The following is a 60,948-nucleotide window of genomic DNA, read 5'->3' on the forward strand; positions in this document are numbered from 1 at the left end:
TACAGGAAAAGGAGGGCCGAACACGCCCCCATTCACATCGACTGGGCTGTAGTAGAGCGGGTCGAGAGTTTCAAGTTCCTTGGTGTCCACATCACCAACAAACTATCATGGTCCAAACACACCAAGAAAGTCATGAAGAGGGCACGACAACACCTTTTCCCCCTCAGGAGACTGAAAATATTTGGCATGGGTCCCCAGATCCTCAAAAACGTCTACAGCTGCACCATCGAGAGCATCCTGACCGGTTGCATCATTGCCTGGTATGGCAACTGCTCGGCATCTGACCATAAGGCGCTACAGAGGGTAGTGCGTACGGCCCAATACATCACTGGGGCCAAGCTTCCTGCCATCCAGGACCTATATACTAGGCGGTGTCAGAGGAAGGCCCAGAAAATTGTCAAAGACGCTAGTCACCCATAGGCTGTTCTCTCTGCTACCGCAGCTTCTACCCCCAAGCCATAAGACTGCTGAACAATTAATCAAATGGCCACCCGGACTATTTACATTGACCCCCCCCCCTTTGTTTTTACACTGCTGCTACTCGCTGTTTATTATCTATGCATAGTCACTTTACCCTACCTACATGTACAAATTACCTGGACTAACCTGTACCCCCGCACATTGACTCAGAACCGGTACCCCCTGTATATTGACTCAGAACCGGTACCCCCTGTATATAGCCTCGTTATTTTATTGTGTTACTTGTTATTTTATTTTTTACTTTAGTTTATTAAGTAAATATTTTCTTAACTCTATTTCTTGAACTGTATTGTTGGTTAAGGGCTTGTCAGTAAGCATTTCACAGTAAGGTGTATTCGGTGCATGTGACAATTTTTTTATTTTTTATTTGATACTCCAAGCCAACTGTATCTGTATGTGACCATTTGTCAGTTTGAACCTGAGTCTAACCACAAATCAAATCAAATTGTATTTGTCACGTGTAGAATGCAACAGGTGTAGACGTTCTTTAGGTCTCAGGAAAGGTTACTCGTAACGTGAACATGGTTCACCAAACCACCTATGTTATACATTTATTACTGAGACAGTTTTCTCTACAGGCAGATCCAAGGATACCCTCTCAGAAGCTGCCTTGGAAAAGTTTGAGGACCTTGCTGAGAAAAAGGGTCTGGAATGGCCTATGTGTTCGCTTTCCCCAACTACAGTAGGAACTTCTCTATCATAATACACATACACACACACACACACACACACACAAATACAACACACACACACACACACACACACACAAATACACACACACACACAAATACACACACACGCACACACACCCTGCCATAACTAGGCTACCATCTCAAATAAAATCAAATCAAATCAAATTGTATTGGTCACATGCGCCGAATACAACAGGTGCAGACATTACAGTGAAATGCTTACTTACAGCCCTTAACCAACAGTGCATTTATTTTTAACAAAAAAAGTAAAAATAAAACAACAACAAAAAAAGTGTTGAGAAAAAAAAAAGAGCAGAAGTAAAATAAAATAACAGTAGGGAGGCTATATATACAGGGGGGTACCGGTGCAGAGTCAATGTGCCGGGGCACCGACTAGTTGAGGTAGTTGAAGTAATATGTACATGTGGGTAGAGTTAAAGTGACTATGCATAAATAATTAACAGAGTAGCAGCAGCGTAAAAGGATGGGGTGGGGGGGCAGTGCAAATAGTCTGGGTAGCCATGATTAGCTGTTCAGGAGTCTTATGGCTTGGGGGTAGAAGCTGTCGAGAAGTCTTTGGACCCTAGACTTGGCACTCCGGTACCGCTTGCCGTGCGGTAGCAGAGAGAACAGTCTATGACTAGGGTGGCTGGAGTCTTTGACAATTTTGAGGGCCTTCCTCTGACACCGCCTGGCATAGAGGTCCTGGATGGCAGGGAGCTTGGCCCCAGTGATGTACTGGGCCATACGCACTACCCTCTGTAGTGCCTTGCGGTCGGAGGCCAAGCAGTTGCCATACCAGGCGGTGATGCAACCAGTCAGGATGCTCTCGATGGTGCAGCTGTATAATTTTTTGAGGATCTGGGGACCCATGCCAAATCTTTTCAGTCTCCTGAGGGGGAATAGGCTTTGTCGTGCCCTCTTCACGACTGTCTTGGTGTGTTTGGACCATGATAGTTCGTTGGTGATGTGGACACCAAGGAACTTGAAGCTCTCAACCTGTTCCACTACAGCCCCGTCGATGAGAATGGGGGCATGCTCAGTCCTCTTTTTTGCCTCTAGCTACATCTATACCAATGCCTACAGGTGTAGGATCTTAATTTGATCACCCTGTTGCAGGAAAACTTTCCTGCACATTGCAGGAAATGTAAAACGTGTAGTGAATTTTATGTTTAAAAAGGCTTCTGAATTTGGTAATTGAAATGTAGGACTTGATTTTCCCTTATTAAAAATGTTTCAACGCCTACAAAAATGTCCATTAATTATAATCTACATAATAATTCAAATTTCCTGTTGCTTAAATTAAGATCCTACATTTGTACATAGATGAAATGAGAAGGGTTATGTCCCTTAGCTATGTATGTTAAAACAATAATGTTGAAATTGAAATTTAATTGACTCCCTGTTTTTAATTTGTTGGGTCACTACGGGTCTGTGGATAAGGACTATATGATCAATGAGTATACCATTTCAAAAGGTTTGTCCAGCCAATGGTAGCGGAGACCATATCAAAGCCTGTGCATCGTGGAGCTAAAAATTACAAACTACAGCGATATGAATATAGACAATAGACTTCTTCTAGAGTAGGCTGAGTGAGTAGAGGTGACATGAGGACGGATTCTCTGGATTTTATTGGGATGTGGTGCTGCATCTGTAGAGGGAGGCACGAGAGAGACGCAGATTGGTGGAAAAGGCACATACCTACCTGTCAGGAACAATGCTCAAATGTGTTTTATTATTGGATATTAGGTGGCTTTTCGTTAGCTCTTCAACAAAGCATGCCATGACTATGATAATTATATATTCTGGATCAGGGGCGGATGGAGACCAATCCACACCTCTTTATGTGGATCATTTTTATTTATAAATGTTTTACTAGGATTTCAATCCTCAATATGTCATAAACAAGGCTTGCCATGACTATGCAAACGATATTCTCTGAATCAAGGGAGGATTTGTTATCCATCCTCCCCTGATTCAGAATATATAATTTTCATAGTCATGCCACACTTTATTTAAAAGCCTTTGAAGATTGAAATCCGGAATCTTAATTTTTTTTAATTTATTTTATTCAACAACAGAAAAAGGTGTGGATTGTTCTCCATCCTCCCCTGATTCAGAATATATCATTTTCAATATATCATGGCATGCTTGGTTCAACAGCAATTGATGAGAGAGAACAGAATTGCCCCGAATATCCAATATAAAACAAATTTCACCTCGGTTCATCGCGCCTTCATAGAGACCAATAACTTCCCCACCAAAAAACATCACGTTTACTCCTTCATGCAGGGCGTGTGGAAATGTACTTGCATAAAGATCAGTTACATAAATTGCATAAACAAGTTTATATAACTTACATCATTTTGAACATGCACCCTAAAATCTATAGTTAACTTTCCTAAAAAAAACATCACGTTTACTCCATCATGCATGGATGTAGCTCAGTTGGTAGAGCATGGCGTTTGCAACGCAAGGGTTGTGGGTTCGATTCCCACCGGGGGCCAGTATGAAAAATAAAAAATAATGTATGCACTAACTGTGAGTCGCTCTGGATAAGAGCGTAAATGTAATGACGATCAGTTATAAATTCCGTAAACAAGTTTATCTAACTGTTACCTAATTTTGAATACGCACCACAACTTATATAGGCTGTAGAAACAGATATTAATGTAAATGTATGGACGTGTTCATAGCTTTTTCTCTCTTTTTCTCTAACTTCATATTTAGAGTTAAAAACATACACATGATCCCTACTGTCACATTGGATGGTGTCTTCATATTTAGAGTTTAAAACATACACACAATCCCCTGGTCTCCTGAAGTCCTCCTTTTTTGTGTGCAAATGTTTTCACCATGGCATTTAGGTCCAGGTTGTTTTATATGCTGAGTATTTACAACCCAGACAGTCTTTCCTGAGACATTGTGCAGTATATGTCCATTGCGCTGCACACAATTTAAACGTTGTCTTGAATGACGCATATCGAGATATACCGGAGATAAGGGACTGTTGATATTTGCAACCACACAACTCAAACACCGGTTCACCAACCAGCCGTCAAGAACTGTTGTCTGCCAATTTATTGTCTGTCCGGTATCCAGACGACCTGTCCCCAGAGCTTCCTATACAGTTAATCTCTTTCCGTAACTTGTGGAGGCGGCAATTAAGGAGAATGAGAGGCTCAATTAGCTATGAGACCATACCAACGGCTGTGCATCGTGGAGCTAAAATTAGCCTACTTTATAATGGATTCACCTCTAGCTCAGTTGGTAGAGCATGGCGCTTGCAACGCCAGGGTTGTGGGTTCGTTTCCCACGGGGGGCCAGTATGAAAATGTATGCACTCACTAACTGTAAGTCGCTCTGCATAAGAGCGTCTGCTAAATGACTAAAATGTAGATAGGCTACAATCCTTAGACAATATACTTATTCTACGGTAGGCTAAGTAGCGGTGACATGAGGACGGATTCTCTGGGTTTTATTTATATGCGGTGCAGAGCTGCATCTGTAGAGGGAGGAATGGGAGAGATGCAGATTGGTGGAACAGGCACCGAGGTAAAATTTGTTTTATACTGAATATTCTGTGGATATTCATTTTTCTCTCGGAACTAGCTATTGAAGCAAACATGCCATGACTATGAACATTGCAGATTCTGAATCAGGGGGGGATGCAGAACAATCCATACCTTATTTTCTTCTCCATCCTCCCCTGATTCAGATATAATTTTCATAGTCATGGCACGCTTTGTTTAAGAGCTATTGACGATTGAAATACGAAATCTATTTTTTTAAATATATATATATATATATAGATAAAATGTGTGGATTGTAAAAATAGAATATCCACCGAATATCCAATATAACATTAATTTTACCTCTGTTTATGGCGCCTTCATGGAGTCGAAAAACATTCCCACCAAGAAAACATCATGTTTACTCCTTCTTACAGGGTATGTGGAAAGGTACTTGCAAACGATCAGTTATATGAATTGCGTAAACAAGTTTATCCAACTGTTACCTAATTTTGAAGACGCAGCCCAAATTCTATAGGCTATAGAAACAGATTTACATGTAATTGTATGGACATGTTCATAGCTTTTTCTGTCTTTTTCACTAACTTGATTCAGTTCGTATAGTCAGAGTCTTTGTTTCTGTGTTTGTTCTGAGCTTGTCTCAACTCTCCTTCACAGACTGGGTGCCAATATGTTGAGGAAGATTCAAAGGGCGACCAAGCCCGAGTTCTGACTGCTCAGCAAAATATGACACATTAAAATGATTGAATTTATTTTGTGTGTGTGTTTGTGCTTTCCTATAAATTGTCTACAATGTCTTCACTATGGTGACAACATTTATATAACGCTCATCTCCAAGATGTAGCCTGGAGGGGGTCCGTTTTTTATTATATATATATTTTTACTAAACTGTGGTATGACTCTGCAAACCACTAGCCCCCACTCTAAACATCCCAGAGAGAGAGTGTGTGTGTGTGTGTATTATGTAACCGACTCCCTGCCTACAAGACTCTGCCTGCCTCCTTCAGAACAAAGAGAGTTCAGGGAAGTTATGTATCCCTCAAAGTTATGTACCATTCAGAGTAATATATCCTCCAGGAGTTATGTACCATTTAGAGTTATATATCCTCCAGGAGTTATGTACCATTTAGAGTTATATATCCTCCAGGAGTTATGTACCATTCAGAGTTATATATCCTCCAGGAGTTATGTACCATTTAGAGTTTTATATCCTCCAGGAGTTATGTACCATTCAGAGTTATATATCCTCCAGGAGTTATGTACCATTTAGAGTTTTATATCCTCCAGGAGTTATGTACCATTTAGAGTTTTATATCCTCCAGGAGTTATGTACCATTCAGAGTTATATATCCTCCAGGAGTTATGTGTCCTTCATACCTCAAAGTTATGTATCCTTCAGGAGGAATTCATCCCAACCCTCAGCGGTACATGACCTCAGTGAACCCATGTTCTGTCCTGCAGACTGTTAAATGTATTGACTGACAGAGGAATTTTACAACTCACATGTTGCAGCACTGAAGGGTATGGGAGAGGAGAGGAGAGGTGAGGAGATGAGAGGAGAGAGAAGGAGAGGAGAGAGAAGCAGGAGGAGAGGAGAGGAGAGAGAAGTAGAGAGAAGGAGAGGAGAGAGAAGGAGGGGAGAGATAAGGAGAGGAGAGAGAAGGAGGAGGAGAGGAGAGGAGAGGGGAGAGAAGGAGAGGAGAGAGGAGAGAAGGAGAGGAGAGGAGAGGAGAGAGAAGGAGAGGAGAGAGAGGGAGAGAGAAGGAGAGGAGAGAGAAGGAGGAGGAGAGGAGAGAGAAGGAGGAGGAGAGGGGAGATAAGGAGAGGAGAGGAGAGGGGAGAGAAGGAGAGGAGAGAGGAGAGAGGAGAGAAGGAGAGGAGAGAGAAGGAGAGGGGAGAGAAGGAGGAGGAGAGGAGAGGAGAGGAGAGGAGAGGAGAGGAGAGGAGAGGAGCAAATCATTCTGCTTACGTTATTGACTTCTCCCCCCACCCTTACCCCCTCCTTATGCAGTTGTGTAAGGGTGAGATTTGCATATATTTTATGGATGGAGAGGGGTGGGACTAACTGGAGGCAAGGGGGGAGGAACGGGGAGGAGTAGAGAAGAAGGGGAGGAGAGGGAGGAGGAGAAGATAATAATGTTGGAGGATATAAGGACTAATTTTCCTCCTCACACACACCCCGGAGAGTCGAGCCGTCACACACACCGATCTGTAACCATGATGCTGAAGATAATGGGAGTTCTGCTCTGCGCTACGCTGGTCGCCTGCGTCGACGTCATGCCTCAGAAAGACTTCAACCTGGAGAAGGTGAGAGAGAGAGAGAGAGAGAGAGAGAGAGAGAGAGAGAGAGAGAGAGAGAGAGAGAGAGAGAGAGAGAGAGAGAGAGAGAGAGAGAGAGAGAGAGAGAGAGAACAAATGAGATAGGCTACAACAACAAAAAAGAGAGCAGGCAAAATGTTGAGAGAAGAGTGCTGCACAGTAGAAGTGCAGAGAGAGAAGAGATTCTGGGGTTGAGGAGGGTCAGAGTAGAGAGAGGACAGTGGATAATCTGTCAGGACTATTGAATCCATTTGCATTGTGCAAATGAATGAATTGTGGTTCTTCTTTTCCTTCTAACTACACTGCTCAAAAAAATAAAGGGAACACTTAAACAACACATCCTAGATCTGAATGAATGAATTAATCTTATTAAATTATTTTTTCTTTACGTAGTTGAATGTGCTGACAACAAAATCACACAAAAATTATCAATGGAAATCAAATGTATCAACCCATGGAGGTCTGGATTTGGAGTCACCCTCAAAATTAAAGTGGAAAACCACACTACAGGCTGATCCAACTTTGATGTAATGTCCTTAAAACAAGTCAAAATGAGGCTCAGTAGTGTGTGTGGCCTCCACGTGCCTGTATGACCTCCCTTCAACGCCTGGGCATGCTCCTGATGAGGTGGCGGATGGTCTCCTGAGGGATCTCCTCCCAGACCTGGACTAAAGCATCCGCCAACTCCTGGACAGTCTGTGGTGCAACGTGGCGTTGGTGGATGGAGCGAGACATGATGTCCCAGATGTGCTCAATTGGATTCAGGTCTGGGGAACGGGCGGGCCAGTCCATAGCATCAATGCCTTCCTCTTGCAGGAACTGCTGACACACTCCAGCCACATGAGGTCTAGCATTGTCTTGCATTAGGAGGAACCCAGGGCCAACCGCACCAGCATATGGTCTCACAAGGGGTCTGAGGATCTCATCTCGGTACCTAATGGCAGTCAGGCTACCTCTGGCGAGCACATGGAGGGCTGTGCGGCCCCCAAAGAAATGCCACCCCACACCATGACTGACCCACCGCCAAACCGGTCATGCTGGAGGATGTTGCAGGCAGCAGAACGTTCTCCACGGCGTCTCCAGACTCTGTCACGTCTGTCACATGTGCTCAGTGTGAACCTGCTTTCATCTGTGAAGAGCACAGGGCGCCAGTGGCGAATTTGCCAATCTTGGTGTTCTCTGGCAAATGCCAAACGTCCTGCACGGTGTTGGGCTGTAAGCACAACCCCCACCTGTGGACGTCGGGCCCTCATACCACCCTCATGGAGTCTGTTTCTGACCGTTTGAGCAGACACATGCACATTTGTGGCCTGCTGGAGGTCATTTTGCAGGGCTCTGGCAGTGCTCCTCCTGCTCCTCCTTGCACAAAGGCGGAGGTAGCGGTCCTGCTGCTGGGTTGTTGCCCTCCTACGGCCTCCTCCACGTCTCCTGATGTACTGGCCTGTCTCCTGGTAGCGCCTCCATGCTCTGGACACTACGCTGACAGACACAGCAAACCTTCTTGCCACAGCTCACATTGATGTGCCATCCTGGATGAGCTGCACTACCTGAGCCACTTGTGTGGGTTGTAGACTCCGTCTCATGCTACCACTAGAGTGAAAGCACCGCCAGCATTCAAAAGTGACCAAAACATCAGCCAGGAAGCATAGGAACTGAGAAGTGGTCTGTGGTCACCACCTGCAGAAGCACTTCTTTATTGGGGGTGTCTTGCTAATTGCCTATAATTTCCACCTGTTGTCTATTCCATTTGCACAACAGCATGTGAAATGTATTGTCAATCAGTGTTGCTTCCTAAGTGGACAGTTTGATTTCACAGAAGTGTGATTGACTTGGAGTTACATTGTGTTGTTTAAGTGTTCCCTTTACTTTTTTGAGCAGTGTATATTCTCTTGCTCCCCAGATGGCTGGTAAGTGGTGGGTCGTGGGCCTTGCCACCAACGCCCAGTGGTTTGTGAACCGTAAGGCTGGCATGAAGATGGGCACTTCCATGATGCTGCCCACTGCCGGAGGAGACCTGGACATCAGCTGCACCAAGCAGAAGTGATTTTGTGTGTGTGTGTGTGTGTGTGTGTGTGTGTGTGTGTGTGTGTGTGTGTGTGTGTGTGTGTGTGTGTGTGTGTGTGTGTGTGTGTGTGTGTGTGTGTGTGTGTGTGTGTGTGTGTGTGTGTGGGCGTGTGTGTGTGTGTGTGTCCATTTCACTCATAATAATGCTACTCTTTCACTCTTTCTGTCTCAGCGCTGATGGTTCTTGCTGGAAGACAACCCATCTGGCCAAGAAGACTGACATCCCAGGCCGCTTCACCTTCACCAGCCAGCGTGAGTACACACACACACACACACACACACACACACACACACACACACACAGTCAACATAACTACTGTCTCTAACCTCCCTCCTCTCTTTCTCCCCCTCTCAGGTTGGAACAGTGAAAATGACATGCGTGTGGTAGCTGTTCAGTATGATGACTTTGCTCTGATCCACACCATCAAGACCAAAGACGGAGTAACTGACGTGCTCAACAAACTATTCAGTAAGTCTGTCTGGCTGTCTGCATGTCTGAAATTAGTTCAAGACCTTTAGATTCTCATGTTTTTGTGTCATTAATCAAAATTGCACTTTGTTTGGTCTCTGATTTCATTCTGGTCATGTTACAGGTGGGTTGTGCTAACCTGGTTGTGTTCTGTTAACCTGGTAGTGTTATGTTAACCTGTTTGTGTTAACCTGGTTGTGTTAACCTGGTAGTCTTGTGTTAACCTGGTTGTGTTGTGTTAACCCGGTTTTGTTAAACTGCTAGTGTTGTGTTAACCTGCTTGTGTTAACCTGGTTGTGTTGTGTTAACCTGGTTGTGTTAACCTGGTAGTGTTGTGTTAACCTGGTAGTGTTGTGTTAACCTGGTTGTGTTGTGCTAACCTGGTTGTGTTAACTTGGTTGTGTTGTGTTAACCTGGTTGTGTTAACCTGGTAGTGTTGTGTTAACCTGCTTGTGTTAACCTGCTTGTGTTAACCTGGTTTTGGTAACCTGGTAGTGTTGTGTTAACCTGCTTGTGTTAACCTGGTTGTGTTAACCTGGTTTTGGTAACCTGGTAGTGTTGTGTTAACCTGGTTGTGTTGTGCTAACCTGGTTGTGCTAACCAGCTTGTGTTAACCTGGTTGTCTTAACCAGCTTGTGCTAACCTGGTTGTGTTGTGTTAACCTGATTGTGTTAACCTGGTAGTGTTGTGTTAACCTGGTTGTGTTGTGTTAACCTGGTAGTGTTGTGTTAACCTGGTTGTGTTGTGTTAACCTGGTTGTGTTGTGTTAACCTGGTTGTGTTAACCCTGTAATGTTAACCTGGTTGCGTTGTGTTAACCTGGTTGTGTTTTGTTAACCTGGTTGTGTTAACCTGGTTGTGTTGTGTTAACCTGGTTGTGTTGTGTTAACCTGGTTGTGTTGTGTTAACCTGGTTGTGTTAACCTGGTAGTGTTGTGTTAACCTGGTTGTGTTAACCTGGTAGTGTTGTGTTAACCTGGTTGTGTTAACCTGGTAGTGTTGTGGTTGTAGGTCGCACTCCAGAGGTGAGCGCAGCTCTGCAGGAGAAGTTCATGCAGTTCTCTCTGGATACAGGAATCCTCTCTGAGAACGTTACTATCCTGCCCAAGAACGGTACGACAATACACACATACACAGATGTACAATATTATTATGGTGATCAGATACATATAAATGTTCTTCACTAGTAGAAATCATCTGCTCACTCTTTTCTCCCTCCTGTCTACTGCAGGTGAATGTACCGAGGCATAAATTTCCGCTCATCCCTTTCTCCGTCTACTCCTCTTCCACTGGCCTCTGTCACCATTTCAAGCACAAACTCTTTTCCTGGAAGAAGACTGAAGACTGCAAACCCCTACCATCCCCTCCCCCAGCAGAACAAACCCCTTCACCTTTAACTCCCCACTGTTCCAATGCGCCACTCTACATTCGTTTTTTTTATGCTGATTGTTCTTGTTGAAATAAAGCATGTTTAAAAAAATACACATGATCCCTACTGTCACATTGAATGGTGTCTTCATATTAAGAGTTAAAAACATACACATGATCCCTACTGTCACATTGGATGGTGTCTTCATATTTAGAGTTAAAAACATACACATGATCCCTACTGCCACATTGGTTGGTGTCACAGGAGGTTGGTGACACTTTAATTAGGGAGGACGGGCTCGTGGTAATGGCTGGAGCCGAATTGGTGGAATGGTATCAAATACATTAAACACATGGTTTGATGACATTCCATTCGCTCCATTCCAGCCATTATTATGAGCCGTCCTCCCCTCAGCAGCCTCCACTGGTTGGTATCTGGTTGTGTTAACCTGGTTGTGATAACCTGGTTGGTGTCTTCATATTTAGAGTGAAGTGTGAGAGGAAACAATGTAAGTAGATGCAGCTATATCAAACACAGATGACTATTGGTGCTTTCAGGACAACTGTGAATTTAGAATATAACGGAGCTCTAGAAAGAGGAATTCCGCGTTGGATGACCATTCTAAACGATTCTTCCCAGTCGGAGCTCGTTTTTTTCCGAGGTCCCAAATGTCTTGAACGCACTGAAGTCAGAAGTCAGAGATTTCTGAGTTCCCAGTTCCCAATTGTCGTGAACGCTGCATATGAGAGGGAAGGAGGGATTCTCTTGGGTTGAGTCATCATTAGAATGACAGGGTGAATGAGGGTGTGTGGTGGCTGGAGAGAGAGAGAGTAAATGTGTAATGTACTCTGCCCTCTACTGGTAGAAGCAGAGAAATACATGAATCAGAAGTAGAAATTATGATCCTATTCCTTCAGTTACAAGAATATATATATATACAGTACCAGTCAAAGATTTGGACACACTTACTCATTCCAGGGTTTTTCTTTATTATTCCTATTTTTTACATTGTAGAATAATAGTGAAGACATCAAAACTATGAAATAACACATATGGAATCATGTAGTAAAACCAAAAAAGTGTTAAACAAATCAAAATATATTTTATATTTGAGATTGTTCAAATAGCCACCCTTTGCCTTGATGACAGCTTTGCACACTCTTGGCATTCTCTCAACCAGCTTCACCTGGAATGCTTTTCCAACAGTCTTGAAGGAGTTCCCACATATGCTGAGCACTTGTTGGCTGCTTTTCCTTCACACTGCGGTCCGACTCATCCCAAACCATTTAATAGGGTTGAGGTCAGGGGATTGTGGAGGCCAGGTCATCTGATGCAGCACTCCATCACTCTCCTTATTGGTAAAATAGCCCTTACACAGCCTGGAGGTGTATTGAGTCATTGTCCTGTTGAAAAACAAATTATAGTCCCACTAAGCCCAAACCAGATGGGATGGTGTATCGCTGCAGAATGCTGTAATAAATAAATCACAGACAGTGTCACCAGCAAAGCACTCCCACACCATAACACCTCCTCCTCCATGCTTTACGGTGGGAACTACACATGCAGAGATCATCCGTTCACCCACACCGCGTCTCACAAAGACACGGTGGTTGGAACCAAAAATCTCCAATTTGGACTCCAGACCAATGGACAAATTTCCACCGGTCTAATGTCCATTGCTCGTGTTTCTTGGGCCAAGCAAGTCTCTTCTTCTTATTGGTGTCCTTTAGTAGTGGTTTCTTTGCAGCAATTCGACCATAAAGGCTTGATTCACGCGGTCTCCTCTGAACAGTTGATGTTGAGATGTGTCTGTTACTTGAACTCTGTGAAGCATTTATTTGGGCTGCAATTTCTGAGGCTGGTAACTCTAATGAACTTATCCTCTGCAGCAGAGGTAACTCTGGGTCTTCCATACCTGTGAGGGTCCTAATGAGAGCTAGTTTCATCATAGTGCTTGGGGGGTTTTGCGACTGCACTTGAAGAAACTTTCAAAGTTCTTGAAATGTTCCATATTGACTGACCTTCATGTCTTAAAGTAATGATGGACTGTTGTTACTCTTTGCTTATTTAAGCTGTTTTCGCCATAATATGGACTTGGTCTTTTACCAAATAGGGCTATCTTCTGCATACCTTGTCACAACACAACTGATTGGCTCAAACGTATTAAGAAGGAAAGAAATTCCACAAATTAACTTTTAAGAAGGCACACCTGTTAATTGAAATGCATTCCAGGTGACTACCTCATGAAGCTTGTTGAGAGAATGCTAAGAGTGTGCAAAGCTGTCATCAAGGCAAAGGGTGGCTATTTGAAGAATCTCAAATATAAAATATATTTTGATTTGTTTAACACTTTTTTGGTTACTACTTGATTCCATATGTGTTATTTCATAGTTTTGATGTCTTCACTATTATTCTACAATGTAAAAGATAGTGACTGGTAGTGTATATATACAGTATATAATGGTCAATGTTTGATATAAACTGGTCACAGCATATATAGTATTTATTTAGAGCTGGCCTAGTTATTTCAGAAAGATGAAGGGAGTAATTAATCAACAAATATGTTTTTATTAACATTCATTTTACAACAGAATAAAACTATATATTATTTTCAGCCAATCAAATTCAATATTATAAAGAAAATAAACAATGCAAGTAAAAATTGAAAAAAAGTACAACATTCTCAAGAAGATTATAGTCATTTATAGGGGGGAAAACTGAAGAAATTTTTTCGTGGCTCATGGATTTAAAAACAACCATAGCTTCAGCTACATTCAAAAATAACAAAATGAATGTGTCTACTTAAAATCCAATGTATTGCTTCCCAGGCTTTGCCTTCCTTCTGCTTAGAGCAATTCATAACTGAGACAAGAAACACAAATAACCTTCGCCAGTATCATCTCTAAGTGTTCTGTTCCACCGTTATAGACAGAGGCTCTAATTGTTCTGTTCCACCATTATAGACAGAGGTTCTAAGTGTTCTGTTCCACCGTTATAGACAGAGGCTCTAATTGTTCTGTTCCACCGTTATAGACAGAGGTTCTAAGTGTTCTGTTCCACCGTTATAGACAGAGGTTCTAAGTGTTCTGTTCCACCGTTATAGACAGAGGTTCTAAGTGTTCTGTTCCACCGTTATAGACAGAGGCTCTAATTGTTCTGTTCCACCGTTATAGACAGAGGTTCTAAGTGTTCTGTTCCACCGTTATAGACAGAGGTTCTAAGTGTTCTGTTCCACCGTTATAGACAGAGGCTCTAATTGTTCTGTTCCACCGTTATAGACAGAGGCTCTAATTGTTCTGTTCCACCGTTATAGACAGAGGTTCTAAGTGTTCTGTTCCACCGTTATAGACAGAGGCTCTAAGTGTTCTGTTCCACCGTTATAGACAGAGGCTCTAATTGTTCTGTTCCACCGTTATAGACAGAGGCTCTAAGTGTTCTGTTCCACCGTTATAGACAGAGGTTCTAAGTGTTCTGTTCCACCGTTATAGACAGAGGTTCTAAGTGTTCTGTTCCACCATTATAGACAGAGGCTCTAAGTGTTCTGTTTCACCGATATAGACAGAGGTTCTAAGTGTTCTGTTCCACCGTTATAGACAGAGGCTCTAATTGTTCTGTTCCACCGTTATAGACAGAGGCTCTAATTGTTCTGTTCCACCGATATAGACAGAGGTTCTAAGTGTTCTGTTCCACCATTATAGACAGAGGTTCTAAGTGTTCTGTTCCACCATTATAGACAGAGGTTCTAAGTGTTCTGTTCCACCGTTATAGACAGAGGCTCTAAGTGTTCTGTTCCACCGTTATAGACAGAGGCTCTAATTGTTCTGTTCCACCGATATAGACAGAGGTTCTAAGTGTTCTGTTCCACCATTATAGACAGAGGTTCTAAGTGTTCTGTTCCACCATTATAGACAGAGGTTCTAAGTGTTCTGTTTCACCGATATAGACAGAGGTTCTAAGTGTTCTGTTCCACCATTATAGACAGAGGCTCTAAGTGTTCTGTTCCACCGTTATAGACAGAGGCTCTAAGTGTTCTGTTCCACCGTTATAGACAGAGGTTCTAAGTGTTCTGTTCCACCGTTATAGACAGAGGTTCTAAGTGTTCTGTTCCACCATTATAGACAGAGGCTCTAAGTGTTCTGTTTCACCGTTATAGACAGAGGCTCTAATTGTTCTGTTCCACCGTTATAGACAGAGGTTCTAAGTGTTCTGTTCCACCGTTATAGACAGAGGTTCTAAGTGTTCTGTTCCACCGTTATAGACAGAGGCTCTAATTGTTCTGTTCCACCGTTATAGACAGAGGCTCTAATTGTTCTGTTCCACCGTTATAGACAGAGGTTCTAAGTGTTCTGTTCCACCGTTATAGACAGAGGCTCTAAGTGTTCTGTTCCACCATTATAGACAGAGGCTCTAAGTGTTCTGTTCCACCGATATAGACAGAGGCTCTAATTGTTCTGTTCCACCGTTATAGACAGAGGCTCTAATTGTTCTGTTCCACCGTTATAGACAGAGGTTCTAAGTGTTCTGTTCCACCGTTATAGACAGAGGCTCTAATTGTTCTGTTCCACCGATATAGACAGAGGTTCTAAGTGTTCTGTTCCACCGATATAGACAGAGGTTCTAAGTGTTCTGTTCCACCATTATAGACAGAGGTTCTAAGTGTTCTGTTTCACCGATATAGACAGAGGTTCTAAGTGTTCTGTTCCACCATTATAGACAGAGGCTCTAAGTGTTCTGTTCCACCGATATAGACAGAGGTTCTAAGTGTTCTGTTCCACCATTATAGACAGAGGTTCTAAGTGTTCTGTTCCACCATTATAGACAGAGGCTCTAAGTGTTCTGTTTCACCGTTATAGACAGAGGCTCTAATTGTTCTGTTCCACCATTATAGACAGAGGTTCTAATTGTTCTGTTCCACCGTTATAGACAGAGGCTCTAATTGTTCTGTTCCACCGTTATAGACAGAGGTTCTAAGTGTTCTGTTCCACCGTTATAGACAGAGGCTCTAATTGTTCTGTTCCACCGTTATAGACAGAGGTTCTAAGTGTTCTGTTCCACCGTTATAGACAGAGGCTCTAATTGTTCTGTTCCACCGTTATAGACAGAGGCTCTAATTGTTCTGTTCCACCGATATAGACAGAGGTTCTAAGTGTTCTGTTCCACCGATATAGACTGAGGTTCTAAGTGTTCTGTTCCACCATTATAGACAGAGGTTCTAAGTGTTCTGTTTCACCGATATAGACAGAGGTTCTAAGTGTTCTGTTCCACCATTATAGACAGAGGCTCTAAGTGTTCTGTTCCACCGATATAGACAGAGGTTCTAAGTGTTCTGTTCCACCATTATAGACAGAGGTTCTAATTGTTCTGTTCCACCGTTATAGACAGAGGCTCTAATTGTTCTGTTCCACCGTTATAGACAGAGGTTCTAAGTGTTCTGTTCCACCGTTATAGACAGAGGCTCTAATTGTTCTGTTCCACCGATATAGACAGAGGTTCTAAGTGTTCTGTTCCACCGATATAGACAGAGGTTCTAAGTGTTCTGTTCCACCATTATAGACAGAGGTTCTAAGTGTTCTGTTTCACCGATATAGACAGAGGTTCTAAGTGTTCTGTTCCACCATTATAGACAGAGGCTCTAAGTGTTCTGTTCCACCGATATAGACAGAGGTTCTAAGTGTTCTGTTCCACCATTATAGACAGAGGTTCTAAGTGTTCTGTTTCACCGATATAGACAGAGGTTCTAAGTGTTCTGTTCCACCATTATAGACAGAGGCTCTAAGTGTTCTGTTCCACCGTTATAGACAGAGGTTCTAAGTGTTCTGTTCCACCATTATAGACAGAGGTTCTAAGTGTTCTGTTCCACCATTATAGACAGAGGCTCTAAGTGTTCTGTTCCACCGTTATAGACAGAGTCTCTAAGTGTTCTGTTCCACCGTTATAGACAGAGGCTCTAAGTGTTCTGTTCCACCGTTATAGACAGAGGCTCTAAGTGTTCTGTTCCACCGTTATAGACAGAGGTTCTAAGTGTTCTGTTCCACCGTTATAGACAGAGGCTCTAATTGTTCTGTTCCACCGATATAGACAGAGGTTCTAAGTGTTCTGTTCCACCGATATAGACAGAGGTTCTAAGTGTTCTGTTCCACCATTATAGACAGAGGTTCTAAGTGTTCTGTTTCACCGATATAGACAGAGGTTCTAAGTGTTCTGTTCCACCATTATAGACAGAGGCTCTAAGTGTTCTGTTCCACCGATATAGACAGAGGTTCTAAGTGTTCTGTTCCACCATTATAGACAGAGGTTCTAAGTGTTCTGTTCCACCATTATAGACAGAGGTTCTAAGTGTTCTGTTCCACCGTTATAGACAGAGGCTCTAAGTGTTCTGTTCCACCGATATAGACAGAGGTTCTAAGTGTTCTGTTCCACCATTATAGACAGAGGCTCTAAGTGTTCTGTTCCACCATTATAGACAGAGGTTCTAAGTGTTCTGTTCCACCGTTATAGACAGAGGTTCTAAGTGTTCTGTTCCACCTATACAGAGGCTCTAAGTGTTATGTTCCACCTATACAGAGGCCTTCCCTGGTAATATCCTCAGAGGCTGGAGGGCACATTCATTGAGAAGGTACGGAAAGACTCTCTCAGTGAAAGTGTGTGTAATAGTGTGTAAACATGTGTTATTATCAGGGTCAGAGAATGACAGCGTTCCTCTGTCCCAGTCCAGCTGCACTCTGATCCTCTGGGGTTTCTTTCTCAATGTGAGCTGGATGTCTGGCCTTGGTGGGGACTCTACTTTATATCTAATATCACCACCAACATCATAAGCATAAGCATCACAGTGGCTTACACACCAAAGGCTTAAACACCAGAATCCACTTTCTACTTTTTTCTTCCTCTGGACAGACTCTGCTATCACACCCAGGGCTATGTTGAACCCAACCTCAACGTCCCAGCTGTGTGCACCTGAGTTAAAGCCCTCAGAGCCCAATACCATGTTATAGAAATTAAACCTCTCTGGGTTATCAGGAAGCTGCTGTCTCTCTTCATTGTATATGGCACTGGTCAGATCCTCAGACAGGATAAGAATTGGGTTGGCAGTGTTGGGGTCCAGAATCACAGGATCTGAGGAGGGAGAACAGATATAGGGTATTATTTGTGTTATTGTTTATTGATTGATGATTGTTGTTTGTTGTTGTTGTTGATGATGTGCGCTCTCTGATCTCCTAGCTGTGTGTGTGTTTACTGTTTTGCAAAAAGGTGCTTAGCGTTTGCATGTAATGTGAAGATAATGAGAGATGACAAACTGTTGTGTAGAAAAGGTTATTGTTTTGGCTAAGTAGGTAATAGTATTAGTTTCATTACATTTTAGTCATTTAGCAGACGCTCTTATCCAGAGCAACTTACAGTTAGTGAGTACATACATTTTCATACTGGCCCCCCGTGGGAATCGAACCCACAACCCTGGCGTTGCAAGCGCCATGCTCTACCAACTGAGCTACACGGGGCTAGTGATCAGTGTTCAGTGATCTAGAAAAACTGTCATGCTCACTGTATGTCACAATCCCCTGCATCTTCTCCCAGACTCTGAACTGCAGGTTTCCCAGGTGTTTGGCCACGTCTATCAGCGCACCTGAGACCAGGTGTGGATCCGGCAGTGTGCACTGGGTTCTGGAAGAACATTCAGGAGTCAGTACAGCTGTTGCTGTAGGGTTGGGTTCAGAACCACAGAGAAGAGAGAGACAGGAGGCAGATCACTTACCTTACCACTGTGGACTTATAGTTCTGAAAAAACAGAAGACAAGATTAAATTAAACAATCAATCAATATTTATCAGTCAACTAATACACATACCAATAATGTAAACTTAGAGAGAGCAGTCCTGACCTGCAGGAATGAGATGTCTTCAGCTCTCAGCTCCCCCACTAGGGTTCTGATTGTGTCTGAAAGTGATGATATCTCTCTGCTCATCTCCTCAATCTTCTCCTTCATCATCTGACTCTTCTGCTCCTCTTCCTCCCTCAGAACAGCTATCCTCACCTCCTCTTCCTCTCGTAGAAACTGGTGGAGCTTCTCAAACTCCTTTCTAATCAGTCTCTCTGTGCTCTGGGCCCGGCTCTGAGAGGAATGGTAGTAAACTATCCACATTAACACTGGATCATACATACTCTACACAACGCTATTGATTCAACATCCTTACTTTAATATGCTTTGCTGTTTCATCACAGATTTCTTTAACTTCATTAAAGACCTTCAGCTTCTTCTGTAAGGGCTTTAGGACAGTCTGGAGTTCTTCCTGGAATAAGCAGATGTTGAGTGAGTGAGTGAGAGAGAGTGTGTGAGAGAGAGAAATAGATAAATAGATTGTATCTTTGCTTTTTCACTGAGGAGTCAAAGTGTATAAATCAAGGGGAATTGATAGGAACGTCCTTTTCCATGTTAAAATGTGACGTGAATACAGGTTAGAATGCTGTGCTACTGTTGTTCTTAATTATCACTTAATGTGCAGACAATGGCTGCTGTTTAATATTGCTGTCTTTTTAGTTTCCTACACAGCAGAGCTATCTACATTTAAATTAATATATTTTTCTTATCAATGTAACCAATCTGTGTGTACCTATTATTATTTTTGTTCTACTGTACCCTGTGGTCCTGTGCAGCTTCGTCTATGGGGCAGCAGTCATGGTTTTTGTGTTTTCTGGAGGCCTGGCACACCACACAGATGGGCTGTTTATCCTCCAGACAGAAGAGCTTGAGTGTCTCGTTGTGCAGATTGCAGCGCTCCTCAGACTCCCCTGAATCTCTCCGACTCCTCTCCTGTAAGAATGCCTCACACAGGTTCTTTAAGACCAGGTTACAGGGAGGATCTGCCCTTGAAGATCTTCTCCTGCAAACTGGACATTCCTTTCCTGCCTTCCCCCTGCAGTATTCCTGCAGACAGGCTTTACAGAAGCTGTGACTACATGACAGGATGACCGGATCCTTGAAGATGTCACAGCACACAGCACAGGATAGATCGTCCTCTGGGAGAGAGAATCTGGAAGCCATTCTGTCCTCGTGACAATCCCTCCTATGGAATGACCGAACCTTGTACAAAAGTTAACTTTCACTTTTGATTCTGATTGTTAAAAACGTAGTGTGATTAAGCAGCAGCTTGAGGTCCCTGTTTTTAGTATGTATTTATTTAGGTAGTTGTAAAGGCAGTTTCTCTCCTCTCAGTGTTTTCTGTGTGTTCAGTCTGGTTTCTCAGAGTAGGCAGTTTAGAGAACGCATGAGAGATGAACGTCAACCATTGATGTTAACACACTAAACTTCTGACAGGGAAGTCAAGTAGGAGGTGGAGCTTTGAGAGACCAGGAAAACAAGACCACGTGATGAGTAGGGCCATAGTCCCTTTAACGCCCTGTACACACAGTTCACAAAAATAAATCATAATTTCGCCAATGAATTACAATCTCAAACAGACACACGCCATGATTAAGCCCCACTCATGTATTGTGTCCCGTGTGCCACGAGCGCTACCACAAATCTTCTGTAGGTTACATGGTATACCAAAGACACCTCACTATTGGAGGAGAGGAGGGATTCTATTTGGTTGAGTTGTGTCGTCGTTAGAATGACAGGGTGATTGTATGCTGTAGTCTGTCCTCCACTGGCGGGTGTACAGACATTTCAAAGTAAACCTCAGAAGCATTCCAGAGGAAGGTTTTATTCACATGTGTTACTTTATAAACATAGAAAGCCTGAATGATGATGGGGGTAAAGAAGAGCAGTACCATGTTCTGTAGCCATGCAGTACATGAGAACAACAACCATTTGTACAGTTCATTGTGATACTCACTAAACACAGAAGGATGGATGTAAAACTTTTGTAACCTACTTAACAATTGTTTTTTTTACTAAATGAAACTAACATGATATCTATTTGATACAAAATGTAAAATAATGCAGTGTGACACTGAAACATCGTAGACAATGATCCCAGTGCTGGACTTAGACAATGTGTGATCCCAGTGCTGGACAGACAATGTGTGATCCCAGTGCTGGACAGACAATGTGTGATCCCAGTGCTGGACTTAGACAATGTGTGATCCCAATGCTGGACTTAGACAATGTGTGATCCCAGTGCTGGACTTAGACAATGTGTGATCCCAGTGCTGGACTTAGACAATGTGTGATCCCAGTGCTGGACTTAGACAATGTGTGATCCCAGTGCTGGACTTAGACAATGTGTGATCCCAGTGCTGGACTTAGACAATGTGTGATCCCAGTGCTGGACTTAGACAATGTGTGATCCCAGTGCTGGACAGACAATGTGTGATCCCAGTGCTGGACTTAGACAATGTGTGATCCCAGTGCTGGACTTAGACAATGTGTGATCCCAGTGCTGGACTTAGACAATGTGTGATCCCAGTGCTGGACTTAGACATACAGGCAACAACCATCATTCACATGATGATGATGCGTCTGCACTTTAATGATAACTTAAGCTTTCTGTCTCTCTGTGGCTCAGTCTTCATCCCAACACCACTGGTGATGTCTCAAACATATATTTCTTCATCTGAAACAATATATAAAGAATATATATGAACAGATCCACTATATTATCATCACATCCAATAGCCTGACAATATCTCCCACTCAGTGTGTGTCTCACCTGTCTCTGCCTCCTCCTGGCCTGCATTTCCTGCTGCTGCTTTAGCCGCACCTCCTCCAGACTCAGACACCCACCTGCACACACATACACACACACACACATACACACACACACACACATACACACACACACTATTTTACCGAATCCACCTGTCTCATTTAAGCTATTACAAATAGTTGTACCATGGTGCACCCTTGTGGCTATAAACAGAACTACAGAAAATACATCTACTGACAGAGACACAGTAATGTCTTCAGACAGTGCTCCACCAAGGGAGAGTATGCTAGTTGCTGTGAAGCATGTTGGAGCATGTCAAACTACCCCCATTAGACTCATTAATAACCAGACATTTAACTCTTCAATGACTCACCTTGTTTATCACTACATCTATGTGCTTGGAGATGTTTTGTTGTGTGTGTGTGTGTGTGTGTGTGTGTGTGTGTGTGTGTGTGTGTGCGTGTGTGTGTGTGCGTGTGTCACCTAGCTACAGATTGTAACACCAGATAATGTGATAACTCCCCCAAATTGGACCATTATACTGGTAGTTACAGGTGTGGCTATACAAAATGTAACCAGAGATTTTTCAACTAACCTGGTATTGGCAATAATATCTTCAACCTTGATTCGTGAAAACAGGCAGTGGTGGAAAAAGTACCAAATTGTCATACTTGAGTAAAAGTAAAGATACCTTCATAGAAAATGACTAGAGTAAAAGTGAAAGTCACCCAGTAAAATCCTACACTAAAAGTATTTGGTTTTAAATATACTTAAGTATCAAAAGTAAAAGTATAAATCATTTCAAATTCCTTATATTAAGCAAACCAGAAGACACCATTTTCTTGTTTTTTTATTTATTTACGGATACCCAGGGCTGTCTCCAACACTCAGACATCATTTACAAATGAAGCATGTGTTTAGTGAGTCCACTAGATCAGAGGTAATAGATGACCAATGATAGATGAAATAGATGAAATAGATGAAAATGTATGGAGTTAAAAGTACATTATTTTATTCAGGAATGTAGTGAAGTAAAAGTAAAAGTTGTCAATAATATAAATAGTAAAGTAAAGTGCAGATACCCCCAAAAAACTACTTAAGTAGTACTTTAAAGTATTTTTACTTAAGTACATTACACCACTGGAAACAGGAGTCTCATAAAATGTCTGTGTCCAGTTGCAGGGGATCTGTTTGAATTTAGAAAATGCTCCATTATTAAAATAAATCAATTTTTTGCTCCATGAAGTAATCTAACAATGTGTACGCCGCCATCTTCTCTATTTCAAGTCTTCTCTCATTGATCGAGACAGGTGTCTGTCATCGTGGACCCACCTGTCTCAATCAATGAGAGAAGATTTGAAAGATACATTTACATTTTAGTAGATGCTGTTGTCCAGAGTGACTTACAGGAGCAATTAGAATTAAGCATCATGCTCAAGGGCACGTGGACAGATTTTCCCCCTAGTCGGCTCGGGGATTTGAAACAGCGACCTTTGTGTTACTAGCTCAACACTCTTAACCGCTAGGCTAACTGCCACCCCAGTGGTGGTGTACACATTGTTGGATTACTTCATGGAGCAAAACATTGATTTCTTTCAATAACAGACCATTTTCTAAATTCAAATGGACCCCCTGCAACTAGACACAGACATTTTATGAGACTCCTCTTTCCACTAATCGAGGACGAAGATAGTATCGCCAATACCAGGTTAGTTGAAAAATCTCTGGGGATGTTTTGTATTGCCACAACTGGACATACAAGTATAATGGTTAAATCCCATTATCTGGTGTTATAATCTGTTGTATAATCTGTAGCTATGTCTCACCAACACTGCTGGGGTCAATGGAGACGTAGGGTATGGCTCTGCTCAGCCTCAGATCCTCCAGAGCAGCCAGCTCCGCCTCCGCCTCTGCACACAAATCACAGAGACACACCCCCCCCAATCAACCAATTAGAGGACGAGTATGATCATGGTGATGAAGAGCACACTCCTCACAGTGTTACAAAACACAGTTAAAGCCAAAGGACTCACTTTGTTGGATCTCTATTCTTTTCTTGGGGTTAGGGGGGATGACCGTGAACGCTTTGTGACTGAAACCGAGAAACAGAAATTAATGAAATAAAATGTAATGTAATGCCAAGGGGACAAGCCAGTCTGGCAGTTTACATCAAATTTGGCAGGCTTTCAGCTATGCTACTCTGAAATTCAAATGCCAAATGTCTAAATGACAGTTTGTAGCATGTAATAAAGGGGCAACAGGATCTGGTGAGGGAACAGAGCTCGACACAACACCTGCGTGCCTGCGGGTGGTAGCTAGGATTATACAACGGGCTCCAGATGGCTTGGAGCTGAAGACGAGCTATTTCCAGCCACCTGTACACAACACACGACACACCTGCATATAATTATACAGATAGGGCTAGAGTATATTGAGGTAGGCTATAGAAGTCCTCTAATAGGGCATGGGTGGCCAACTCTCCTGGAGAGCGACTGGGTGTGCAGGCTTTCATTCCAACATTGCTCTAGAGTAACACAATTGATTCAGCTAATCAAAGGTCCCAGCTGAGAATCCAGTGTGTCAGAGCAGGGCTGGAGCCAGGAGTAGCCTATAAGCACTGAAACCCAGCAACTCTCCAGGACCAGGGTTGACTACCCATAGGGCCTTGAGGAGGAAAAGTACTTCTGCTGTCCCTCTCACCTCTGAATGGCATAGTGTGCCCTGGGTCTCGACGTGCGTTCTTCTTTCTGCGCCACCTGAGCTGCTTCTTTAGACTTTGAAGAAGTTACAGTTGATTTTGGAGATGTGGCTGTTGGTTTTTGACAGAGCACAGCTGATTTCGAAGAGGAGAGTGTTGATTTGGGAGCGGTGGAGGTTGACCTCGCTCTCCTATCGCACCTGGGGGCGCACAACTTGCCCTGCTGATGGGTGTTCGTGGTCTCGCATCGGTTACTATGGATACATCGCGGACAGCTCGACGCCCGCGGTTTGCGAGGAGCTGTGACTTTGAGTTGAGATATCGATGCTGGTTTCGTTTCAACCAGTTTTGTTTTCTCTTCGACGACTCTTGTTTTCGTTTCAATAACAGGCTTTTGCTTGATGACCCTTGTGGTCGGCATTTTATCAAGAAAACAAAAATATAGGCTAGGTCAAGGGCTCCAAATAAATTCCTTATTCCGTACCTCACCTCACCTCGTCAATGATAGTTGAATCGGTTGTGTCATCGTTCTACTATTGTCTTATCAAATCTTTAAATTAGTAGGCTATTAGCCTATGAGGTGCTGGATGCTGTGGAACTCACGTCTGGCTTGTCTGCCTTCAGCTGGCGACCGGTTGTTGACCGTGGAATCCCGTGCAGCGCGCAGCCTGCCAGGGCAAATTAAGTTCAATAGGTTTTACAGTGATCCGATTACTGACTGGTTAGAATCCCCAAAGGATGCTTGACCTTGTAGTGAGCAAAGCCGCGGGAAGTAGGGGTGCTAAAAAAAACAGAATTAAAAAATGTATATTATTTTTTGGGGGGGAAATAATGTATTTATTGAAAGTAGTGCACTGGGCCTTCACTGGTATTAAATATAGACATCTGTAGCATGGGCCCATAATTTTTTTCAGCATCTCTGCTTTGGCAAAAAAAAGGTAGTTGTATAATTAAGAACAGTATCTTGCAGGATTCAATAGTTGGAATTGTAAGAGTTGTTGCCCTGTCCCTTTCTCTGCAATTGTCATTCTAATAGAATCCAGAAAGAACAAAACCCTGTCCTCAAACATTTACATCAAAAGTTGCAAAGTTATGGGCAAAGACACAAAACATCCACATCAAATTAAATATTTTTCTTGATCATATAACCTGGAAAACAACCACTTTTTGTGTAGTATTAATTTACCATCCTTGCAAACCACAATGTAAATGTCCATTACTGTATTGTACATAGGCTGGTCATCTAGGTTTGTACCTGTAGACTTTCCATCACCATGAAGAAAAACAATGCACAATACAGTAATTGAGTACATCGAGACATTAAATGGTTTGTGATGATTTGGCTCAGTTGGTGGAGTATGGAGTTTGCAATAGCTAGGGTTGTGGGTTGGATTCCCACAGGGGACCAGTACGAAAAAGTATGAAAATGTATGCACTCACTACTGTAAATTACTCTGGATAAGAGCGTCTACTAAAATGGAAAAGGAATGAATAGACCATTTCAGTTTCCACATAGAAATAAGTTGCATTTGCAAAGTATTTTTATATTCCACAAGTATTATCAGATTAACTATTTTGTACAGATAATTATCAGACTCAAGTTACAAATGCTATTAAACGCTCAAATACATTTAGTTTAAATGTTTTCACAAAAGTAGTGCACTGGGCCTTTACTAGTCCTGTATTAACGGGCCAATATAGATGTCTTTAGAGTGGGCAAAAAAATTATCTGCATCCCCCCTTGGCAAAAGGATCGCAGCACCCCCAAACTACTTCCCGCGGCTATGGTAGTGAGATTAAGACAGAAGACACTTTTGTTCAGGAAAAAGAAGAAATGTGTTGCCACCAAAAACTCATAAGAAATAACAGGAGATCTTTTAAATAATGGGTAGCCTATGACTTATGCATCACACATACACACACACACACACACACACACACACACACACACACACAACAGGGGCGTCATGCACCCATTATTTTAGAGGGGGCACAAAGTGCGTGAGGTTGGCGGGGGTTAGAGAATTCTAATATTACATTTGTCATTTTTGTTAGTTTTTGTTCCACTCCAGATACATATGAACAACAACTTACAGAAGCACACAAACAATGACTACATCTCATCCCTGCCCAGACCTGCTTGTTCACCCCTCCATCCCTAGTACCTGCATGCTCACACCTCCATCCCTACTGCCTGCATTATTGTTTGCCACTTAGCCTTAAATTGTACCAATTTGTTTTTCACGGTTGCCAATGCTATTTCAATATTTCTATAATAAATCATTCCATTTTTCCATTGTGTTAAGGATGGCGGATTGATTGATTTCCAAGTTTTTAGTATGCATTTTTTCAAGATGAGTGATGAGAAGAGAATCGTCCAGCCCATAAGTTTACATTGTAATACTTCTGACTGCCAACTTTCTAGCTCCGCCCATAATTTTTTGACTTTATAGCATTCCCAGAAAGCATGGATTATTGAATCATTATTAGTTTTACACATAATACATGACTCTGCCTTTGTGCTGTAACATTTGTGAATTTTGTCTCTTGTATAATCAATTCTAGACATTTGTTTATACTGGATTAAGCATACATTTTCGTTAACTGTAATTTTGTTAGTAAAGCTCCAACTTCCCTCCATCTTGTGTCAGCATCAGTTATTTTTAAGTCTTGGTTACAAAAGTTTATATTTATTGTCAGTTGGGTATGCTTTCAGCAAGGTTTTGTACAGTGCATTTGGAAAGTATTCCGAACCCTTGACTTTTTCCAAATTTTGTTACATTACAGCCTTTTCTAAAATGGATTAAATAATTTTTTCCCCCTCATCAATCTACACACAATACCCCATAACGACAAAGCGAAAACAGGTTTTTAGAAATGTTTGCTAATTTATACAAAATAAAATACAGAAATATCTAATTTACATAAGTATTCAGACCCTTTGCTGTGATACTCGAAATTGAGCTCAGGTGCATCCTGTTTCCATTGATCATCCTTGAGATATTTCTACAACTTGATTGGAGCCCACCTGTGGTAAATTCAATTGATTCAATTGACAGTGCATGTCAGAGCAAAAACCAAGCCATGAGGTTGAAGGAATTGTCCGTAGTGCTCTGAGACAAGATTGTGTTGAGGCACAGATCTTGGGAAGGGTACCGAAACATTTCTGCAGCATTGAAGGTCCCCAAGAACACAGTGGCCTCCATCATTCTTAAATGGAAGATGTTTGGAACCACCAAGACACTTCCTAGAGTTGGTCACACGGCCAAACTGAGCAATCGGGGGAGAAGGGCCTTGGTCAGGGAGGTGACCAAGAACCCGATGGTCACTCTGAAAAATCTCCAGAGTTCCTCTGTGGAGATGGGAGAACCTTCCAGAAGGACAACCATCACTGCAGCACTCCACCAATCAGGCATTTATGGTAGAGTGGCCAGATGGAAGCCACTCCTCAGTAAAAGGCATATGACAGCCCGCTTGGAGTTTGCTACATTTATATTTTAGTCATTTAGCAGACGCTCTTATCCAGAGCGACTTACAGTTAGTGAAAACATACATAATTTTTTTTATACTGGCCCCCCGTGGGAATCAAACCCACAACCCTGGCGTTGCAAACGCCATGCTCTATCAACTGAGCTACATCCCTGCCGGCCATTCCCTCCCCTACCCTGGATGACGCTGGGCCAATTGTGCGCCGGCCATGAGTCTCCCGGTCGCGGCCGGCTGCGACAGAGCCTGGATTAGAACCAGGATCTCTAGTGGCACAGTTAGCACTGCGATGCAGTGCCTTAGACCACTGCGCCACTCAGGAGTAAAAGGCATCTGAAGGACTCTCAGACCATGAGAAACAATATTCTCTGGTCTGATGAAACCAAGATTGAACTCTTTGGCCTGAATGCCAAGCGTCACGTCTGGAGGAAACCTGGCACCATCCCTACGGTGAAGCATGGTGGTGGCAACATCATGCTGTGGGGATGTTTTTCAGCGGAATCCAAATACAGTTGTGCCAACCTTGTAGTGTCACACCCAAGAAGACTTGAGGCTGTAATCGCTGCCAACGGTGCTTTAACAAAGTACTGAGTAAAGGGTCCGAATACTTACGTAAATGTGATATTTCCGTTTTAGATTTTTTATAAATTTGCACACAAAAAAAACTGTTTTTGCTTTGTCATTATAGGGTATTGTGTGTAGATTGATGAGAAAAAGAAACAACTTAATCCATTTTAGAATAAGGCTGTAACGTAACAAAATGTTGAAAAAGTCAAGGGGTCTGAATACACTCCGAATGCACTGTATATTTTTCAGTTTATTTAGTAAATGTTTGCTTTTCTAAAGTCTAGCAACCTTGCCAGTTGTACAGAGAAACAACAAAACGTTTTCGTATTATTTATTCATCAAGAAGGAATCAATAGGCTACATAGCTTGATTAAATTCATTTACAAACATACCTCCTGCCCATCAAATGCTGTGTATGTCACTCTACACTCTCCCTCCTCCACTGACAATACTGCATGCACTAGAGTATCTAGTGTCGTAGGCATCTCCTTGGCTGCGGCTTTTGTGGAGCGATAGGTAACGATGCTTTGTGGAAAGGCAGTTGTTGATGTGGGCTGAGGGTCCCTGGTTCGAGCTTAGGTTGGGGCAAGGAGAGGGACAGAAGTAATACTGTTACATTGATGCTGATGACCCAGATCAGTCAGTTGGGCTCTGCCCAGATGCTGGGGTTACTGCGGAGAAGGAGGAGGTCAAAGGAGGGTGAGTGTAACTGGTCTGAAATGGCTGGCTAGCTAGTTAGCGTTGCGCGCTAGTAGCGTTTCAATCGGTGATCACTCGCTCTGAGACATGGAAGTAGTTGTTTCCCTTGTTCTGCGATGCTTCATGGGTGACTGTTGTCGATGTGTTCAGAGGGTCTCTGGTTTGAGTCCAGGTTGGGGCCTCTATGGGCAAGATGCCACTGCACACACACAGTTAATTTGTTTGCGGTCCTCCTGCACTGTGCGTGGTGCTGTCTCGCCTTTCTTTCTGCTCTACGTGCTCTGTGAGCGTCACAGCTCTACGCTACTGTACTCTCTCTCCATTCCTCCCATCTGGCGGACTGACTGGCCCATCGCACCCGACTCTCTGGCCTCCCTGAGCGGTCTGCCTCCACACAGACCCCCGGCAGGTATGGCGGTGTGGGTGGGGGTGGTAAGGGGAGCACAGATGGGACAATTTACGAATCATTGGGGTGATTATATTAACCATAAACTCACATTTAGCTACTCTGAAATATTCGTAGCATATATTTCACACTTGTTGTTGAAACATCCGCGTCTGACTAGGATTGTGTTTACCTGCCACTTTCATTTTGTGGAAGGTTTATCACAAGCGATGCAAAGTCATAAAGATAATTTTATCGGGGCTGATGTTGTGACGTGCTGCTGTTGAATACACATTCTGTGTTCTCTCAAATCCAGGAAGTGGAGCGTGCAATGTGTCTCAACGAACGCCCCTTTTAGCCTACTGACTGTCATTTGTAATGTCCAGAAACGCAGTTCAGCCTTCCTTCACTGACATTGACAGAAGGAGTAGCCTATAGATAAACAAACGTGCGTTTCCTCTTTGCTTATGGATAGAGAGTATAGGCTCGGCTGCATGCGTCACAACTGGTTTGGGGTAGGCCTACTTATGTAGGCTACTCTTTCTTGGTGGTTTTGATAGAACATTCCATGACAGCCACATGTTTTAATAGGTTGGGATTTTCTTGGCAGGATATTTGTTGACAAAGTAGCCTAAGCATCGTCATCATAAACATGATAATTAAAGGCAAGACACTAGTCACCAGCGCAGCCCCAGAGGCACTGAGTCTAGACCCAGATGTTGCATCTGGCACATGTGGGTGGCACCTGCTGAGGCAATGATTATCCCCGTATATTTCCATTATAAATTAAGTAATATGCTGAGTGGGCCTATAAAAGTAGGTCAAATTGTTTACCATTACTTTGTTACAAACTTGAAGTGCATAGGTCTAAACGGTTTTGTGGGAAGATTTGGGAAACATTCATTACATTACATTTACATTACATTTACGCCATTTAGCAGACGCTCTTATCCAGAGCGACTTACAAATTGGTGCATTCACCTTATAGCCAGTTTTTTTGTTGTTGTTGTGGGGGTGTGGTAAGGGGGGTAGAATGATTACTTTATCCTATCCCAGGTATTCCTTAAAGAGGTGGGGTTTCAAGTGTCTTCGGAAGGTGGAGTGACATTCCTGATTTGACCAAAGGTGGGGGGGTTTCTGTAGCCGCAGATGAAATCATTAACTACAATGTAAAACAGAGACAGAGGTCTGATGCTGTGTGTGTGTCCTCCTGCAGCGTGCTGAATCCTAGAGGGATGGAGACAGACCCGGCCTTGGAGACATGCACAGAGAGCAGAGCAGAGACAGAGGGAGAGAGAACGGAGACCAGAGAGGGACCCACCAGGAGCCCCAGCCCCCTGTCCCCCAATAGGTCTTCAGCTGCTCACACCCCTACAACACTCACCCCTACTCCCCCTAAACGTAATCCCTCCCACCCTCCTAAACTCACCCCCACTCTCTCTACTAGTACGCTCACCCTCAGCTCTACATGCACACCCTCTTCCTCATCTACACCCACCCCCAATCCCCATAAACTGAACCCCGACCCCTCACCTCCCCCTACTCTCACCCGTAAAACCCACACTACCCTCACCCCTATGGTACTCACCCCCACCCCCACCCCAACATCTACACCTACTTCCCCCTCACTCACTCCCAACCCCGTCACCCCTACAATACTCATCCCCAACCCTACTCCCCCCACACTCACACCCTCTCTACCTACACCCAAGCATGCCCCCTCTCCCTCCTCCCCCACTAAAGTCATTCACAAACCTGCTCCTTTCCCCTTTACTCCCCCTCTACTCACTCCCTCCCCCACTGTATCGGCCATCACTTCTCTGCCCCCCTCCTCTGTAACCCACGGCAACATGTCTTCTGCTCCCGGGACTTCGTCCTTCTTGACCAATGGTAATGCAAGGCCAGTCTCCACGCCCACCTCTCCACCAATCACGCCTTTCCATACCCCGGCCAGCAGACAGGTAACTGACCATAAAACAAAAGCCGCACACGATGTAACCAGCCACACATACAGGCACAAGTAGACACACATACACACACAATTGACTACACAAACAACCACATCCATTCCTGGATCAATTGGTTTACATTCCTTTAACCTAGAGTACAGTATTCAAAATACCTCCAAAATACACCTCTCTCTCTCTCAGATCCCTTTCCCTCGCCCCCTGGCTACACCCACTCTGGTGCAAGCCTATCAGAGCACCTCGTCTGTCAGACAGAGGGTATCCCAGCAGGCTTTGCTCCTAGGTCGAAGTTCTTGTTCCAGCCGAGACCAGATGCTGCTCAGGACCCAGATGGTAACAACACACACACCAACACCTCTCACCCCTACTTCTACCAACTTCAAACTCCTGAACCCTGAGACTGGCCTTTTTCAAGATTCCTCAGTTCAAGATTCCGCTCCCCCCCCTCTCTCTCTCTCTCTCTCGCTCTCTCGCTCGCTCTCTCGTTGTATCTATTGATCTCTCATTCTTAGCTGATTTTCACCTCTACGGTACGGCCTGTCCCTTCCTCTTCCTCTTCCTCCTCTTCCTCTTGCTCTCGCCCTGCCTCTGCTCAGGTGAGCAGTTCAGAAGGTGTGTGTTAGGGGTGTTAGGTGTATGAGAGACCACTGAAGATTGTGATTGTCTCACAAGTTTAACTAAACTCCCTCTCAACCCCCACTCTCTCCCTCCCTCTTTATTTTCCTCCCCACTCCCTCCCACCCTCCCTCCCACCCTCTCTCCCTCCCACCCTCCCTCCCACCCTCTCTCCCTCCCTCCCTCCCATCCTCCCTCCCTCCCCCTTAGCTCCAGAGTCTAACCCTGCGCCCCTCTGCTCCTGGAACTCTCACAATCCCCCCTTCTTTACGTCTCAAACCTCCCTCTTCCTCCTCCTCCCCCTCACCTATCTCTTGTCCCCGAACACCCCTTTTTCCCCCTCTCCGGCCACGCCCCCAGCCCAGTGCCATGGCAACAGACAGACAGACCACACCCACCCGGCACCTCTCAGTCCCACCTCCAAGTGAGTCATAAACATGTGATAATGAGTAGAATGTTCAGGAGGAATGAGATGTGATTTATAGTATGTCCAGTAAAACCATTCAATCACTCTCTCTTTTCTTACTGTCTCTTTGTCTCATCTCTCCAGCTCTCTACTCTTCTGTACGTTCTGTCCCTCTGAGACCCAGACTTCATTCTCCAAATGGCCACAGAGTGGCGCCCCCGAGACACAGCCCGGCCCTGCAACCAATCGCTGTTGCCACTGCCCGACAGGCCCTGCCCAGCAGACAGTGGACTCGACCAGCCAGCAGTTTGTCATCTCAAACCCCACCCATACAGACCACCCCAGCTCAATCGCAGGTCAGCTCAGGCTCTAGGCCCCTCCCCTTGGGTTCTACTTCCTGTTTTGATCAGTTGCCGCCGGCATCAAGGCAGCTGCAAATCATTGCCCTCTCCGCTGGCTCCACCCACCGCCTCAGCAGCCAACTACAGCCTGCTGCCAACACACACACCCCAGCTTCTGTCCAATCAAAGCACCTGGTTCTTGAGTCCCCACCGCCTCAGCTCGATGCCCAACCACAGAGGACTTCTGACCACGCCTCTCCCTCTCCCACCTCCTCCATCCACAAACCCAACTCACCCCTACCCTACCCTCGTTATCAGGCCAGACACATTGAGCCAGAAGGAGAAGTGGGGAGACAGGGGGTAAGGGAGGAGAGAGAGAGGGTGGGGGGAGAGGAAGAGGAGCAGAGGGATAGAGAGAGGGTGGGAGGAGAGGAAAGGGGGATTGTGGAGAAGAGAGGAGAACGGGTGAGAGAGAAAGAGGACCAAAGAGATAGAGAGAGGGTGGAAGAGGAGAAAGGTGGGACTGGAGGAGAGGAAAAATGGATGGAGAGAGTTAAAGTATTTGAGACACTGAGAGAGATTACAGAAGTAGAGGAGGGGGAGGAGAGAGAGAGGATGGAAGTAGAGGAGGGGGAGGAGAGAGAGAGGATGGAGGTAGAGGAGGGGGAGGGGGAGGAGAAAGAGAGGATGGAGGTAGAGGAGGGGGAGCGAGGACAGAAAGATGCGATGAAAGGAGAGGAGGAGGGGACTACAATTGACCAGGCCAGTCTGATAGACCCACACCTCAATGCAGACCCGGCTACTCAGAACTACACACACCCTCCCTCAGAACCCCCCATAAACCTCCAGAGACCATCAGACCGTCCCATTGAGCAATCCCCACACCTCCCCCACGTGGACCAAGAGGACCTCTGTGAGAACATGTTCAATCAGTCTGACAACCAATCAGGTACCAGCGTCTCTCCACCATTACTTTTAGCCTTGGCCTATTAATTAAACTTTAAACTAACCTTGTGTTGTGAACTCTTCCTCCTCTCTCCCCCCTCCTCCCCCTCCTCTTCCTCCTCTCTCCCTCCTCTCCCTCCTCTCTCCCCCCTCCTCTTCCTCCTCTCTCCCCCTCCTCTTCCTCCTCTCTCCCCCCTCCTCTCCCTCCCTCTCTCCCCTCCTCTCCCCCCTCCTCTCCCACTTCTCTTTTCCTCCCCCCAGTCTTGTCCAGTCTCTCCTCTCAGTCTCCCCCTGCCTCACCCTTCCTCACCCTTTCATCTGACCTCCCCCCTCCTCTCCTGCCTGTTAGCCCTTCCCACCCAGAGACCCTCAGCCTATCAGAGAGCCGCCCAGAGACCTTCACCCTATCGGAGCGCAAGCCTTGGTCACAGAGGGTCTGGCCAGAGGGCGGGAGGCGTGTCTTAACTCACCTGGTGGAGGGCTTCATCATACAGGAGGGGCTGCAGGCATTCCCGGTAAACACACACACACGCACACATTTTTTAGTAAAGTACATCTTCCTACACGGGATATAGCTGGTGTCTAGTTGGTGTCATATACTTATACATTAACAGTATATACAGTATAACCTTTGTGTGTGTGTGCCTGTGTGTGTGTGTACCTGTGCAGGTGAACCGCTCGTCTCTGTTGTTGGGAGGGCAGGAGGGTGTCTCCCAGAATGGGAAAATAGAGGGGGCGGAGTTATTACCGTTGACAGACACACCAGAGCCACCGGAACATTCCAGCGAATCAGAACAAGAGCGTGTGGCTAAAGATGACCCGCTCACAGGTAAACCACCTTAATATCCTGGTTCTGAGTCAATATTCAATTCAATATTCAATTCAATTTAATTATCTCTCTGAATCCAAACCACACTAGGTCCCAGAGAGAGACAGAGGGGGGTGTTACAGTGTGAGTCTTGTGGGAAGAGAGGCCACGCCCACTCCTTCCACCGCTCCAAGCGATACTGCTCCACTTCCTGTGCCCGCAGGTAAGCCACACTCCCATTGGCTGAATACAGAAACAAGACAGTGACAGATTAGTTATTCTCTCTGTCTAGACCAGCGTTTCTCAAACTAGGGGTTGCGACCCAATATGGGGTTGCCTGATTTGAAAATGGGGTAGTGAGAGAAACTCTAAAAATATATATATATATTTTTTAGCATTTGGTTCATAGAATCAGGGTAACGTCAGTAACCTCCGGTAGCCGCTAGATGCGGTTGTAATAAACAGAGCGATTTCTGTTATCTTCCTACAAATGTAGCTTCAAAATATTATGACCCCATCACTAGAAGATAAGACTCAGGAACACGTACGTGTCTTCTGTTTCCCTCTACAATGCCCACAAGCCGCACATGACTCATTAGGACAGAGTGGAAAGACCAGGCACTACATCAGACTGGGGGGGAAAGAACATCATCAATGAAGATGTTCTTTTCTACACAGAAGAGCATACAAGATGATTGCCTGATGATCTTCTGAACTTCCCAATACCTTTCTGATTCTGATTTCAAACCATACTTCCTTCAGATTGAAAAACTTTCAAAAGTACTGTCAGACTGATTTGTAATAGACTGTCATAGCCCCAATTAAAAAAGTAAACATTGGCCGTTGATTACATACATTTTTTTACATGGTGTGGTCGCAAAAACAATGTATATCAAAATGGGGTCACGGGCCAAAAACGTTTGGGAACCCCTGGTCTACATTTACATTTACATTTACGTCATTTAGCAGACGCTCTTATCCAGAGCCACTTACAAATAGGTGCATTCACCTTATAGCCAGTGGGATAACCACTTTACAATGTTTTTTTAAAATTATTATTTTTATTTTTTTGGGGGGGTAGAAGGATTACTTTATCCTATCCCAGGTATTCCTTAGACAGCAAGTTCTATGTGATGTTGTTGTTTAACCACAGATAGTCTATTTACTACAGGTGTACTGTACAGACATTCATAAACACACCAAAATACACCCTCACGCAGAAGCTGTGATCAGACAGGAGGTCAGATGTGATAAAATCAACCCCAGAGAGCTCAGAGAAAGGACATATCATCATCATCTTTCTCTCTGTCTTTCTCCCTCTAGGTATGATGTAGGGCTGTCCAAGCGTCTGCGTGCTCTGAGTGCTGGCAGCCAGCCTGAGGGGCGGCGCTCTGAGATAAACAAGGTGGAGTCTGTGCCTGGGAAGCCTCTCCTACTGCGACTGGTCAGTTACAACTTTTAACAAATAGGTCACTCCACAGTAATACACTTTATGGTATAGCCTGCAGGTGTAATGCCTTATAACATGTTATAAGCATGTAGAAGCCTTTATAAATCAAACCCAGCTGTTCACACGTTCCATCTCCTGTAACATAATTTATTTTAGCCCCGTGAAATATGGAGCGCCCGTAGCCATGACAACGAAGAAGAGGAGGGGCATGCTGTTCCCATGATGACCAGGCTGACACGCCGAGCGGCACGGAGGGCAAGGAGGGCCTCAGAGCCAGCGATGACCCCTAGTAACCCCACTGTGACCTCTAGTGACCCCACACCTGCACAGTGGAGCGTAGAGCAAGTCTGGGAATTCATACACACACTGCCAGGTAACACACACAAACACACACAAGGACACACATTCACCCATCTCCCTGCTGTAGGTTGTTGGCCGGTTATAACCTGTGTGTATGTTGTCTTTAGGTTTTGGGGAGGTTATAACCTGAGTGTATGTTGTTTTAAGGTTGTGGGGGGGTTATAACCTGGGTGTATGTTGTCTTTAGGTTGTGGGGAGGTTATAACCAGGGTGTATGTTGTTTTAAGGTTGCGGGGAGGTTATAACCAGGGTGTATGTTGTCTTTAGGTTGTGGGGAGGTTATAACCTGGGTGTATGTTGTCTCTAGGTTGTGGGGAGGTTATAACCAGGGTGTATGTTGTTTTAAGATTATGGGGAGGTTATAACCTGGGTGTATGTTGTTTTAAGGTTGTGGGGAGGTTATAAACATATTATTAAATATGTTTATTTTGATTTATTGTGTGCTGAATTAGATTGTTTTATACACATATACACTACCGGTCAAAAGTTCTGGAACACCTACTCATTCAAGGTTTTTCTTTATTTTTACTATTTTCTACATTGTAGAATAATAGTGAAGACATCAAAACTATGAAATAACACATACGGAATCATGTAGTAACCATGTGGTCCTCTGTAGCTCAATTGGTAGAGCATGGCGCTTGTAACGCCAGGGTAGTGGGTTCGATCCCCGGGACCACCCATAAAATGTATGCACGCATGACTGTAAGTCGCTTTGGATAAAAGCGTCTGCTAAATGGCATATTATTATTATTATTATTAAACAAATCAAAATATATTTTATCTTTGAGATTCTTCAAATAGCCACGCTTTGCTGGAAGACCCAGAGTTACCTCTGCTGCAGATTTCCACTGGTCTAATGTCCATTGCTCGTGTTTCTTGGCCCAAGCAAGTCTCTTCTTCTTATTGGTGACCTTTAGTAGTGGTTTCTTTGCAGCAATGCGACCATGAAGGCCTGATTCACACAGTCTCCTCTGAACAGTTGATGTTGAGATGTGTCTGTTACTTGAACTCTGTGAAGCATTTATTTGGGCTGCAATTTCTGAGGCTGGTAACTCTAATGAACTTATCCTCTGCAGCAGAGGTAACTGGGTCTTACATTCCTGTGGCGGTCCTCATGAGAGCCAGTTTCATCATAGCGCTTGATGGTTTTTGCGACTGCACTTAAAGAAACCTTCAAAGTTCTTGAAATGTTCCGTATTGACTGACCTTCATGTCTTAAAGTAATGATGGACTGTCGTTTCTCTTTGCTTATTTGAGCTGTTCTTGCCATAATATGGACAACTGATTGCCTCAAACGCATGAAGAAGGAAAGAAATTCCACAAGTTAACTTTTAAGAAGGCACACCTGTTAATTGCAATTCATTCCAGGTGACTACCTCATGAAGCTGGTTGAGAGAATGCCAAGAGTGTGCAAAGCTGTCATCAAAGCAAAGCGTGGCTATTTGAAGAATCTCAAAGATAAAATATATTTTGATTTGTTTAACACTTTTTTTGGTTACTACATGATTCCGTATGTGTTATTTCATAGTTTTGATGTCTTCACTATTATTCTACAATGTAGAAAATAGTAAAAATAAAGAAAAACCTTGAATGAGTAGGTGTTCTAGAACTTTTGACCGGTAGTGTATGTTGTTGTATTATTCTGTTTTTATTGTAATGTTTACAGGGCTCTCTTGTCAAATAGATTTTTAATCTCAATGTGACTCCCTGTTTTAAATAAAGGTTTAGAAAAATAAATAAAAAAATAACCTGTGTGTATGTTGTTTTAAGGTTATGGAGAGGTTATAACCTGGGTGGATATTATCTTTAGGTTGTGTGGAGGTTATAACCATGGTGTATGTTGTTTTAAGGTTGTGGGGAGGTTATAACCTGGGTGTATGTTATCTTTAGGTTGTGTGGAAGTTGTAACCTGGGTGTGTGTTGTTGTAAGGTTATGGAGAGGTTATAACCTGGGTGTATGTTATCTTTAGGTTGTGTTGAGGTTATAACCTGGGTGTATGTTGTTTTAAGGTTGTGAGGAGGTTATAACCTGGGTGTATGTTGTTTTAAGGTTGTGGGGAGGTTATAGCCTGGGTGTCCTTTAGTAGTGGTTTCTTTGCAGCCCATAGGGCGGCGCACAATTGGCCCAGCGTCGCCCGGGTTTGGCCGGGGTAGGCCGTCATTGTAAATAAGAATTTGTTCTTAACTGACTTGCCTAGTTAAATAAAGGTTAAATAAAAATAAACAATGTTGTTTTAAGGTTGTGTGTAGGTTATAACCTGTGTGTGTATGTTTTCTTTAGGTTGTGTGGAGGTTGCGGAGGCGTTCCGTGTTCAGGAGATAGACGGCCAGGCCCTGCTGCTGCTCACGGAGGACCACCTGATGACCAGCATGAACATCAAACTGGGACCAGCTCTCAAGATCTGTGCCCACATCAACACACTCAGACACAGATAGAGAGTGAGGAGGAGAGGTGGGAGGAGGAGAGATGAGAGAAGGAGGAGAGATGAGAGGAGGTGAGGAGAGATGGAGAGATGGAAAAAAGTGAAAGGGGTGAGGGTGGAAAAAGAGAGGGACAAGAGTGATTGATAGATGGGGAAGAGAGAAGGGATGAGAGAGAGGGTGGAGGAGGAAAAAAGGACAGAGAAGAAGAGAGATAAAGAGATTCATTCAAGAGATGAAGAGCTGAGAGCGATCAGTGAGAGAGGAGGGGGACTTTTTCTATTCTATTGTGTCTGTGTACATATTTTACAATGCAGTCTATTGGGTGTAACTGAAACGATTTAATTATGGATTTGTAATATACAGTATTATGAATTTGTGTATTTGGTTATTATTTTAAAATGTGGTATCACATGTCAACTGTAAAATACTTTCTGATTTTACGAAGTTGATACACAGACATTTTTAAATCACTTTGTAGAAAATAATCTTAACTAAATCAATTAATATGTTTTTATATAAGATCTCTTCTGAGAAAAAGTTAGATCTTATTTGACTCATAACCATGTCAATTTTGTGAGATGCCATAATGTTTTCCCTTATCCTGCCTCTTCAAACTCTGTAATAAATCCAATTAATTTATGGACATTGTTTTATTGCCTCTGTATTGGTATTGTGATATTTTGTAGTCAATGAAATGACCCATCTCACTACTAACTCCGGCCACCAGATGGAGGTGAGGGGTCACGTTTGCTAGTAGAAAGACTGCAGCTGCAATATTCTCAACTCATATGGAAACAATGATCAAGAAAAATTCAATATGAATTACATAAAAACCAATGCATCATATTTATATTCCTATCACTGATGCTTCTCTGGAGCACAATGTCTTAAGTTCATACATGAAAAACCTTCTAAAGCAGCACAGACCTATTATTGTTGAATCAATCTGTGTTTATGCCAAACCAATCTGGAACCAGTGGCAATTTCAACACTGCTGAAATGTGTTTTTAACCCTTTAACTGTCTCTTCTTGAAAAACATGTTTAAAATGATTTCACCCTAAATTCCTATTACTAACAACTAAAATAAGAACTTTTTTTCAACTTGATGTTCATTTTGGAAATAACAGAGCTCTAACAGACGGTTGAGAAGTAAAAAGGAGGTCATACCAGCAATGCCATATTAGAATAGCAATTTGCATAGCATTTTTACTCAGAACAATATTACAAAAATTACTTTAGGTCTGCTTGAATGGCTTTTTATAGGTAGGTCAGCATTGTTAAATAAGGACTGATGTTTAACAAATTATGGTAATTTTTTATGTCCAAACATATTCAATTATCCGCTATTTCTATGCTTCCCTTTCTAAAGTTTTGTTTTTGCTTCTTTTACTTTTGGTTTTGTACACCAGCTTCAAAACAGCTGAAAATACAATAACTTTGGTTATGGAAAATATATTTCACAGTGGTTTAGATGGTACAATGATTCTCTACACATAATTGCTTGTTTTGTCACATAAACTGAAATTAGGTGAACTATTAGAATTTTAGCAACAAGGAAATGGCAGAGCGATTTCTGCATACCGCACCTTTAAGTATGAATATTGATTAATTGACCCCATGGTCATGAAATGTGGTTTAACCTATTTATGTTGCCTAATATAGTGTGTTGTAAACAATTCAATCATAATATTCACCATAATAGGTATATTTAATCAAAAACAATGCAACAGTAAACATGTGGTCCCCCACGAATGATGCAGCGCCCTCCTTCGGCCAATCATTGTAATTTTGTAAATGCCGGATCTCTATGGCAAGACGCATCATTCACCTAAGTTTCATCAAAATCGGCCCAGTGGTGTCTGAGGTATTGCGTGGGTTGGCTAGACTCATATCCCTGAGCATGTGTGCCAAATTTCATCACTCTGAGTCAAACAGATCAAGAGACATTTACCCGTTATAGCGCCACCGTGTGGTCAATATGAATGTTCCTGCATATGTTGAGTCTTGACAGTGTTTGCAACATGTTTAACAAATTTTGTTACAATACGAACATCCTTGACTGATTTATATGCATTAATGTGCCAGGCCACGACCACGTAAATGTTTATTGGTCAATAACGGCCAGGTTATTTGAGGTACTAGTCTGTAAAATATTGCTTTGAGAGATCTTTGTCCATAGATGCCACATATCAAGTATCGTGCAGATCAGTCATTCGGTACCAGAAGAGTAGCGTTTTAAGTGTTTTTCACAAAATTCTAAATGGTGGAAAATCCATCATGGCGAACCTTATGAGAGGGACCTATGTACCGAATTTCATGACTTTTGTTCTAAGGGTGTGAGGGGCGTGACCTTTCAAAGTTTGCATTTTCAATCTCTTATTATAGAGCCACCATCTGGCCAATCAGTGTAATTTTGTAAATGCCAGATAGACAGATCCACAGTCCCCTCCCCGATTTCATTGTGGGGGACAATAAACATACTTTTTACTTACATATGAATCGTCTGGTTGAGCACATTTTTACAAAATTCTTGCTTTTTAGCCTTTTTTACATTTTAACTATTTATTTTCATATTCCTACTCTTCAAGGTCTCTACTAAGGAATGGTGCAATATGAATCACTCACCAACTGAATTCCTGCCTTTTATCCCATGTCTTTGGTGACTGATTTTGAGTTTTCTTACAGCCCTCTGAGTGGACAAAGTTAGAGTGCCACAACACTAAACTACAACAACCCAAAACGATAAAAATTATGTAAATTAGTGCAGGAGGGCTGGGGGAGTTCAAGTGAAGATTTTTTTCACATCCACTTCTAAATCCATTGTCACAACATGCTCTACCAGCCGATTGAGAATAGGATTAAAGGGTTAAAATGTAAACTGTATCATAAATCATGAAGACACAAACATCCCACACAACTTAATGTTATCCTATATTGATTAATGATGCTGTGTCAGGCTATGGGATGTTTTGGGACCGGCTCAGATCACCCTCTCTCTAAACTGGAAAGTGCTTTCTGTGTTGGACACAAAGTCCCTGTCAGAAGCCTTGTGATAGGGACAGACGCAGCTGGTGGACAACAGCTGACTGAACTCTCTTTCTCTCCACCCTCTCTCTTTCCAGCCCTCTGTGGATTGGGGTCGACCATCTGGTTTGCTATTGGTGCTCATGCAGAAGAGGGTCTGATGTCATTCGGCATCTCACTCTACGCCAGATGGGTCAGTGCCTTCCTCTGTCTCCTGGGGAGCTTTATGATTATGTGTTGCCACGGTGATGACCCCTCGGGGAACCCCCAGTGGCAGGAGAACAGCTACTACTACTCCAGACAGGCAGGGGGCGCCGCCACACCAATCAACCCTGTCGCTACCGCTGTAGTCACAGTTAACCACGCCAAGAGCGCCCACGTGTGAGAGTGTATGTAAAGAGGGGTATGAGCTGCAGAGACACATCCACCATCTGGACATTCACATGGCTGGCCAGTCTTCATGACCATGACCTCATCCTGACGACCGTGACCTCACATCCTGCCAGACAGGAAGCTGGCCAGGTGCACCATCCTCCTCAGCTTTTCCCCCAGAGTTCCATCCTGTTCACTGGAATTCCACTCCTCCTCCTTCTCCACCACTGGTGTTCTAGTGTTCTGTGTTCTAGTGTAGTGAGGGAACAAAGACAGGTGTTCTCTCAGATGTATTAATTTTATTCAATGTTTTATTGAAAGTTTATCAGACAACAGCAAAACACAGATCACTCTCTCTGCACACATTTACACACTCTGATTCAACAATAAATACTTTCCTTTTTGAATGATCACACTCTTAAAACAAAATTAGCTTAAATATTTTCCAACCAACTCATCCAGGTACAATGTCACACCAGAGGAGTCCGAATATTAGATAGTATAAGAGAACGTTTGCGCCAGTATAATTGATTTATTGTCCGATTGATTGATTGATAGATAGATAGATGTTATACACAGCATGTTGTATGTATGTTTATAATGCAGTGTTAAATAAACTAATCTGTATTTTTGTGATAGTGACTCTTTCCAACCAGAAAACTCAATATGTAAGAGTAATCTCTGTAAAAGTCAATAAAGTTCATTCATTCACTCACTCACTCGTTCATTAGTTTATCGTTTCATCTCTCCATCCCCAGCAGGATAAAGGGGTCTCCATCTTCCTCTCTTCCCTCTCTCGCTTCCCCTGAAATCCACCCTCTAGGCACTAGTGTAGATCTAAGAGGATTGGATAAGTATTAATATTTTGCCCTTTGATAGACCAGGTGGAATCGTTGCCATATAGCTCACATGTCCTGTCCTCTCAGGTCTACTCAAGTGCCTATGGTGTAGGGGGTGGGGCTTGGGGTTGATGAGGAATTCAGCAGCCCTCTGCCCTTCCTCTCCTCTAGTGCCAGAGAAACAGGAAGTAGGTGTGTTCCGCTGCAGCTGTCACTCATAAGAGGAGCCCTCGGGTTCTTGTGGATCTGTGTAGCCCTGATTGGTTCGTCCCCTGGATCCCCTAGAGGAGCCCTGAGGGCCGGACTGGTAACCCGACTGGTTCTGGTACTGGGAGCCATCCTCATACTGGTTTCCATCCTGGTACTGGTTGCCATCTTGGTTCCCATCTTGAAACTGGTTTTGGTACTGGTCACCCTCCTGATCATGGTTCTGATCCTGGTTTTGCTGTTGGTAGTGGTAGCCCTTCTCCGCTGACCAGCCCTGGTAGCGCCCCTCTTCCTGGTTGTCCTGGGGGTCAAGGTCATTGTCTGGGGAGAAGGTGTCGTCGAGGTGATCGTCATAGCGCTGGTAGGTGCTGGCGTGAGCCTGTTCCTCTCTGGTACTGATCTCCAAAGAGCTGTTCCATATCCCATAGCAACCGTAAATCAGTATACCTAGAGAGACAGACCATAATAATATCACATCCCATAGCAACCGTAGATCAGTACACCTAGAAAGAGGATAGGGGAAGGAAAGAGAGGAGCAGATGGAGGATGGAAAGATAAGGGGAGAGAGGGATGCAGGAGGGTGGAGGGAGAGAGGGGGGAGAGGGGGAGAGAGGGATGCAGGAGGGTAGAGGGAGAGAGGGGGGAGAGAGGGATGCAGGAGGGTAGAGGGAGAGAGGGGGGAGAGAGGGATGCAGGAGGGTGGAGGGGAGAGAGGGGGAGAGAGGGATGCAGGAGGGTGGAGGGAGAGAGGGATGCAGGAGGGTAGAGGGAGAGAGGGGGGAGAGAGGGATGCAGGAGGGTGGAGGGAGAGAGGGGGGGAGAGGGATGCAGGAGGGTGGAGGGAGAGAGGGGGGAGAGAGGGATGCAGGAGGGTGGAGGGAGAGAGGGGGGAGAGAGGGTGGAGGAGGGGAGGGAGAGAGGGGGGAGAAAGGGATGCAGGAGGGAAGAGGGAGAGAGGGGGGAGAGAGGATGCAGGAGGGTAGAGGGAGAGAGGGGGAGAGAGGGATGCAGGAGGGTGAGAGGGAGAGAGGGGGGAGAGAGGGATGCAGGAGGGTGGAGGGAGAGAGAGGGATGCAGGAGGGTAGAGGGAGAGAGGGATGCAGGAGGGTGGAGGGAGAGAGGGGGGAGAGAGGGATGCAGGAGGGTAGAGGGAGAGAGGGGGGAGAGAGGGATGCAGGAGGGTGGAGGGAGAGAGGGGGGAGAGAGGAGGCTCTCTTCTCCACATGAAGGAAGTGACTAGTGCTGAAGAGACAGTCTAACTTACCCAGAGTGCACCAGACAGCGAAGCGTGCCCAGGTGAGCGGTGACAGTTTCAGCATCAGGTAGGAGTTCACCAAGATGGCCACCGCGGGGACAAACGGCACGCACGGCGCCATGTAGGGCAGGCTCCGCCCACTCTCCGGCTGGCGCACGATCACCATCAGTATGGTTGCTATTTTGCCCGCCAATAGTGTCGCTATGATCCCTGAAACGGCGGAGCCTGCTCCGGTCCCTCGTTCCACGCCGAAGATGACAGTGGCCCAGAGTAGGAAGGAGAGGAGGAAGAGGAGGAGGGTGCAGCGTGTCACCATGCGACCAGAGGACGGGGTGGGACGGGCCGAGGCATCAGGGATCCCCAGGCGGACACGCAGGGTGGAGTAACGACTACCTAGAACCCTCTTCAACAGCGAGGAGGGGCCGGTGTGGAAGCTGCCAGAATCGCCAGGTTCACCTGCAACACCACTCGATTGGTAGCTGGAGCTGTCAGGGTCTGATCCTCCAATCAACATCTGGTCGTCGTTGGTGGGCAGAGTTCCTTCATCGCATTCCACCATCACGCCCTCTTTCTTCTTAGGCCCCTCCTCTTCCTCCCCAGGCAGGAAGTTGTGTGTGTCTGTGTCGGGCTGGTAGCGGAGCAGCAGGACACACACACTGACCAGGGTGTAAGCCAGTAGTGTTCCTATAGACATCATCTCTATGAGATCTTGAAGGGAGACAAGGAGAGACATGAGAGCAGCCAGACAGCCAGACACCAAACACGCTACTGCTGGAGTGTGAGTGTACGGAGAGACGTTGGCCAGGAACCTACACACACAGGAATAGACACACATTAATACCACTAGTCTGTGTGGACACTTAGTGAACATTCATCTTAATAACATTAGTCTGTGTGTGTGTGGTGTTCACCTGAAGAGCAGTCCATCTCTAGCCATAGCGTATATGACCCTGGGCATGGGGAACAAGGAGCCCAGTAGACTAACAGTGAGGCCAGCTATGGACCCTACAGCCACTATGTATTTCCCCGGCAGGAACCCATGCACTGCAAACATCTCCATCAGAGGAGCTGAACCATCGATCAGGTCATAAGGAACCATCAGAGTCAGAATCACAGACACCTAGGGAGGGATACACACACATTAATACCACACAGACACCTGGGGAGGGATACACACACATTAATACCACACAGACACCTAGGGGGGGATACACACACATTAATACCACACAGACACCTAGGGAGGGATACACACACACATTAATACCACACAGACACCTAGGGAGGGATACACACACATTAATACCACACAGACACCTAGGGAGGGATACACACACATTAATACCACACAGACACCTAGGAGGGATACACACACATTAATACCACACAGACACCTAGGGAGGGATACACACACATTAATACCACACAGACACCTAGGGAGGGATACACACACATTAATACCACACAGACACCTAGGGAGGGATACACACACACATTAATACCACACAGACACCTAGGGAGGGATACACACACATTAATACCACACAGACACCTAGGGAGGGATACACACACATTAATACCACACAGACACCTAGGGAGGGATACACACACATTAATACCACACAGACACCTAAGGAGGGATACACACACATTAATACCACACAGACACCTAGGGAGGGATACACACACATTAATACCACACAGACACCTAGGGAGGGATACACACACATTAATACCACACAGACACCTAGGGAGGGATAACACACATTAATACCACACAGACACCTAGGGAGGGATACACACATTAGTACCACACAGACACCTAGGGAGGGATACACACACATTAATACCACACAGACACCTAGGGAGGGATACACACACATTAGTACCACACAGACACCTAGGGAGGGATACACACACATTAATACCACACAGACACCTAGGGAGGGATACACACACATTAATACCACACAGACACCTAGGGAGGGATACACACACATTAATACCACACAGACAAAGACACACACACACGTAATAATTAAGGCAGTAATAGCAGAGAGGATGGAGGTGTGTGTGTACTCACAGAGACGTATGCAGTCAGGCAGGTTATCAGACTAGCAGTAATAGCAGAGAGGATGGAGGTGTGTGTGTACTCACAGAGACGTATGCAGTCAGGCAGGTTATCAGACTAGCAGTAATAGCAGAGAGGATAAAGGTGTGTGTGTACTCACAGAGACGTATGCAGTCAGGCAGGTTATCAGACTAGCAGTAATAGCAGAGAGGATGGAGGTGTGTGTGTACTCACAGAGACGTATGCAGTCAGGCAGGTTATCAGACTAGCAGTAATAGCAGAGAGGATGGAGGTGTGTGTGTACTCACAGAGACGTATGCAGTCAGGCAGGTTATCAGACTAGCAGTAATAGCAGAGAGGATGGAGGTGTGTGTGTACTCACAGAGACGTATGCAGTCAGGCAGGTTATCAGACTAGCAGTAATAGCAGAGAGGATGGAGGTGTGTGTGTACTCACAGAGACGTATGCAGTCAGGCAGGTTATCAGACTAGCAGTAATAGCATAGGGTATAGAGGTGTTGGGACTCTTGGCTTCTTCTCCTGTCGTAGCGATGATGTCAAACCCTATGAAGGCATAGAAACAGGTGGCTGCTCCCTTCATCACCTGGTACACAAACACACAGCAGAGCGAGGTTAATGTGTTGTGTGTGTGTGTGTTTATGGATATGTGTGTGTGTGTCTAGGTGAATGCTGGTGTGTGTGTGTGTGTGTGTGTGTGTGTGTGTGTGTGTGTGTGCCTGCATATTCGTGTGTGACTGCGTTTAGCTGAGCATATCTCTTACCCCGGACCATCCGTAGGGCAGGAAGTTTCCCGCCTCCCAGTTGTCAGCAGAGAGGAAGAAGAGTCCAGCGATGACCAGGAAGCACCACACTACCAGGTTGACCATGTTCAGAACGTTATTCAACCCTACCGAGTTACGAACCCCTAACGACACAATCACCGTGACAACCAGCGATATGGCCATGGCCAGGACATCAGGGTACGACTCCTCCCCTTTACCTGCAGGGGAGGGGGAGGGGAGATTATAGACACACACACACAAACACACATACAGTGAGGGAAAAAAGTATTTGATCCCCTGCTGATTTTGTACGTTTGCCCACTGACAAAGACATGATAAGTGAGAGATAGAATAACAACAAAATAAATCCAGAAAAACGCACGTCAAAAATGTTATAAATTGATTTGCATTTTAATGAGGGAAATAAGTATTTAACACCCTCTCAATCAGAAAGATTTCTGGCTCCCAGGTGTCTTTTATACAGGTAACGAGCTGAGATTAGGAGCACACTCTTAAAGGGAGTGCTCCTAATCTCAGCTTGTTACCTGTATAAAAGACACCTGTCCACAGAAGCAATCAATCAATCAGATTCCAAACTCTCCACCATGGCCAAGACCAAAGAGCTCTCCAAGGATGTCAGGGACAAGATTGTAGACCTACACAAGGCTGGAATGGGCTACAAGACCATCGCCAAGCAGCTTGGTGAGAAGGTGACAACAATTGGTGCGATTATTCGCAAATGGAAGAAACACAAAAGTACTGTCAATCTCCCTCGGCCTGGGGCTCCATGCAAGAGCTCACCTCGTGGAGTTGCAATGATCATGAGAACGGTGAGGAATCAGCCCAGAACTACACGGGAGGATATTGTCAATGATCTCAAGGCAGCTGAGAACATAGTCACCAAGAAAACAATTTGTAACACACTACGCCGTGAAGGACTGAAATCCTGCAGCGGCCGCAAGATCCCCCTGCTCAAGAAAGCACATATACAGGCCCGTCTGAAGTTTGCCAGTGAACATCTGAATGATTCAGAGGAGAACTGGGTGAAATTGTTGTGGTCAGATGAGACCAAAATCGAGCTCTTTGGCATCAACTCAACTCGCCGTGTTTGGAGGAGGAGGAATGCTGCCTATGACCCCAAGAACACCATCCCCACCGTCAAAGATGGAGGTGGAAACATTATGTTTTGGGGGTGTTTTTCTGCTAAGGGGACAGGACAACTTCACCATATCAAAGGGACGATGGACAGGGCCATGTACCGTCAAATCTTGGGTGAGAACCTCCTTCCCTCAGCCAGGGCATTGAAAATGGGTCGTGGATGGGTATTCCAGCATGACAATGACCCAAAACACACGGCCAAGGCAACAAAGGAGTGGCTCAAGAAGAAGCACATTAAGGTCCTGGAGTGGCCTAGCCAGTCTCCAGACCTTTATTCCATAGAAAATCTGTGGAGGGAGCTGAAGGTTCGAGTTGCCAAACGTCAGCCTCAAAACCTTAATGACTTGGAGAAGATCTGCAAAGAGGAGTGGGACAAAATCCCTCTTGAGATGTGTGCAAACCTGGTGGCCAACTACAAGAAACGTCTGACCTCTGTGATTGCCAACAAGGGTTTTGCCACCAAGTACTAAGTCATGTTTTGCAGAGGGGTCAAATACTTATTTCTCTCATTAAAATGCAAATCAATTTATAACATTTTGGACATGCGTTTTTCTGGATTTTTTTGTTGTTATTCTGTCTCTCACTGTTCAAATAAACCTACCATTAAAATTATAGACTGATCACGTCTTTGTCAGTGGGCAAACGTACAAAATCAGCAGGGGATCAAATACTTTTTTCCCTCACTGTATATACACACAGTCACTCACTCACCCAGGCCTCTGAGTGTCCCCAGGTGTGTTATCATGTAGCTGGAGATGCTGTGATTGGCCAGTGAGTCAAACATGCTGCTGAGAGCCGACGCCCCAGCTGCTGTACCAATCAGGTACTCCAGGATCAGATTCCAGCCAATGAAAAAGGCCGTACACTCCCCCACTGTGACATAGCTGTAGGTGTAGGCTGACCCTGTTGTCTTAGGGACACGCACGCCAAACTCTGCATAACACACACCTGGAAGAGAGAGAGACACACATTTGACCCAGGTTAAACACACATACATGTCAAACTACTACAAACACAAATATGTGTGTGTGTGTGTCTGACCTGACAGTATAGAAGCCACATCCAGTGTGTGTGTGTGTGTGTGTGTGTGTGTGTGTGTGTGTGTGTGTGTGTGTGTGTCTGACCTGACAGTAAAGCCACAGCGTGTGTGTGTGTGTGGGGGGGGTGTGTGTGTGTGTGTGTGTGTGTGTGTGACCTGACAGTATAGACGGTGTGTGTGTGTGTGTGTGTGTGTGTGTGTGTGTGTGTGTGTGTGTGTGTGTGTATGTGTGTGTGTGTGTCTGACCTGACAGTATAGAAGCCACAGCCGTGGGTGTGTGTGTGTGTGTGTGTGTGTGTGTGTGTGTGTGTGTGTGTGTGTGTGTGTGTGTGTGTGTCTGACCTGACAGTATAGAAGCCACAGCAGCGATGATGAAAGACAGGATCACTCCCGGCCCCGCCATCTCCTTAGCAACCAGCCCGGCAACCACGTACATCCCCGTGCCAACACAGCTCCCCACCCCTAGCGACACCAGGTCAGCTGTCGTCAGGACCCTAGCCAGCCCCCCTACCTCTGTGATATCATCGCTGACCTCGGACCCCTGCCCCATCCTGCCCACAGGTTTGGTCCTGAGCAGGCGGGAGTACAGGTTGTACCACGCATCGCTCCAGGACACACGCCTCAGCCATTCTGCCATAGCTGTGGGAACAGGGGATGGGTGTGTGTGTGTGTGTGTGTGTTTGTGTTTCCTCCTTTCCTATTTATTCATCTATTACTTGATCATTCTTTCCCTCTCATTTGGCGCTCTCTCTCTCTCTCTCTCTGTCAGAGGGTATCCATGCCAGCTTCAGTCCACACTGTTCTGGAGTTGAAGTTTGCTCTGAGGTCTCTCCGTAAAAACACAGAAAAAAACATTTGTTGTAAATGTTAGACAGATTGACAGACAGTGAGTGCGTTACCTGAACACAGGTGATGCTGGTAAACCTATAACTAGAACACACAGGCATCACCTTTTCTCCTCTCTCACTGGAGCGAGACTCCCTCTAAAACATTCATCAGACAGCACCTGATCCCCCATCACAGCGGGGAACTACACCAACTTCAGCCGACAGACAACAAACTACCCTCAGTCTACAACTATAACTTATACTACTGACAGTAACATTAAGTTACTGATTTAAATAAGGTACATTTCCCTGAGGAACAAAATAAAATGGTCAGTTAGGATCACCACTTTATTTTAAGAATGTGAAATGTCAGAATAATAGTAGAGAGAATTATTTATTTCAGCTTTTATTTATTTCATCACAGTCCCAGTGGGTCAGAAGTTTACATACACTCAATTAGTATTTGGTAGCATTGCCTTTAAATTGTTTAACTTGGGTCAAACGATTCGGGTAGCCTTTCACAAGCTTCCCACAATAAGTTGGGTGAATTTTGGCCCATTCCTCCTGACAGAGCTGGTGTAACTGAGTCAGGTTTGTAGGCCTCCTTGCTCTCACATGCTTTTTCAGTTCTGCCCACACATTTTCTATAGGATTAAGGACAGGGCTTTGTGATGGCCACTCCAATACCTTGACTTTGTTGTCCTTAAGCCATTTTGCCACAACTTTGGAAGTATGCTTGGGGTCATTGTCCTTTTGGAAGACCCATTTGCGACCAAGCTTTAACTTCCTGACTGAAGTCTTGAGATGTTGCTTCAATATATCCACATAATTTTCCTTCTTCATGATGCCATCTATTTTGTGAAGTGCACCAGTCCCTCCTGCAGCAAAGCACCCCCACAACGTGCTTCACGGTTGGGATGGTGTTCTTCGGCTTGCAAGCAGCACCCTTTTTCCTCCAAACATAACGATGGTCATTATGGCCAAACAGTTCTATTTTTGTTTCATCAGACCAGAGGACATTTCTCCAAAAAGTAAGATCTTTGTCCCCATGTGCAGTTGCAAACCGTAGTCTGGCTTTTTTATGGCGGTTTTGGAGCAGTGGCTTCTTCCTTGCTGAGCGGCCTTTCAGGTCAATTCGATATACAGTGGGGCAAAAAAGTATTTAGTCAGCCACCAATTGTGCAAGTTCTCCCACTTAAAAAGATGAGAGAGGCCTGTAATTTTCATCATAGGTACACGTCAACTATGACAGACAAATTGAGAAAAAAAAATCCAGAAAATCCCATTGTAGGATTTTTAATGAATTTATTTGCAAATTATGGTGGAAAATAAGTATTTGGTCACCTACAAACAAGCAAGATTTCTGGCTCTCACAGACCTGTAACTTCTTCTTTAAGAGGCTCCTCTGTCCTCCACTTGTTACCTGTATTAATGGCACCTGTTTGAACTTGTTATCAGTATAAAAGACACCTGTCCACAACCTCAAACAGTCACACTCCAAACTTCACAATGGCCAAGACCAAAGAGCTGTCAAAGGACACCAAAAACAAAATTGTAGACCTGCACCAGGCTGGGAAGACTGAATCTGCAACAGGTAAGCAGCTTGGTTTGAAGAAATCAACTGTGGGAGCAATTATTAGGAAATGGAAGACATACAAGACCACTGATAATCTCCCTCGATCTGGGGCTCCATGCAAGATCTCACCCCGTGGGGTCAAAATGATCACAAGAACGGTGAGCAAAAATCCCAGAACCACACGGGGGGACCTAGTGAATGACCTGCTGAGAGCTGGGACCAAAGTAACAAAGCCAACCATCAGTAACACACTACGCCGCCAGGGACTCAAATCCTGCAGTGCGAGACGTGTCCCCCTGCTTAAGCCAGTACATGTCCAGGCCCGTCTGAAGTGCATTTGGATGATCCAGAAGAGGATTGGGAGAATGTCATATGGTCAGATGAAACCAAAATATAACTTTTTTGGTAAAAACTCAACTCGTCATGTTTGGAGGACAAAGAATGCTGAGTTGCAGCCAAAGAACACCATACCTACTGTGAAGCATGGGGTTGGAAACATCATGCTTTGGGGCTGTTTTTCTGCAAAGGGACCAGGACGACTGATCCGTGTAAAGGAAAGAATGAATGGGGCCATGTATCGTGAGATTTTGAGTGAAACCCTCCTTCCATCAGCAAGGGCATTGAAGATGAAACGTGGCTGGGTCTTTCAGCATGACAATGATCCCAAACACACCGCCCGGGCAACGAAGGAGTGGCTTCGTAAGAAGCATTTCAAGGTCCTGGAGTGGCCTAGCCAGTCTCCAGATCTCAACCCCATAGAAAATCTTTGGAGGGGAGTTGAAAGTCTGTGTTGCCCAGCGACAGCCCCAAAACATCACTGCTCTAGAGGAGATATGCATGGAGGAATGGGCCAAAATACCAGCAACAGTGTGTGAAAACCTTGTGAAGACTTACAGAAAACGTTTGACCTGTGTCATTGCCAACAAAGGGTATATAACAAAGTATTGAGAAACTTTTGTTATTGACCAAATACTTATTTTCCACCATCATATGCCAATAAATTCATAAAAAATCCTACAATGTGATTTTCTGGAATTTTTTTTCTAATTTTGTCTGTCATAGTTGACGTGTACCTGTGATGAAAATTACAGGCCTCTCTCATCTTTTTAAGTGGGAGAACTTGCACAATTGGTGGCTGACTAAATACTTTTTTTCCCCACTGTAGGACTCGTTTTACTGTGGATATAGATACTTTTGTACCTGTTTCCTCCAGCATCTTCACAAGGTCCTTTGCTGTTGTTCTGGGATTGATTTGCACTTTTCGCACCAAAGTACGTTCATCTCTAGGAGGCAGAATGTGTCTCCTTCCTGAGCGGTATGACGGCTGTGTGGTCCCATGGTGTTTATACTTGCGTACTATTGTTTGTACAGATGAACGTGGTACCTTCAGGCGTTTGGAAATTGCTCCCAAGGATGAACCAGACTTGTGGAGGTCTACAATTTCTTTCCTGAGGTCTTTGCTGATTTCTTTAGATTTTCCCATGATGTCAAGCAAAGAGGCACTGAGTTTGAAGGTAGGCCTTGAAATACATCCACAGGTACACCTCCAATTGACTCAAATGATGTCAATTAGCATATCAGAAGCTTCTAAAGCCATGACATCTTTTTCTGGAATTTTCCAAGCTGTTTAAAGGCACAGTCAACTTAGTGTATGTAAACTTCTGACCCACTGGAATTGTGATACAGTGAATTATAAGTGAAATAATCTGTCTGTAAACAATTGTTGGAAAAATTACTTGTGTCATGCACAAAGTAGATGTCCTAACCGACTTGCCAAAACTATAGATTGTTAACAAGAAATTTGTGGAGTGGTTGAAAAACAAGTTTTAATGACTCCAACCTAAGTGTATGTAAACTTCCGACTTCAACTGTAAGTCTATATGAATAAAAAAAACAGGTTTCCATATGTAGGCTGCAGCTTCACAATAAAGAACCCACAGGTGACTGACAGACAGGTGACTGACTGACAGACAGGCGAGACCACAACAGACAGGTGAATAACATAGAACATATCTCTCGTCTTTCAACACATATGTACATACAGGACACAGAATGAACACTCACCTGTTTCGTGCTTTCCCCAGGAGAATCGGCAGATATAGGAGCTTTAACTTGGTTCCATGTCTACTGCAGAGAAAGAGAGAGCAGCCAAGGCCGGACTGGGAGGAGGCGAAAGAGGAGGTCGCAGGGAGAGAAGGGGGTCAATTATTCAGTAGCCAGTCCATGTGATCAGAGACAAGTCTATTATTCATCACCAAGGAGCTAGCCTGGGTGTGTGTCTGTCTAGCTGTCCTGGTGCTGTTGTGCTGATCCCGTAGGAGACCTGGGTGTGTGTCTGTCTAGCTGTCCTGGTGCTGTTGTGCTGATCCCGTAGGAGACCTGGGTGTGTGTCTGTCTAGCTGTCCTGGTGCTGTTGTGCTGATCCCGTAGGAGACCTGGGAATGAGCCAGGTGTGTCTATAGACGGGAGAGACTCAGTCAGTCAATGGTTAAATACACCACTAGACCCTAGCTATGTGTGAGTGCTACTGACCTCATCTGATCAACAGCCCTGGATAGGCCTGGATCCAGGGGATCCCAGCAGTGGATTTAGTGTCAGCAGAAAGGAGAGATCTAAGACCCCTGAGGAACAGAGAGATGATGGAGGAGAGGAGTTTAAGGTGGAGATAATATTTAATGACCCTCCTCTCTCTTCTCCAGGTTATTTTTGTGGTGTTGACTGTTGAGGGCTGGGTTATAAAGGGGTTTAGGATCATGTGGGCTGGGGTATAAAGGGTTTAGGATCATGTGGGCTGGGGTATAAGGGGTTTAGGATCATGAGGGCTGGGGTATAAAGGGGTTTAGGATCATGTGGGCTGGGGTATAAAGGGGTTTAGGATCATGTGGGCTGGGGTATAAGGGGTTTAGGATCATGTGGGCTGGGGTATAAAGGGGTTTAGGATCATGTGGGCTGGGGTATAAAGGGGTTTAGGATCATGTGGGCTGGGGTATAAAGGGTTTAGGATCATGTGGGCTGGGGTATAAAGGGGTTTAGGATCATGTGGGCTGGGGTATAAAGGGTTTAGGATCATGTGGGCTGGGGTATAAGGGGTTTAGGATCATGTGGGCTGGGGTATAAAGGGGTTTAGGATCATGTGGGCTGGGGTATAAAGGGTTTAGGATCATGTGGGCTGGGGTATAGCACTAGGTATGGTCTGAGGACAATGTTATAGCTACTGTGCTGCTCAGTATTGTATCGTTGTTGTAATCTGCTTGTCATCTGACAGAACAGATCGGGTTGCCTACCTGCAGTCTGACTAATCAGTCTCAGCGCTAATGACACACATGCTCACACACACACAGTTCCCTGCGCTATAGAGCAGAAACAATGAGACTCAGTTAAAGAAGCACACACACGTGGACAAAGACAGAAAAACACACTACTGGGCAGTTGCAGGGTCATTCAGGGTGAAATGGGCACTGGGCATTCCTAAGGCGGTGTTTTATCCACAGCAGATGAGAGCAGATCAGAGTGAGAAAAGACCAACGCATCCACACACAATCAGACACGCCTAACAAACCAGAGGTGCGCTCAGTTTGCTTGAACGTTTGCTACGTTGTGGAACGGTTTGTACTGAAGAATGCGTTTCTCCAAAACTTACTTGAACAGACTTTGGGGTACATTTGCTCCCGTTTGGGGGGTGTGGCTTGAAGCAATGAGTGACGTATTTAAAGGGCCTTGGCCATGCTGACAGCGTTCCCAACCCTCAAACCAACCCCTCCCCGGTTTTCAACTGGTCGTTCAGTACAGCACCCTTTCAGTTCAATTGAACGTTCCAGAACGTAAAAACGTACTTGAGACAAGCCGTTACTGTGAACTGTGGCACAGACTAGCACTTAACCCAACACATCTACACAAGCAAATATACACCCTCACAGATGAAAGGGTGGGATCATCCCCAGGAAAACGTCACTCTGCTCCTGGGATTATAAAACATTAACTGGCATTCTAACATCAGCCAAGGTAGACGGTTATATAACAGATTAAGGAAACTCACTGGCATTCTGACACACCAAACTAGAAAAACAATAAAATATAAAGAAGACAACTGCTACCACAGAGCCGAGAGCTTCACAGTGTTTTGTCCAGAACATGTCTTGGCAGCACAACGGAACAATAGTAAACCACCTGCATTTGGTTCAGACACAGACTCAGCCCAACATACAGACTACTGCTACCTAAACGCTACACATTAACAGTTAGTTGGTAAGAAAGACTTGTTTGAGTTATAGTGAACTGAAGGCTGCAGAGCCTGGGGTATCTACACTGTGGGTGGGGTATAGCAAAGATCATACAGTAGTAGGGTTTGTGCTCTGGTTATAGTATGATAACACCGTACTCCATCTTCTAAGAGCAGTGCGTCGGTGAGGTTATTTATTTTACATTCTAAAAAACCTACCGGTTTATCCAACATTGCTGTTAGCCGTGCTGATCTGCACACTGTATAACAATATAACAGGACACAGTAACACTCAGCTCCTGGTGACATCAGGTGGACATACTAGGAATTACATCTGTGGTGGTCATCAGAAATTCTGGGAGAATTATTCCCCACTGAAATCATACTTCATTGAAACAGTCTTGCACCCACAAAATAAGCAGAATACACCAGGGCTGTTTAGTTGATCACATTTATTCTCCTATCAAGACTCCAGCTCATGATGACGTGCACTGAAGTCTGCAGTCCATCCACTGAAAAACACAAACGACTTTCCCCTCACACCCAGGTGACACGTGTGTGTGTGTGTGGGACCGGCCAGTCTCCAGTCCTGCATGCTGGGGCAGGTGGGCGGCGCTTGTTTCTACTCGTCATTGTCCGACTCCTCCTCTTCCTGGCTGATCTGGAAGTATCTCAGCTCGTAGGTCTCCTTGTCCGACGCCACGACTCTCAACCAATCACGGAGGTTGTTCTTCTTCAGGTACTTCTTGGTCAGGTATTTCAGGTACCTGTGGACCAATGGGAGAGGAGAATGAGTTTGACGTCAAAGAAGGGGAGAAGAACACTTCAGCCCTGTCCTAAAGGGTAGAGGCCAGGATGTTTCTCAAACCTACTCCTGGTTAAAAAAAGGCATGCTCAATGGAGTTAATATTGAGCATGCTGAGTAGTAGACTATGGACACCAATAGCTCACCTCTTAGATAACTGCTTCTGTGAGGTGACATTGATCTTGTTCTTCAGGCGGGCGATCTCGACAACATTTGCCAGATTTCCTGTCTTGCCGTTGACCTTTACCCTCTCTTTGAGGAAGGTTTCCTGTTGGACAGAGCATAGTGACACTAGGGAAGAGAACCCTAGGGTTTGAGCTAGGGAAGGGAACCCTAGTCAGCTAGGGAAGGGAACCCTAGTCCACACACAGAGTTAGGCAAACATAACAAAGTATAATATCCTTAGCCTGTTTAATGATGAGGAGGACCATGGGCAGTAGCCTGGTGGTGTCAGGCGAAGTAGGGCCGGTAACTTACGAAGTTGGCCGAGTCCAGAATGCCGTCCTCCACAGGGTGGGTCAGGTCCAGGGTAAACTTCCAGGACACACCCTTTTTGGTCCTCTTGACCACAGTCTGTTTCTTCTGCTTTAGCTAGGGAACACAAAACCATGGCATTCAGATCATAGAAATATAAAAGGACAGGAATGATTCTACTATGACTCTGATCGCCATGACAGGCGTTCCTCCATCTAATGTTACTCCTGATTCTAAACCATGGCTCTCAGAGGATAGAATAGGTATCATGCCAACATGACTCAGCTTTCACCAGACTAGAGTAGTGTAACGCAGGGGTGTCAAAATCATTCCGTAGAGGGCTTTGTGTCTGCTAGTTTTTCGTTTCAATTAAGACCTAGACAACCAGGTGAGGGGAGTTCCATACTAATTACTGACCTTCATTAATCAATCAAGTACAAGGGAGGAGCAAAATCCTGCAGACACTCGGCCCTCTGTGGAATGAGAATAGCAAATGGATCTAATTCACACTGACCCTCAATCCAAAGTTAGATCAAACGTATTTATGCCATAGCTAGTGAAAAGAGGATGCCAAATGTATACTTGTAAAGTAAACAAATATTTTAAATTGGGAAAACATCTAATCTATGCTCGGAAATTACTTTAGAGCAGCGTTTCCCAAACTCAGTCCTGGGGTGGACCGAGGGCTGCACATTTTGGTTTTCGCCTTAGCACTACACAGCTGATTCAAATAATCAAAACTTGACATTTACATTTTAGTCATTTAGCAGACGCTCTTATCCAGAGCGACTTACAGTTTAGTGACTGCATAAATTTTTCATACTGGCCCCCCGTGGGAAACGAACCCACAACCCTGGTGTTGCAAGCGCCATGCTCTACCAACTGAGCTACAGGGGACCCTGACGAGTTCATTATTTGAATCAGCTGTGTACATAGTAACCTATGTTTTTCTGTTCTCCGAACGTTAATAAAACCTCCCAGGAAAACCGTAGGACCATAGAAAAACCATCTCAGAACCTCCCTGCAACCTAAAAATAGACATTCCCAAAACAGGCTACATTTTCACTTCCGTTCTCCGAACGTTTAAAAAACTCAATTTTAACAGTCAGGAAACGTATGGCTTCATTCCCAGAACGAATGGGAAAACAAAAACGTACGTTCCCATAACTTTAACATCAAATTTTATTTGTCACATACGTGTTTAGCAGATGTTATTGCGGGTGTGGCGAAATGCTTGTGTTTCTAGCTCCGACAGTGCAGTAATATTTAACAAGAAATATCTAACAATTTCACAACATATACACAAGTCTAAGTAAAGCAATGGAATTAAGAATCTATAAATAAATATATGGACGAGCAATGTCAAATGTGCTAGCTGGGAAGGGTTTTGGAACCTCACCCTGGTAATTTGACTGGTAAACTCACGGGTATGCTCAAAATGGCTGTCAGTCCTGACTTAAATGGGCATTTTTATTCTATGGATTCTATTTCTACATATTGTACTTCACGCTGTCAGTGAACAGATAAAGCGCTTTTGCTAATTTCAAACTACAATCGCAGGAAATACGATTGGAAAGCAAATCACTACTGCTGAAAAGAGAATACTATTTTGTCAGTTGAAGTTACCATTTTTTTTCTCAACTTACAAACATCACTGCTTTTTCAAAGTAGCTCAGGCCTATCTTGAGACCATCACTGGTATGGTGAGAAGGCTACACATATTCATGTTATTTTCATCATATGGTGAGTCAGTGCCACTGGGAAGTTGATTTAATAGCCTATAAAATGTATATTTCCTCCTAATATTGTACAATTTGTCTCCCTTTTTATTGGCCCTGGGCCAGGTCAAGACCAAGGCCCAGTTTTCCAAAAACATCTTAAGGCCGTTTTAATTTTTAGAACGATAGGATCCTATGGTTCCAACAATTTAGCCTAAGATGCTTTTGGGAAACCGGGCCCAGGTAGTTTTTATTTCTGTCAGAGTAGCCACTCATTTGTGTAGTATTAAAAATGGTATGTCATGTAGGCCTAAATGAAGTAGAATTGCATGAAATAAGTTTATAAAAGCCCAAAATTCTTCTGGACCCTGCTAAGATTTCCCCACGTGTTTAAATCCTAAACGCTTGATGAAACTGTATACCACGAGGCAAATCCGGTGATTAGAATGCATTATTATATCACTTATCAGCACCCACAACTCAAAACATCTTCCCGCGGATATGTTAGGGCAAAAAACAAAACGCGCACCCCTTTGAGGTCCCCAAGACCGAGTTTGGCAGACGTTGCTTTACAGCAATGATAACTTTGAAACTGAACACGTATAATGCTAGCTAGCTAGCTTAGCCTAGCTGCCTATTGAATGGCGAGTAGTTTCTTGCTTTATTTCATCACATAACTCCAGAAATACATTTTGAGATGTAAAATGGTGCACATTTTGTTAAGTAAAAGTGAAATTAACAATGATAAGAAGGGTTTTTCTGTCGAGCTCTTTTCACGTACCGGTGCCATCTTGAGTGTGCGGAGTAGAAAGGAAGTTGCATCAATCAGGCGCGGTGTTAGTAAACGTCGTTACGTGAGCCCTTTGCCTAATATGGTCATTGTTCTGTGAACGGCATTCCAAATTGGAATTTGGGATATTCCTACTGTAGACTGCAGTACACTGATGAATTAAATGAAGGAAATACTATTCCCATACTTTCAATAAATAAATCACTGGTGCTGTATAGTTGTGAATTGACTATTTTTCTGTAGTTTACCTTTGAATGCTGTATTTTTACAAGCTTTTGTATCTCTTATGTTAAATCTATTGTATATATTAGTTTTTTTTAAATGGAGGCCTTCATTGGTTATTATTGGTTGTTCTTATGTTATGTTGATCCACGACAAAGACCATGTCGGGTCCAAAGAGCAGCCAGACAGAACCCACCCAGACCCAGCATGAGAGAGTGGTCAATCATTGACAGGTAGAAAAGCAGGGTCGTGGCTTTGCTGATGTAATGGGTCTGTTTTGTTGCTAATATGCTTACTGAGTAGCCTGACCACAAGCATGCATGAGTGACCAACAAGCTCACACACCTTATTTTATATTTATTTTATCGAAATCTTCTATACAGTGCCTATAGAAAGTCTACAACCCGTTGAACTATTTTTACGTTGTTGCGTTACAAAGTGGGATTGAAATAGATTTAAAGGGGTAATTGGCAGTAGAAACAATAACAAAGAGGCTTCCCCGCCACTGGTTCGGTAAAAAGCTGAGGGATAGGGCTGGAGAAATGTATTCACTCTCAAATTCATATACAGAGCTATTTGTATTTATATTTGTATTTATTATGGATCCCCATTAGCTCCTGCCAAGGCAGCAGCTACTCTTCCTGGGGTCCAGCAAAATTAAGGCAGTTATACATTTAAAAAAACATTACATTACATTCATAACAGATTTCACAGCACACTAATTGTGTGCCCTCAGGCCCCTACACTACCACATATCTACAACACAAAATCCATGTGTACGTGTGTGTATAGAGAGTATGTTATCATGTGTGTGTATGCATGTGTCTGTGCCTATGTTTGTGTTGCTTCA

At 44.3% G+C, this 60,948-nt stretch overlaps 6 protein-coding genes and 1 long non-coding RNA gene across 8 annotated transcripts; 3 read left to right on the forward strand and 4 right to left on the reverse strand.

The window, feature by feature from the left end:
• Nucleotides 1-5,057: 5,057 nt before the first annotated feature.
• On the forward strand, nucleotides 5,058-5,457 carry LOC121570753. Its single transcript, XR_006001517.1, has 2 exons — nucleotides 5,058-5,122; nucleotides 5,363-5,457. It is a non-coding gene; the product is annotated as an uncharacterized LOC121570753 (long non-coding RNA).
• A 1,425-nt stretch (nucleotides 5,458-6,882) lies between these two features.
• Nucleotides 6,883-11,037, forward strand: LOC121570476 (lipocalin). Its single transcript, XM_041881938.2, has 6 exons — nucleotides 6,883-7,012; nucleotides 8,925-9,064; nucleotides 9,261-9,340; nucleotides 9,444-9,557; nucleotides 10,567-10,668; nucleotides 10,787-11,037. Exons 1-6 carry the CDS (start codon nucleotides 6,923-6,925, stop codon nucleotides 10,804-10,806), a joined length of 546 nt encoding a protein of 181 aa, XP_041737872.1. The 5' UTR covers nucleotides 6,883-6,922; the 3' UTR covers nucleotides 10,807-11,037.
• Nucleotides 11,038-13,472: 2,435 nt separating this feature from the next.
• Nucleotides 13,473-20,205, reverse strand: LOC121569312 (E3 ubiquitin-protein ligase TRIM35-like). The gene is made up of 6 exons (XM_041880163.2): nucleotides 19,556-20,205; nucleotides 19,113-19,208; nucleotides 18,800-19,030; nucleotides 18,675-18,697; nucleotides 18,465-18,583; nucleotides 13,473-18,037 (listed from the first exon to the last, which is right to left on the reverse strand). The coding sequence occupies exons 1-6, from the start codon at nucleotides 19,958-19,960 to the stop codon at nucleotides 17,481-17,483; spliced, it is 1,431 nt and encodes a 476-aa protein (XP_041736097.1). The 5' UTR covers nucleotides 19,961-20,205; the 3' UTR covers nucleotides 13,473-17,480.
• A 408-nt stretch (nucleotides 20,206-20,613) lies between these two features.
• Nucleotides 20,614-24,906, reverse strand: zgc:194621 (uncharacterized protein LOC795037 homolog). Its single transcript, XM_041880164.2, has 5 exons — nucleotides 24,267-24,906; nucleotides 23,600-23,658; nucleotides 23,393-23,476; nucleotides 21,570-21,643; nucleotides 20,614-21,473 (listed from the first exon to the last, which is right to left on the reverse strand). Exons 1-5 carry the CDS (start codon nucleotides 24,683-24,685, stop codon nucleotides 21,429-21,431), a joined length of 681 nt encoding a protein of 226 aa, XP_041736098.1. The 5' UTR covers nucleotides 24,686-24,906; the 3' UTR covers nucleotides 20,614-21,428.
• An 8,500-nt stretch (nucleotides 24,907-33,406) lies between these two features.
• On the forward strand, nucleotides 33,407-39,359 carry si:ch211-230g15.5 (polyhomeotic-like protein 2). Its single transcript, XM_041880162.1, has 7 exons — nucleotides 33,407-33,679; nucleotides 33,937-34,190; nucleotides 34,345-34,504; nucleotides 34,595-34,706; nucleotides 35,807-35,927; nucleotides 36,090-36,306; nucleotides 38,578-39,359. The coding sequence occupies exons 1-7, from the start codon at nucleotides 33,418-33,420 to the stop codon at nucleotides 38,730-38,732; spliced, it is 1,281 nt and encodes a 426-aa protein (XP_041736096.1). The 5' UTR covers nucleotides 33,407-33,417; the 3' UTR covers nucleotides 38,733-39,359.
• A 3,094-nt stretch (nucleotides 39,360-42,453) lies between these two features.
• Nucleotides 42,454-55,574, reverse strand: LOC121569310 (probable cationic amino acid transporter). 2 transcript variants are annotated; one of them, XM_041880160.2, is made up of 10 exons: nucleotides 54,403-55,574; nucleotides 54,194-54,326; nucleotides 53,935-54,137; nucleotides 49,810-50,294; nucleotides 49,140-49,376; nucleotides 47,271-47,488; nucleotides 46,946-47,092; nucleotides 45,330-45,538; nucleotides 44,428-45,227; nucleotides 42,454-43,610 (listed from the first exon to the last, which is right to left on the reverse strand). In XM_041880160.2, the coding sequence occupies exons 4-10, from the start codon at nucleotides 50,102-50,104 to the stop codon at nucleotides 43,168-43,170; spliced, it is 2,349 nt and encodes a 782-aa protein (XP_041736094.1). In that variant the 5' UTR covers nucleotides 50,105-50,294; nucleotides 53,935-54,137; nucleotides 54,194-54,326; nucleotides 54,403-55,574; the 3' UTR covers nucleotides 42,454-43,167. The 2 variants fall into 2 exon arrangements, with proteins under 2 accessions (XP_041736094.1, XP_041736095.1); XM_041880161.2 differs by lacking the exons at nucleotides 53,935-54,137; nucleotides 54,194-54,326; nucleotides 54,403-55,574 and having other exon boundaries at nucleotides 49,810-50,605.
• Nucleotides 55,575-56,524: 950 nt separating this feature from the next.
• rpl22l1 (ribosomal protein L22-like 1) lies at nucleotides 56,525-59,951 on the reverse strand. Its single transcript, XM_041880158.2, has 4 exons — nucleotides 59,868-59,951; nucleotides 57,372-57,485; nucleotides 57,041-57,162; nucleotides 56,525-56,856 (listed from the first exon to the last, which is right to left on the reverse strand). The coding sequence occupies exons 1-4, from the start codon at nucleotides 59,874-59,876 to the stop codon at nucleotides 56,712-56,714; spliced, it is 390 nt and encodes a 129-aa protein (XP_041736092.1). The 5' UTR covers nucleotides 59,877-59,951; the 3' UTR covers nucleotides 56,525-56,711.
• Between the last annotated feature and the right edge of the window lie 997 nt (nucleotides 59,952-60,948).

Source organism: Coregonus clupeaformis, chromosome 7 (assembly GCF_020615455.1).
Source record: "Coregonus clupeaformis isolate EN_2021a chromosome 7, ASM2061545v1, whole genome shotgun sequence".
Taxonomy (NCBI): domain Eukaryota; kingdom Metazoa; phylum Chordata; class Actinopteri; order Salmoniformes; family Salmonidae; genus Coregonus; species Coregonus clupeaformis.

What these genes read in the sequence shown, in the direction of transcription:
- LOC121569310 (XM_041880160.2), bottom strand. Translation starts at nt 50,104, where the DNA reads ATGGCAGAATGGCTGAGGCGTGTGTCCTGGAGCGATGCGTGGTACAAC. An exon ending in TGTGGCTTCTATACTGTCAG is followed by an intron (nt 49,377 to 49,809) that starts GTCAGACACACA and finishes TCTCTCTTCCAG; the next exon opens with GTGTGTGTTATGCAGAGTTT. An exon ending in TGCCCTACGGATGGTCCGGG is followed by an intron (nt 47,093 to 47,270) that starts GTAAGAGATATG and finishes TTTGTGTACCAG; the next exon opens with GTGATGAAGGGAGCAGCCAC.
- rpl22l1 (XM_041880158.2), bottom strand. An exon ending in TTCTGGACTCGGCCAACTTC is followed by an intron (nt 57,163 to 57,371) that starts GTAAGTTACCGG and finishes TCTGTCCAACAG; the next exon opens with GAAACCTTCCTCAAAGAGAG. An exon ending in CAGAAGCAGTTATCTAAGAG is followed by an intron (nt 56,857 to 57,040) that starts GTGAGCTATTGG and finishes ATTGGTCCACAG; the next exon opens with GTACCTGAAATACCTGACCA.
- LOC121570476 (XM_041881938.2), top strand. Translation starts at nt 6,923, where the DNA reads ATGATGCTGAAGATAATGGGAGTTCTGCTCTGCGCTACGCTGGTCGCC. An exon ending in AAGACTTCAACCTGGAGAAG is followed by an intron (nt 7,013 to 8,924) that starts GTGAGAGAGAGA and finishes CTTGCTCCCCAG; the next exon opens with ATGGCTGGTAAGTGGTGGGT. An exon ending in CGTGCTCAACAAACTATTCA is followed by an intron (nt 9,558 to 10,566) that starts GTAAGTCTGTCT and finishes TTGTGGTTGTAG; the next exon opens with GTCGCACTCCAGAGGTGAGC.
- zgc:194621 (XM_041880164.2), bottom strand. Translation starts at nt 24,685, where the DNA reads ATGCCGACCACAAGGGTCATCAAGCAAAAGCCTGTTATTGAAACGAAA. An exon ending in GCACACTATGCCATTCAGAG is followed by an intron (nt 23,659 to 24,266) that starts GTGAGAGGGACA and finishes TCTCGGTTTCAG; the next exon opens with TCACAAAGCGTTCACGGTCA. An exon ending in CCAGGAGGAGGCAGAGACAG is followed by an intron (nt 21,474 to 21,569) that starts GTGAGACACACA and finishes ATATTGTTTCAG; the next exon opens with ATGAAGAAATATATGTTTGA.
- si:ch211-230g15.5 (XM_041880162.1), top strand. Translation starts at nt 33,418, where the DNA reads ATGGAGGTAGAGGAGGGGGAGCGAGGACAGAAAGATGCGATGAAAGGA. An exon ending in TAAAGATGACCCGCTCACAG is followed by an intron (nt 34,505 to 34,594) that starts GTAAACCACCTT and finishes AAACCACACTAG; the next exon opens with GTCCCAGAGAGAGACAGAGG. An exon ending in TCCACTTCCTGTGCCCGCAG is followed by an intron (nt 34,707 to 35,806) that starts GTAAGCCACACT and finishes TTCTCCCTCTAG; the next exon opens with GTATGATGTAGGGCTGTCCA.
- LOC121569312 (XM_041880163.2), bottom strand. Translation starts at nt 19,960, where the DNA reads ATGGCTTCCAGATTCTCTCTCCCAGAGGACGATCTATCCTGTGCTGTG. An exon ending in AAACAGCAAAGCATATTAAA is followed by an intron (nt 19,031 to 19,112) that starts GTAAGGATGTTG and finishes CATTCCTCTCAG; the next exon opens with AGCCGGGCCCAGAGCACAGA. An exon ending in AAGACATCTCATTCCTGCAG is followed by an intron (nt 18,698 to 18,799) that starts GTCAGGACTGCT and finishes CTGTTTTTTCAG; the next exon opens with AACTATAAGTCCACAGTGGT.